The following is a 59713-nucleotide window of genomic DNA, read 5'->3' as shown; positions in this document are numbered from 1 at the left end:
TCTCAGCTCTCTCTGTTGCTCCGATTAAGCAAGAACTGAAATGTTTTGCCCACAGCCAGTAACAGAAGCTGAGCTGGGCTCAGAAGAAACAGTCATAAGGGAACGGAAGAACATTTCAAAGAAAATAAAAGGTTCAAATAAGGTGAAAGTGTCAGACGGACTGGGCCACTGGCACATACCCACAGTCACCCTCCAGCCCAGCTGCTGTAAATCAGAATCTTCTTGGCAGCCCGAGAAGTGTTTTCCATGTGAGCACAGTGTACTGGCAGGTTAAGGTTTTGGCAGTTCCTCTCTTGAAAGCCGAGGGCTGGGAAGTCAGATCATGAAGTGCTTAATTTAATCAAAAAAAGAATAAGTTGATTCAGACACTATCTTGCTGTTTCACATATATTTTTATGGGCCATTCTCTGATGCAAGTCCCTCTTGTTTCTACTTCTTTTCGCAGCTTCCTCTTTCAACGTGGTGCTTCTCTGCATGACCCTCGCAATGGAGCTCTTGACCATTTGTTTTCTGCTCTTTACGTTGGAGAACCTCCCATTGCCATTTGAAAGTGAGTTTTAGGTGAATTTAGTCCTCAAACCTCCACCCGTAGAGTGCAGTGAGTTGCTCCCTGGTTGGGGAACAAAGTTCTGCACAAACTCAGTATGGGAAAAGGCAAGCAGAAGAGTGTGTCATCTTTCCCCAGAAGATTGGTGTGTGTGCAAGCTACAGACCCTGAGCCTTTCAGCTCCATGACTGGAGGAGGAAACCTTTCCTCATACCATCCCCAGGCCCTTGAGCTTTCTAACAAACATTTAGGTGTGGCTGATACTGCTGAATCAAGACAACCTTCTGATGTTCTGTACACTACTACTTTCTAGTAGTTGTTCAGTGAGCCGAGATTTGGGATGAACTGAACATGCCAGTGGTGTAAATGGTTGTAGTTCTGTCGAAGTCTTAGCTTTGCAGAAAGTGAGAATTTTATTTTTAGTTACATAGAGTGTTTTAGCAAGATGCTATGTGGAAGCTTTTTCCACCAGGAAAAAAAGAAAAAGCCACATGGCAAAAGATGGACAGGTAGGAAAGCCTAGAAATGCCTTGGATTCTTAGACCCACAAATATGCTGGACTGCAAATGTTGCATGACAGGAAAGACTGAAGCGAGTTTGCGATCCTCGCAATCCTCTGAGTTTGCTGGGAAGTCATGGGACATAGCAGAAAACAAAACTTTGTCGTCGTCCTTCCTGCCTTTGACTCTCTGGGTTTTTTTCCAGTTGCGATGTTAAGCATCTTCAGCATCATCTGCTTCTATGGAGCAACAGCATCACTTGCAAACTGCATGTTTGGGAAGGATGTCATGATGATGGGACCCCCTCTGTTCACAGTAAGAGATTTTTTGCATGATGGTGTAGCTTCCCTGGTCAGGAGGGGTATCCTGGAGTCTTTGGTCTTACTTATGGGAGTTCAAATTTCCATTGAGTGTCCTTCCTTTGAATCCCTTAGTGCCATTTGAAATCCCAGTCACAGCATTTCTGTAAGGAGCTGAAAACAAACTCTCTTCATTATGAATAACACATTGGGAAACTTGGAGAAAGGGCAGGGAAATTTACAGAACTCCTACCTTGCTCCAAAATGCCTATCTCCATGGTCCTGTGGAATTAGCCATCTCCAATCCAAGAATTGTTGACAGACTGAAATTTTAACGGCCATAACCTCAAGGGCAGGGAAATAGGGAGTTAAAAGTTTCCCAAAGTGGACAGCGAGAGCTCCCCGCTGTATCTGTTAACTTTGAACTTTTTCTACTGTCTTGTATGTCTGACCAAGGCAGTTCCACCTGACTGGGGTGATTGATCTGACAGCTCTAATTCCTGCTGCAGAGAAACATTTCCATTAAATCAGCATTTCTAACCACAAAGGCTCATGAGAAAGCACTTGAAATTTGATCTTACTCAAGTTCCTCTGGATTTAAGATTCCCTAGCAGTTTCCTTAGGTGATTTTGGAGGGCAGTTATTTCTCCAGGAAGTGGTCACTGTACTGGGTGGGATTCATCTCCTGTAACTTTAGGCATCAGCAGTTCAAATATCCGCACCTGAGCTGGTCTCTTTGACTTTCTTCATTACTGGGACAAACCCACCTCACCTACTTTAGGTGAATCATCCCAAGAAGTGCTGCCTCTGCCCTTTGACTACCAAGGGAGCGTGGCACAGTGAGACACCTGTATTTGGGTGGGCTGAATCCTGCCCTGTGTTTCATTTCTTCACTTATTCCCACTGTAATGGATTCATTGCCTCCTGTTCATTGCCAGGCTGAGAGCTCTAAGAAGGACACCCAAGAGCCTCCACCCTGCGTCTGCCCCAAGTCCCACTGTACGAGTGGCCTGAGGACCATTGCTGACTTGCTGAACACGGGGGCGGTGTGTGGGGTCCCCACAGACACTGTGTACGCGTTGGCAGCCTCCTGCAAACACCCTCAAGCCATCGAGAAGGTCTACAGGATCAAGGTGTGAATGCAAGGCTGTCGTCTCGTTACTTGGATCCCCCTTATGTCCCATAGAAGCAGAAATGGGAGCCCCTTGTTTCAAGTTGTCCTAAGACTCAGGATTTGACCATGGGTAGAGTTTATAAGCAGCCACACCAAAACGTCATATTTGGACCATTTTCTGAGCTGGGCAACTTGGGGTTGCTCCATCCTGCTTCACTGGGGGGGCAAAGCACAACCCCAAACTGGAACAGCCCCAACGCTTGTCACAAAGTGGGTCCAAACCTGTATTTGTCCTCTCTGCCTCACAAAGTGCTGAATCAGAATCCCAGCTCTAAATTTCCCCAGACTTTTGGAGACATTCAGTGCTGGAGCCAGACCCAAAGTTTGCACCTTCAATACAACTTTTGCAGCCTGGCCCCATCCCTTCTCCATGAGGCAATTTCCTGGCTAGCCTGGAGAAATAAGCATAACAGACTATCTCAGCTGGCACTTAGTGTGAACATCAGCAACAAAGGCAGCCTTTTCTGTCCTGCTTTTGTGCCAATGCTAACCTTCCCTGCCGATGAGATAATATAAACAGAATGTAAATACATGCCCAGTTCCTTAGTCATTTGGCCCCACAGAAACTGATGTCAGTTGAGGACTGAAATGACACTGCTTTGTGAGCTCTTTTTATTTTCCCTCCCTATCGCTGTTCGTTTTGCAGCAAGCTTATTTCAAAGCACCAAAGAACTGAAGTGGTCATGTAGGTATTGGTTTCCGGGGGGTCAGGCTCTCCTTCCATTATCTTCTTGTAAACTGGTGGGTTTCACCTTGATTTATACCAGAATAACTCAGAAGAAAGTCAGGCCCCTGGTGTATAAGATGTTAAAAGCACCTATAATGAGCAGAACATCACTGTCCCTCCATTGGTTGTGTCTAAAGCAGGGGATTTGGATGTATCCCACCAAGATCCCAAGGGCAGACCCCTGTTCTCTCTCTTCTTCTTCACTTTGCACATGCAGGTCTGAGCTGTGGCATCAGTCACATCCTGCAGTCCCCTCCTGCGCTCAGCATTTTGTGTAGACATAACATCTTGCTTGCTTGGAGCTTCTGGTCCCCAGGAAGCACACAAACCAGGATTCCAGTGGGCTTCAATCTCCTCAACACAAACTTCCTCCCTTCATCTATTTTTTTCCCTTCATCTCTTCCTGTTTTTTGCAGGACAGGCCTCAGGAGAAACCCATCTGCATCTTTATTTCAAACCTGGACCAGCTGCGAGCGGCTTCTCCCCCCATCAGTCCCCTGCTTTGGGAATTCATGGAAAATGTTTACCCTGGCGGCATCGGCTGCATTATCCAGAAAGGAGAGTGGCTGAAGAGGTTAGGTGAGATGAACAGGACAGCCCTTCTCTCCCTCTTTCATGTTTTCAACACAGCAGGTCCACAATCCACACACACTTTGGGATGTCAATGGGGAGAGATTTTGTTCATTCTGCCCTGAGAAATCATCTCTGCAGCTCCTACATGCCTTGGTAAATGTTTAGCAGAGGGTGTTAATGAGATGGAATGACTCATTAACCGTATAAGCCAGCATGATGATTTATTTAACTCAGTCAGACTCGAAGGAAGGGAGGCTCATCAGCCTGGGAGAGTCACCTCTTTCAAGCCCATAGTTGTTAGTTAGGAATGAGCAACCCCTGGGTGGAGCATCAAAGACACAAGAGGTCCCCAGGGGACAGGGTTCCTATGGGCATCCCCTCTCCTTGCCTCTTCCTTCCTACCATATGGACACAAACCGCTGTGACCACAGTATGATTCACATTCAAACCTGGCTCCTGGGAATCAATGAAAACAGTAAAGACTGAAGAAACCGTAGGAGTTACTCATTCTTGGCAGGCAGAGGTATGTGACAGGGGGTGGGAGGGTAGGCAACGATCACAGGAAGATAGACTCTGTGGTATTGGTAGATCCCATGTCCATGAAGGCAGCTATGCTGATCTTCAGCCATTAATCTTTTCCTTCTGCACTTAGTCCCAAAATCTTACAGCTGCTCACACGAATTTCTGATCAAGAAGCTTCTCTGAAACTATACAAAGAGATCTGCAATTTTCTTTGGGGTGCGGAACAGGGTCACTTGCAAAGAAAGCAGGAGGTGTCCCTCTGATACCAGGCCAGGTATTGTGCCAGTCTTGCCTTGGCCAATGTCCTCTGTCTGTCTTCCAAGGGGTTGGAGCAGGCTACAGCCGAGTGGGAACCCAAGACAGTATCATGATCAGAGTGCCCGACCTGACTGTCCTGGTGCACCTCATCGACATGACGGGGCCCTTGGCAATCACCTCTGCCAACCCCAGCGGAGAGGTTGACAGCACACACCACGACATGGTCATCTCGTGAGTACCCCATTCCCTGGCATTTCTATCCCAGTCCAAACCAGGACAGTGTCAGGCAGGAGGCCAGAAATTTTAAGTGGTGCGTAGATCATGATTTGATGCCCTGGGTTGAGGGGAACTTCAGCACAATGTCATATGAAATTCGGTGTAGTTTTGTTTGGTTTTTCTTCCCCCTACAGGCGCCTTGGCCATAAGCTGGAGGGTGTTCTCTGTGATGGAGAATCTGATGAGGTGGTGGCATCAACTGTGGTCAACTGCACGAAGATTGATGAAAGTGAGTGTGAGAACCACCCTCTCTATGTCAGCAATTGCCTTTTCCTAGGATGTTTCCATCCCTTTCAATAGTATCAATCTGGCAGCACAGTGTGCTCCAAGAGTAACTGTTCTTGAGTGCCTGGACATTTGCAAACATGTTGATGAAGAGAAACAAACAAAAGATGTCCTTGGAGGACCTCTGTGTTGACAGAGAACAAGGCAGTGAGGAGAAACATGGTTGTGCAAGCAAAATCTGCCTTATAAGAGCAAAAATGCCTCAAGTGGGAGGGTGGATGCTTCTGAAAGGAAGGGTGTGTTCTCCTTGTAGACCACCAGGATGAAGGTGTTAGAGGAGCTCATCCGCAATGATGTAACAGCACAAGCCGAGGCTGGATCTGGGTTGCCATTTCAGTAGGATTCTCTAGTGGAAAACCAAACTCTTGAGAAGTGTGGGTTCAGGGTTGGTGGGTGTTTTTGCTTTCTGACAAAGTTTCTGCTCCTCTTGCTGCACAACTTTATTATTTGTCCTGAGCATTTGAATGGCTTTACTGGTCCAGGGTGTTCTTTTATATCCCCATTCCTTTCTTTCACCCTTTGGGGATTATCCTGACTTTCTCATTGTTTCTCTGGGAAGGTGGCATCACCATCGTGAGAGAAGGCTGCATACCAGCAGGCAAGGTGATGCAGATATTTGAGAGCGTGAAGAACAAAGCCGTCTGAAACTGACGGAAACTCTCCCTGAGCAAAGGAACAGCATCTGGTCTCACTAAAGGACATGAGGCATCCCCTGCCTCACTGGGGCACGTGGCCATATGAAAGCCATACCTTCTCTAATCAAGCACTTGCCTCCTTGGGAAACAGCAGCACTTCCCCACCCAGTGTCTCTCCTGGGAGCTTTCTGCGGCCATTTATTGTTTATCTCCAGTAAGTGCCTGAAACCGCCGGGAGACCTGCCCACGGAGCACCAACAGGGTCAGGAGCTGATGCTTTATTGCAGGAATTCCCAGAGCGCCTGTGTTTCCTACATGCCTTGAACTGTGAATGTCCTGCCCGCTTGTATATCCCCTTCCACAACACTCAGATCTGTGTACTTTAAACTGCTAAAATCCACTAAATAAATCCTCTTTTTGGAACATAAGGAAAAGGCTCTGGGTTTCATTTGGTTTCCACGAGCTATTCATCCTCCAAAAATTGCAAGGCTCCATGGCTAAGCACCAGAGGAAGGAATAAATATTGGAAGGCGCAATCCTGACACAGGGTTTACAGCGAGTAACTCATCCCCTGTCCTTCTCTGGCATCTCCACAGCCATTCCCTGCAGGCTGAGGCTGAGGTGGGTCTGTGGCCAAGCCAGGAGCTGCGGAGGGTCAGGTGGTCCCTGGTTCCTGGGCACGTGGACCTGCGTTACAGGGTATAGAGGGGAGGGAGTTTTCTGCCAAGAGCAGAGAACAGAACTTTCCTCTCCCCCAAAAGCAAATAAGACCCGGGGAGGGGAGTCAGAGATGAGGGAATTTCACTCTTAATAAAGACAAACCTCAACCAAGGAAACAATGAGTTAGGGCCCAAAGACAAGAGACTGGCTTCAAAACACTGCGATGTGCATTGCAGATTTGGAGGGTTTCTGTAATGTTTTTTCCTGAACTGGAGACAACATCCAACTGGCAGATCCCTGCCAGTTCCCTACAGTTGTTCCTTCTCCTCCCTCCTGCTCTGGGCAGGGAGACTGCTCCCTCGGCACGGCCGCGGCACCACCTCCCACCACCTCAGGGATGAGCCTCTTCCCTTCTCTTCTTCCTCATCATTGTTTTGGAGCACTTTTCTCTCTTCCTCATGGACTTCTTGAAGCCACGTCCCCCCTCCACATCCCTGGGCAGGAGCTCGCCCCCTCCCTGCTCATCCCACGCTGCTCTGGGACCTGAGCAGCCAAACCAGGGAGCTTTTTGGGGCTGGATTCCTCCCACACTTCATTACTAACGTGTAAACAGTCACTCCGGTTTTAACCATGCCCAGCTTGCTTTGGCACTGGGGTTGTTGTCCATCTGCTCTTCCACGAGGTGCTGTTTAGTTTGTGCCCAGAAGTCACCATAAATAGCAGCATTTACCCTGGCTCCGGGTGACACATGTTGTTTCATTCAAGCAGCTCCCCAAATTCCCGATTAAAAACCCCTTGGCAGCCATTCCTCGGGTCCCAACACAGGCTCCCCTTCACCCCTGCAGCCTTCTGACCCTGCAGACCCCTCCGCTCCCGGGCTGTCACTGCTCCGCTCAGGCACAGCTGGGTATTCCCAGCCTCCTGTGGTTTCCCAGCCCTTGCCAGCATCTGTAAGTGGAATTAAGTCATGCTCTCCTCCCTGCACATACCTTACAGTGACTAAACAAGCCTCCGCACACACTGGGGCCCTTCTCTCCCCACACAGGCGTGTATTTTTCCTCCCGGAGCCCTCGGCGAGGGTGGCACCTATATGAGCAGGCTGTGTGTCAGGAGCCCCTGGTCCTCCCCGGAGGTTAGAATCAGTTCCCTCCTCTCGCTGTGAGGGGACGGCACGTCCCCGTAACCTCGGCAAAATGCCGTCCCTCCTCCCTCGCCACCCAGCACCGTGGGGGCGAGAGCAGAGCAAATATCTCCCCCTCTTTGCCAGCTCCGGAGGTTGCCCAGGGGCACTCCCGAGATGGAAAGCGAGCTCGGAGGGCTCTGGATCGCTGCTCTCAGGCTCAGCCTCAGGCAAGGAGCAGGATTTCTGTGCCGCCCCTTTGCCCCGGGGCAGAGTTCTCCCTGATTTTTGGACCAGGCATCTCCTGGTCCAAAATCCTGGCATCTCCTGCTTCTCGTTGTGGGCTGAACCACATCCCTCTGTCCTCTCCAGGATGCTGGGCACCTCCCGGCACGGAGCAGCCTGGTCGGCTGCATCCGGCATAAGGGGAAATTCAGCAGCTTCCCATGGCCAGGGTGAGGTGAACCAGGGGAGGAGGAAACCACAGGAGACTGGGAAAAGGGAAGATTGCTGTGGGGATTTCTGGGGGAGTTTTAAAATACCATCCTCCTCTTCAGCCCAGACCCAGAAAGGCACAGAACGAAGTCATCAATAAATCAGTGCAATAACTTCCTGCTGCTTCACGAGGACAGAGCTACCCGTGGTTCTTCTGCTCCCAGTATATCTGCATCCCAGCTGCAGATGCTGCCACAGAATATTCAGTGTAAATGTACAGATAAATGAATTGGGTAACTATATTAGACAAAAAAGGTGAGGAGGCCGCCGCTAACACCGGGTTATTAGTGTAGTGCAAAGAGCCGTTAACCTTCTGCAAGCCCCAGTACAATAAAGCACTTATTCAACAAATGCATTTAAGTGCCAGCTGAGGTCCACCACCATCCAGCAGAGGCTTAACTTTAAGCATGTGGTGATGTCCCACAACATGGGGCTTCTCTCATGTTTTAATACTTGAAAAACTACTTGATCTTTCCAAGGAAATGAGGGTTTTAAATACTGGCCATAAACTGCTGGAACAGCAACAACAAAAAAGGCAGAAGGTCCCTTCTGGACTTGTCACCTCTGTGATGTGGGTCTGCCCTGGGTCATCATCGTGTCAATGGCATGGGACATTTCAGCTCAAGGGAAGGATGTGGAGCTCTCCATCTGCTGTGGCCAGTGCACACATCAAACGGCCCAGGATTTGGTAAATCAAGCCAAATTTTGGCCCGGCTGGAGAAGTTCCCTGTGGGGGCTGTGGGCTCCTGGGATGTTGCACAGTGAGCATTTTGGTGGCATCTTGCCCTGTGCTGCTGCTCTCTGGCAGGTAAAGCAAGACTGGCATGTCTCAGCCCTTGAGGAAAGCACTTGAGAGCATTGTGGAGATGCTCTCAGGGGTTAAAATCAGGGGTTAAAACACAAACCATTTAGCAACTTCAGAGCTGTGAAAAAAATCTATAATTTAAATAATCTATAAATGGAGCAAGAAAAAAAGTTACAGGAACCTCTTGGCTTCAGGTGATGGCTTTGAGGGAGAACCATGAATGGTATTTCCTTTGAGAAGATACTTATGCAAATAATTACCTACGAGCAGAGCACAATGAAATCAATAAATTATCTGAATTTACGGGCAGGGGGAAAGCCAGACGTATAAAGATGGGAACTCTTTTATGTGTTAATTGATTTTTTATGGTTTACTGAATGAGAAAGCAAACAAATGATGTTACAGACAAACATTCACCATAATCTGGGCTTCTTACCTTGACACTCGCTGTCCCATAACTATTCTGCTGTCTCAAGAGAAACTGTGGGAGGGAGGTGTTTGCACTCCACCTGTTCTCCAGCATCAGGCAGGACATGATAAGAAGAAAATGGATGCTTTTGTTTAACACAATAAACCGCACAAACACTTTCAGTTTCCCCCAGTCTGTGCTGGGAAGAAGCACACAGCCCTCTCTGCTGCAAACAAGGAAATAAACTAGATTTCTCATTGTTGTCTTGGTGCTGCTAAACAGAGTGGAATATTTCCTTCACAAAACATATTTGGGTAAATCTTCATTAAATTATTATCATGACAAAGTCTTTTTGTTAAAATGCTGTGAATTAGCGTAGTTTACAAAAACATAAATTTTTTGCTGGTTTAGCTGAGATTTCTCTCCTCTTGACAACCAAACCTGTTGTTCCATAATCTCCAGCAATGTTCGCCAGAAATGCCCAATTGTGTGTGCAAGACCACAGAAATAGAGGAACTGCAAAATTTAAACCAATTGACAACATGTTTGGCTTGGGAGCTCCTGCCCAGCAGATAACCTCAACAAATGCCCAGTAAAAGTCCAGATTTTCCATGGTGGTCACTCATAGCTGCGTCCAAGAGGGTTTCATTTAATTCCCAACAGCAACAGCTCTAAATCCTGGGTACGTGTGATGAGATCCTGCCCAATGCATTAGCACTGACTGCTGGATCTCCAGAGATCCTTCGTGATTTTGGTCTGTACATCAGAATCCTGTGAGGACAGGCTGAGAGAGTTGGGGGGGTTCAGCCTGGAGAAGAGAAGGCTCCGGGGAGACCTTAGAGCCCCTTCCAGTCCCTAAAGAGGCTCCAGGAAAGCTGGGGAGGGACTCTCCATCAGGGAGGGGAGACATAGGAGGAGGGGGAAGGGTTCGACACTAAAAGAGGGGAGATGGAGATGAGATCTCAGGAGGAAATTCTTTGCTGTGAGGGTGGTGAGAGCCTGGCCCAGGTTGCCCAGAGAAGCTGTGGCTGCCCCATCCCTGGAGGGGTTCAAGGCCAGGTTGGAGGGGGCTTGGAGAAACCTGGTCTGGTGGGAGGTGTCCCTGCCCAGGGCAGGGGGTGGCACTGGATGGTCTTTAAGGTCCCTTCCAACCCAAACCATTCCATGATTCTATGATCAGGTTGTCTATTCTGCCATTTTAGCCAAATATAAGACAGAATTCATCCCTCTGGGCTCTGAATAATTATCACGACACGTTACCCTGGAAAACGGTTTAGTCACCAGCCCCCACATGAGTGAGCAGCAACATGTCAAGCCTCCATGAACAGAACAAGTCTCTGTGTTCCATAAACTCAGCACAAGGAAGTTGTGAGCTGGAACAACGTCGCCTGGTCGCATACCCACAATTCTTCCCAGGGACCCAAAGCAAACTCCCCAGGTCTGGACCATCCCTGCCAGCATTTCTGCAAGGTTAGAGGGAAACAAACACACCTCCCTTAGATCAACAACGGGAGCTTTCAATTCCTTTATTCAAGCTCTCTAAACACAGGATCCTTTCATTAGGGCTATTGCTAATATTTAATGCCTCTTGCTGTGTTTTCCACGACAAGACGCTATATATTGCTGGGGCTCCTTTCCAAGTGGGAACCAGCAATGAACCACCCAGCCTTTGGTTTCTAACAGATATAGGGGAAAAGGACGCAAACCATGATGTATTTGCCCCTAAATCTCTCCTGTGGATGGGTTTCTTCGTTTTGTCCCCTCTTTTCATCCCAGTGTTTGCTGAGGTATGAGCTGAGCTCTAGAGGATGGGGCAGAGACAAGCAGCCCACTTGTGCGTGCAATCAGACGGGAGAGGGAAAGAGGTGCAGAGGCAGGGATGGGAGAGGAGGTTTTAGGCAAGGGGACAGAAAGTCATTATTTTATTAAAAGAAACATTGGTGCAAGATGTTTTTGCAAAACTGAACGTCTGCACAAGGAAGTTAATTGCGCTAAATGTTATTAGCGGTGAAGGGCATCCCATCATCTGTGCCAGGAGAGATGCTGGAGCCCATTGAAGGGAACATCAGGGCACGACCATCCAGCTCTCCACGGACAGGCCCACTCTGTGACCAAGAGACCAGCATGTGGAGGGTGAAAGCACACGTGTGTGCACCACCACGTCTCCAACACCTCTGCAGTCCCTCCTTTCCCAGGAAAGCAAGATATGAGCAGTTCAGGTTCCTGGAACCAACCCACATCCAGAGTTGTGCTGTTTGGTTTTGATTGTGCTTGGCCCATACCCATCTCCTTCCTTGTTTTTTCACAGATTATTTGATGTGATATGTTGTGTAATTTTATGAGCCAGGACAAGGCATCTTCCTGGAGGCATAACTCCATGAATTTGCATGTTATCAATGCACAATTTAAAAATAATTTTGTGCAGAGTAGCAGGAAAGAATAACCAGTCTCTACTGTTTGCTCTCACACACCCGCACCCTCCTGTGTGACTCTCACCATTCCACCCCAGATCTGGTGGGACTCACTTCCTCAACAGATGGAATGAATTGTACTGCTCTGAGCAAAACACTTCCAGAAGGTCAAAAAGTCACCAAAACCTGTAGCATCACAACTTCAGACAAGGCAACCTCCAACAGCTTCTGTGTAAAGCCGGTCTTCAGTTATGAACCCCCCCAATCCACTGTTTCTTATCAGAAGTTTAGCTATGAAAAGACATGGACAAGGCCTTTAGCTTCCTTTGACTCACACTTTGTTGTGTCTTTGGGCAGCCAGAGCTTGGAAGAGAGATGGAGAACATACTCAATGTTAATTATATCTGTGGAAACCCCATCACTCAAGGTGAGGCCTCACCAGTGCCCAGTACAGGGGGACGATCACCTCCCAAGTAGGTACTCACCACGCTACTCCTGATACAGGCCAGGATGCCGTTGGCCTTCTTGGCTACCTGGGCACACTGCTGGCTCATGTTAAGCCGGCTGTCCACCAACATCCCCAGGTCCTTTTCTGCTGGGCAGCTTTCCAGCCACTCTTCCCCCAGCCTGTAGCGCTGCCTGGGGTTGTTGTGACCGAAATGCAGGACCCGGCACTTGGCCTTATTAAACCTCATCCCATTGGCCTTGGCCCATTGATCCAACCTGTCCAGATCCCTCAGTAGAGCCCTCTGACCCTCAAGCAGATCAACATTCCCACCTAGTTTTGTTTGTGGGTTGGTGTGGTGTGTGGTGTTTTGTGGTTTTTGTTGGTTTTTTTGGGGTTTGGGTTTTTTTTTTTTTGTGGTTGGACTCGATGATCTCAAAGGTCCCTTCCAATCATGAAGATTCTGTGATTCTGTGATGTCAGCTCTTTCTGTGGCCAAGGAGAAGCAAGCCTGAACCCTGTGTCCCAGTGGTCATGGTCATTGCCATCTGCTGGATTTGGTTTCTTCTTCCCACCTGGGACTGTAGCAAGCTGTTACATCTGCTCCTTCCTTATTCCTCTTCCACCTCTACCGCCACTTCCACGAGAGACTCTTGTATCACCAATTAGTTGGCAAGTGAAGGCAGCTGCTTGGCGGCCACGGGCAAGGAGGGTCTGGTGCAATCGTAGGGGGTGATAAGGAGGAGGAGTGGTGCCATGGTGTCCCTTGGGTTGTGTAAGATCTGATGACCTGGTGTGGAAGGAGACGGTCCTTAGCAGGGCTGCAGGGGAAGGGGCGCCAGAGGCGGTGAGTTGTGTTATGGGAGCGTTGAGGAGGTGAGGTGAGCTCGCCCAGGGGTGGTCAGAGCTGCTGGTACTTACTCATCTTCCAGCTTCTTTAGAATAGTCACAGAAAGGAAATGTGGGCACCTCCTGCTAATGCAGGGTGTTGTCACTGACCGCACAAGGTCACGGTGGAACCCATAACAGTGAGAAAACAGTTACACGCATCCATCATTAATTCAGGAGATAAGAGAGGAATTGTTTGGTGTGAACCAGCAGTCAGGTCAAAGGAGGAAGGTTGTGGTAGCACCTCCAGTAACTGGTGTTATTTCAGGGAAGGAACTCAGAGCTGGCTCTACTGAAACTTGGCAACAAACATCTTGTTAGGAAAGGCCCGCATGACTTCCTGCTGGGTGGATAATGTGAAAAATAGGGTCTCAGAGAATGTCTCTAAATTTGAGATGTGATCTTCCTACCCCTGCTCCTCTGAGAGCTGCATAGAGCCAAGCCAGGCTGCCTTGCGAGATGGTCGAAGCATTTTCTGCTTCTGCATTAGCACCAGGAAACATGAGGTTCCTCAAAGGTACCTGGACATGGCTGGTCCTGAGGGGACTGCAGTGTCTGTCCCACAGCTGCTGAGATAGATATATCTGTGTTGGGATGACAGTCTGAACCCTGACATCCGTCTCATGGCCAGAGGAGAAGAATTTGTTGAAATTCCTGCTTTTCTGGTATCTAGGAAGAGATACCAAACAAGAGAGAACGAGTAAGATCTTCTCTTTGCTTTTTCCAGGAAGAAATGAAAAGGTGATTCTTACAAGAAGGACCACTTCCGAGACCTTGAAGGCTTTTCGGTTGAGGTATTTATTACAGCTGCTGAGCCATGGCCAGGGGCAGTGTGAAGCTGGATGTACAGGACAGACCTCCCCATCCAGCCCCCAGCGTGACCCCTTCACCAACGGCTCTGTAGCGCTTTCTGCTCATCTTCCTCCATGCAGTCCATGAAGATGAGAAGTTGGGGACCCCTGGCAGTGCTGCTGTGGGATCCCTCGAGTACTGAGCCAGGAACCAGTGCAGAGGGTTGGGTCTTGTGCCTGTTTGTCTTTGTGCACCTTCATGCCCTGCCGATCCATGCTGGATCTCAATGGGGAACTGCTGGGTTGGGCATCAATGCCAACAGAGCTAGAGGTGGAGGATCGCCTCCATCAGAGGTCACAGAGCAACACCATGGAGCCACTGAGCTGAGCACAAGCCCTCACACACGTGGTTGGTTATTAACTGGGCTCCTCTGGCAGCAAGATGCCAGGAACCGTGGAAATGGAGCAGGAGAACACAATGATCTGATAAACCCGTTTGTCCCTACCCAGAGCTGCAGCTACTGCAGAGCCTTTCCTTCCTCAGCTCCAGCCATGGCAGTGCCGTGCTCAAAGAGGAGATGAAAGCCTTGGAGCCACCAGACACTTTCCCAGTTGGGGCAGAAAGGGAGAATAGGATGAAGTCACAATTGGAAGTTCACCCCCTTAATTCTCATTCTGACTCAAGAAGCTCAATTTCCAAACCGCTGCTTTTTCCCCCAAGATTTTTTTTTTTTTTTTTTAACAATCGATTTTATTCACTAGGTGGACAAATTCTCTACTGCTCTTCCACACCAGACAACTTCAGCTGCACCATGAATTACAATGAGGGAGACATGTTAAAGACAACCATAGCAGAGTTATTTTCTGCTTTGGTTGAGTCCCAGCTGCCATCCCCGAGTTATCTCTGTCCTGAATTATCCTGGGCCTCGGCTCAGGGCTGCTCCGTAAATTCAATATTACAGTTGGTGCTGGGGACTCCCAGATGGCTCCAGACCATCAGAGGGTGTCCAGCTCTTGGCTGGGCATCACAACTCAGCTCTCAGGTATGACAATCCGAGCTGTGCTTTATGGAGCAGCTGAAGAGCTGGCTCAGGATTCTGAAATATGCCGTTTCTTTGTTGTTCTCGGTATTTCCCCCCCAAAAAGTGACAAACCAGATTATCTGGTCATTTTGCCGTAATAACCCCGGGCCCTTGATGTTAGAGGGAGGAGTACCAGGAGGAATGCAGCGAGGTGAGTATGACACAAAACCACAGCAGGTTGTGTTTTCAGACGCTGTGCCCTCAACAGCGCCAAGATCAAAGGGTTTTGCTTGGGCTGATTATAGAATAGTAGAATTGTCCATAGAATTGACCTTTAAGATCATCCAGTCCAACCATCAGCCTAACTCTGATAAAACCATCACTAAACCATGTCTCTAAGCACTATGTCAACCCGGCTTTTAAATCCCTCCAGGGATGGTGCCTCAACCACTTCCCTGGGCAGCCCATTCCAAGGTTTAATAACCATTTCAGTGGAAAATTTGTTCCTAATATCCAATCTGAACATCCCCTGGCGCAACTTGAGGCCATTTCCTCTTGTCCCATCACCTGTGACTTGGGAGAAGAGACCGACCCCCCCTGGCTACACCCTCCTTTCAGGGAGTTGGAGAGAGCGAGAAGGTCTCCCCTCAGCCTCCTTTTCTCCAGGCTAAACACCCCCAGCACCCTCAGCCGCTCCTCAAAAGACTTATTCTCCAGTCCAGACCCCTCACCAGCTTTGTTGCCCTTCCTTGGACTCACTCCAGCACCTCAATGTCTTTTTTTGTGGTAAAGGGCCCAAAACTGGACACAGAACTCGAGGTGGGGCCTCACCAGTGCTTTGCTCCACCTCACACCCCATCCCAACTTTGACTTTCATATTTCGGGAGCAAGAGCCAAAGAGGAGAGGTCTCTGTTCCTACAGAGCTCCTCGTTCCTGGTTTTTCTTTAGGTTGGAGGTGGTCAAGTGATGTTCGTGACTCTGCCCACGTCCGAGGGCTTCTGCTCAGCTGGTGACGCTCAAGAGGTGGTTGCGATGCCGCCCTTCCCCTCTGAACCACTCAGCCCACGCTGGTATCAGGTCCACCCACTACACCAACACGCATCCTCAGAGATGCCGTTGAGTCAGTTCCTGTTCCTATGGCACAGCTCTATTCTCAGAAGGGTGAGCTGGTTTTTCCCCAGCATCAGAAAATACACTTCTTTATTTTCCATTCTTTTTCTTATTTTTTCTTTCCATTGACACAGATGTCTGGACTCCACAAAGGGCAAAATCAAGGTGGGACAGCCCTTCTTCCTGGGTTGTTTCCAACCCCAGTGGGATTTAAGTGTTGGTTATTTCACAAAGAGGCCCATTCAGGAGATTATTTTGTCTCCTAGGGTGACCTTTCAGGCCTAAAGGCCTCAGAGTCATTGACAATGCAACCAGAATTGGCCTTTCTCACAGAAGTCTCCGATTTTCCTCAGTCACTTCAAAATCCTCCTGTGATGGAGGTCTGGGGGCCCCAAGTCCCCTTCTGTCCCTCTCTCTGGGACACTGCAAGGGAGCAATTCCTTCCCATTTAGCAGGACAGGAGAGGACCAGCAGGGCTCAGTGAGAGGCTCCTGTAAGCAGGGCCTGGGCAACCATTTTTGACCAACACCTACATTTTTAGAGTGATGAAAGCAATTGATAAATTCTTGTCAATGCCTCAAAATGGATTTGATCTGTGATTTTTCAGAAAACACACCGGAAAAAGTTCAAGTGTTTGTCTCAACAGTTTCATACTGAAGTGTTTTGGATTTGCCACTTAAAACAGTGGCTCTTCCTCTTTCTCCCCTTCTCTTTAAGAGTGTTTTTCTTCACCTTGAATACTGGGAAAACTCTGGAATTCTTAGATTATTTTTTTTCCCTTGATTAAACTGAAGCATCCCATTTAAATCTCCTCCTCCCTAAACTCTTTCCAGTCTGCCTGTACAGAGGGGAGCTGCAGGTGGGGTAAAATAACATCTGGACTCAAAGGAAATATCTCCCCAACCTTGCACCTCGCTCAGCAAAGTGAGAACAGGTTCCCTCCCACGTTCTCCCAGTGCCCTGATGCTGCAACCAAAACTTTGAGTAAGAAACAAGCACCCCAGAGAGAGAGAGAAAGAGGAAAAATGGACCCAGGTGAGGATTCCTGTGAAGAATCCAGTTTTTTAAACCACTTTTAACGCGTGGTACAGTAAAACTCATCGTTATTTGCCACGCAGGGTGGCAGCATCCCTGGTATGTTTAAGTCAGGGCTGTTTTCCCACAGCAGAAGGCTTTGCGCTGCTTCAGCGCCTCTCCAGATTAATGTTTCTTACCACGCTACCTCCAGTTTCAGTGCTTATGGATTTTTTTTTTACTGAGTTAAGGAAAGGGATGGAATTCAGCCCCGGTGTTTACAAGCTCATTAGCAGCCCTCAGCAAGGGAACTAGCACCCAGGGGGGGATGTGAGGAGTTATCTTCTCTTTCCCTCCTCTTCCCTACCCTGGAAAGTGATGGGATTTGATTTCCTTGTAAGATCCTCCCTCGCACCCTGAAATCCACAACCCTTTGACCCGCAAGGCTTTTCCCAGGTACTTACCAAGGTGATAGCACTGCCCCGTGTGACATATAACCATTTATTGAAAATATTTTATTGCTTCCTAAAAACCAGTTTTAATAAACTCCAAGGAGATACAGTAAATAGATCAGCAAAATTATTTAACAAACTGGATTACCTGGCATTTTCTTTCTCTGCAGGAAGAGAGCCAGTTCTGTAAGAACAAGCTGAGACGACCTGGTTTTGCTGGAGCTGGCAGAGGTTGAGCTCCTCTGCCTGCACAGTGTTTATGCTTAAGTTCCAGCAGAACTTCAGGTGAAACCAATGACTCAATGCATTGGGTTCAGCTGGAGTCTGATCAGCACCTTGCACCTGAGTCAGGTAAGAATAAGATCAACAGTATTTCAGAGGCTAAACGAGCCAGTAACCACATAAGTCTTTGCGAAGGAAAGCTCCTTATGTTGGTTTGAAACGTCTTTTCACCTCCTCCCGGTCAGCAGCTACCACTCTGCATACATCATGAGATACCATGAGATGTGTATGTTATGCTATAAGGTAAGAGATCAGCACCCTCAAATGTGAAATTCCTACTCTGCATAAGATAAAATGGGATGGCAGGGTCTTCCCTAATGTTCCAGCACTTCTAAGGAGATATTATTGGAGTCTCCAAAATGGTAGTTCCACCCTCACACGGACAGTGAAATACAGAAAATGGCATCTGGGATAATGGTGTTTCTTTTTAGCTTTGGGTTCTGTGATGTCTGTTTTGAACAGACACGTCAGAAAACAGCCCTGGCTCGCAAGGCCAAGCTTTGCCTCACCTGTTTTAGAAAGTTCACTGTAGTCACCAGCACAGTACCCGGATGCATCTTCCCTTCTCCCTCTCCCACTTCAAGTTTCATGCAGCATTTTTCCCTCCCAACACATAATTCTAAAACGCTTCGCGTTACCCTGTGCCCCAAACCGAAGGAATTAATTCCCCATGGGAGGAAAAAAGCTCTGCTACTCTGGGGCCAGTCTGTCACCGATATAACGCTTTCTTTGGTCATGTATGGTCTTCAGTGAGAGCTGGCAGATTCCGTAAGTGAAAATTTTCCTCCTGGGTGGTGGTGGTGGTTGGTGAGCCAGCTCTGCACGGGGGTATTTTAGCAGTATCCATAGAAAGATGAGTAAGTCACCCCTGCAGCCAGGAAACCTCTCCCATTCCCCAGTTTGACCCACATGTCATTTTTCCAGCAAACAATTTCCCAGCGAGCCCATCACTGCTTGACCTGCACGGGAGTCAGAGGCGAGTGTGATTCCTGCAGCCACCCTCGGGGGACGGGGACGGCACCGTCCCTCCCGGGGCCACTGTGCCCACCCCGTTGGGCACAGCCTGGCTGTGATTCAGATGTTCCTCCTGGCCTTTGGTGGTGCAGGTGCCACTCTTAGGGACTGGCATGTGTTTCTTCTGCACCTGCTCCAGGATCTGAAGCACCTGGAATGAGTAAACACAGCTGTGAGCAGGTTGGTAATTAGGGGGAAGCACTAATTGCTTCTCCAGCTATTGAAATAATTCCCTGTTCTCTCTCAAGCTCCGTATCTGGGCTCAGCCTGGGCATTACAGACAGCTTCTGTCTGCTCAGAGGTGTCTGGGTTAGGTCTCCTGCCCCATAGAGGTCTATGATGGTGGATCTCAGAGCTCTTTCTGCGAATGAATGGGTTTCTCCTTGCACATTCCCCATCGATGAGCTCTGCAGGCAGCATCAGGACACAGGCAACACGGACTCCGCTTTGCTGCTCTTTCTCACCACCCTGCGATAACTCCTCGTGCTATCACAGTTTTCTTCACCTCCTTATAGCACTAGGAAGCCCCCAGTCTGAAACTCACTTAATAAAATCAAGATTAATTTTACCTGAGACTTGGGGATGATACCAACTCTGAAGAATCCTATGTTTCCGCTGTCGATTTTGGTGCAGTCCACCACGGTGGAGGCAATGTTCTCTGGAGAAGGCCCATCACAAAGGACTGCATCCACCTGAAGAGCAACAGATGTTCACACCAAGTTCCCCCCCAGGAACTTGGGAAAAAGAGAGGGCAGTTTCCCCGTCACAACAGCAAGTAATTATCATCAAGGGCAACTCTGCTTCCTCCAACCCCACTGTATTGACGCTAAGGGCTGAATTTGGGAATGAATGAACTTAATAAAAGCAAAGAAAGAGCGAGTTCAATGGGGCGTAGGTCAGCAGTACAGTAAAGACAGGTTTACGTCAGTTGAGGAGCTTTGAAGAAGTGCCATCCACAAAGCAAATGTATAGGAAACCAGATTTTTGAGGAGTTAGAAGTGGAAGATTTGTACCATCTTTTGTTTAAAACTGCCCTCAGGTAAGTGTAGTACTCTCGGGATGTAGCAGTGACGTGAACAACAGCCATTTGAATGGCCACGACCATTGTACTGCCAGAACTTATGAAAAGTTCTAAAAGCCAGGGATGTTTTAAAGCTTTGGCAGCAGTGTCAGACCAGCTTCAGCTTTAGATGGGAATCCCCTGTGCTCTGAGAGTTCATCGCCAGCTGGAGCCCTGGCGCCTTCAGGCATCAGTGGGTTTATTGCCTGTAAGCAAAGAAGCATTTTTTCGTTGCTCGTATCGTTCTGTGCTGGAAGATGAACTAACGCACGTTGCCAAGCCATAACTATACTGTCTAAAACAGAAGCATTTTGGTTTTCCACCAAGTTCTGTATTTTACACTGTTCTTTCACTCTGACACCAACGTGAGGATTGTCCATGAGATTTTTTTAATGAGTTCCTCTCCCAGGTTCTTGATATCACCTATTGATTTGCCTACTGGAACGAAGTGGTTGCGTTCCTCCATCCCCACATCTTTTGGGACCGGATGGAATGAAGAGACAGAGAGCTCCATTACCTTATTTCCCAGCTTGGCATAGACTTGGTTGTGGTGTGTTGTGTCTGCCTCTCCCGTTGGGTTGGCTGAGGTGACCACAATGGGGCCAACCTGGTGACAGAAAAATGGGAATGAAAGCTCTGATCCGCTTTTGCCGTATCAAACAGACGACTTGAACTCCGAAGTTCACTCGTGAGTCTCTCTGACTCTGAAGAGAGCTCAGTGTGACTCACCCAGGTAGAGACACCTACTTTGTAGGCAACTATAGTCCCACCAAAATCTGTGCACGGGTGACTAACACCCCGCTGAACTGGGGTTTCCTGATGTTGGTCAGGAAAGAACATTTTGTTTTCCCGCACCAGCAATTGCCAAAGACCTACAATGTCTGTCCCAGAAATGAACAGAACGTGCAGGGTGTTGCAGTTCCTCTGGCCTTCTGAAGTTATTCTGGCTTCAGATAAGCCTGTGCTTGCAACACAAGTGTTCTGTGTAGGAAATCGGACAAAGTGTCTGTTAATTACATCTTTTCTGGCTTTCTGACCCAGTGGTTATTCCTTTCACTCTCTTTTCTGCAAGAAACCCAGCTACCAGCTGCCTGCATACCCCATGCCTTCCCAATGATATTTTTCTTGTGGAAGTTACTCATTTTAGCACTTTTCACTCCCCAAACCTGTCTGAACATGCTTGGATCCTCACTTCACAGAGAAAAGAAACATAAGAGGAGAGGTGACATGCCAAGAAGTGTGCTCCAGCCTCTCACTGTCCTCCTCTCCTCTCTCCAGCAACCAGAGGACCTGGGTGCTTGTGATGGACACCAAGCCAAGTCCCTGGACAGCGAGATGGTGAAGTCTGGTTGCCAGCACTGCTGGGATGAGTGTGCTCTGGCCACTCACCAAGTCGATGAGGTGTGTGGTGACAGAGCAGTCGGGGATGCGGATGGCAACGCTCTGAGGGGTACCGACGTATTTAGCAGAGTCCTTCATTCCCAGGAAGTCCACCCATTCACCTGGAGAAGGAAGAGTCACATTACTTATGAACGTACATCAGTCCCAACACAATGGATCTTACCAGAGATATCGTCATGGAGTCAGCATGGGGATGCCTGATATAAAATTGGAGGTTCAAAGCCAAAGCTCTCCAGAGACCTTGGAAGTAACAGTGTTTCCTCACCTCTGGGAACCACCAAGCTGATAGGTGATGGCCAGGCAGCCTCCATGAAGTCCCAGAGGAGGGGACTGATCAAATGCTTTGCAGGTTCCAGTTGCTTCAGGCTAGAAATCCAGAGTGACATGGGGCGATCCTGAGCCTGGCGCTTGGACCTGGGAAGGAGGCAAGGAAAAATGAGCCTGGAAGTAAGACGGGGATTTAATTTCATGCTGAAAAGGAAATTGTGTTGGTGAGGCCTGGAGGTGCATAGGTTCTGCCCCAGGTCACTGGTAGTAAAAGTAGGACTGTTCAACAGATGACCTGACAGGAGGGAACATTAATGGCTATTCCAATCAGGAATGTCTCCTCCAAATAAAGGTTTTAGCTTCTTGCACAGTGATGGGTAGAAGTCCCAACTACCCAAGTTCTGGGGAAATCCCACCAATGAGGGGTCCCGGCTGCTTACAAAAGTACATCTAGAGGCATCTGCTAAACACCAGAGGGGTTTTGATTGTGAAAAAATATATATACAAATATGTGTAATAATCCCCTGCCCCATTTGTCACTTCTTTGGGTTTCCTTGTGATATCCAAGCTACCTGGCTCCAACACCTGCCAGGAGACCTCAATATCCTAGAAAATAATCCCAGCTCAACTGTCGCCTTTCCTCATTCAGGTTTTCTCCCCCAGGTTCCTCACCTTGTTCTTCCCATGAAGGCTAAGCTACGTGTCTCACTGCTCTCCACGGCTGCTGTAGCCACTACTCAGCAGCAACTCTAAGTCCTAGAGGCTTCTTTAGACTCACCAAGGAAGCCCTCACTGGGGCAGCAAGGCAAATACTTACTGGTGAGCCTTCTCCACAGCGTCAGGCCGATTACAGGCTGCCACAAGCACATACACAGTATCTGTGGGGATGCCGCAAGTCCCTCCGTTCTTCAGGATATCTGTTGGCATGTGAACAGGGCAGAACCCCTTGAGTGACTAGAAGTGAGGGGCTGTAATTCAGGGAAGAGCTGTCACAGACAAAACAGCCAATTCGGTGCTCTCATCTCTCCTTTGCCCAACTAAAACAAAGCATTTCCTCTGACAGTGCATTTTCTAGCATTCATCCAAGAGGAGATCTGGCACTTAGGGGAGTTCTGGGCCTCATTCATCAGGGCCAGAAGCCATTCAGCCCTGTGGAGAGAGCAAGCACTGCGCATTTGCCCTGCTTTCTCTGTGCAAAGCTTTCGGTGGCAGCCCCAGCCTGGGGGATTCGCGTGTCTCAGGTTGGACGGGCAGACAGGGGTATGACACAGGAGAAGCAGCAACAAATTCACTGCTGAACCCAGCCCCTCTCAAGGAACTGGTCCTATTGCCCCCAGAGTGTATTTAGCTTCTAATGACTCTTGTAACTTGGCCCACTTTGTCAAAATGCCATCAGATTATCACGGTTTCCACATCTGGATTGGAAAAATGTCCTTTTAAGAGTAACGTTCCGCTACAGAACCTCCCAGATTTTACCCTCCACCCCCAACGTTATTCCCTTACCTGCAATTCTCTTGACTGAGGAAGCTTTCCTGGCAGGCAGGTGAAGGCACTTGGTCATTCCTCCCCCCACACCACTAAGCTGCACAATGGGCCTACCCATTGGTAAGCAGGAACCCTCAAAGACGCTGTTGAAAAGGGCAGAGAGGAAGCAGTAAAAGCTGACCAGGCCGAAGATGAGAGTGGCAGCAATGTCATAGCCAGCTGGAAGGGCATGGATGGCATCCAGCAGGAAGCTGACAGCGATGAGCAGGAAAGTGAGTGAGTAGAAGAACCAGGCAGTGTTTAAGAAAAGCGTGCAGAAGACAATGAAGCAATTGAAAAGCATGAATGCAATGATGCCTACGGCTGCGTGGAAGCTTCTGGTAGTGCCATAGAGGCCACCATATCTTGTCAAGCCCCAGATGATCCACATGACAGCATACAGAATGAAGGCACTGCTCTCCAGGGTCTTACCCCGGGCAAAGGCCACTGAGCCACCTAAGAGCTTAAGGATCCCACCAGCTACCACCACCCATGGAATTACCACAGTGGCGAGTGGAGCCTGTGGGTCCCCTGTCATTGTCATAGCAAAAGAAGCGAGGACACTGCATGCATAGCCAAGCACTTCTGCGTCTGCATATTTGGAATACCCTAGGTAGGGAGCGTGAAGGTCTGCCCCTTCACGAAGCTTCAGAAAACTGCTGCGGGCAAGGAGGGCCTTCACAGCATCCTTCCCTGTTGGGATCTTGGCATTGGCTCTCCCATTGTACAGGTGAATTAGAGTCATCAAGGCAGACGCCACGAAGATGGCCACATCCACGCCTTGGGGTCCACCTTCAAAAAACCCCTTGGGACGGCAAGCTAACGCAATGCAGTAGGCTACATAGAACAGCAGATACAGGCCATCCACTGGGCTCTTAAAAGTGAGAAAAAGAGCCAAGACAGCAAAAAGGATCGAGAAAACCACGAGGAATGGCGTAGGGAAAGATGGCTCCTCTGGTTGCCAGATTGGGTACAGAAGGCAATAGCCTCCAGCAAATTTCAGGATGGAAGTGAAACCAAAGAACGTGGCCATTAGTACATCCATGGCACGGTATGACAGAATGCAGATACCGATCTGGTAGATCCCAGCCGCCCACAGCCAGGGCACTTGTCCGATAAATAGTTTGCCAGTGACGCCCAGGAGCCTGCAGCCGAAGACACTGGCAGAAAGCATGTTCAGGATCAGACTGGTGACTGCAAAATCATTCACGCTGCCACTGGTGGGTTGGATCGGTTCATGGGTCTTTTTCGTGGCCAGATCTGTGCCAGGGAGGGCAATTTTCTCTTTGGTTAGGAAATAGAGAATCCTTCCCAGACCAAAATAACCGCCAACCAAACAGACAACCATATAATTGCAAGCCACAGCAGAGGAACCGAAAGCTGTGCTGTAATGCATGGCAACTTCATGAGCACTGGCAAGTGAGACAGCAGAAGCAACCAGAGCTAGGATGACCTCTCTGCACAGGAAGCCCACCACTGCAATAATGAGTAGTGCCAAGGTAAACGTGACCAGGCCAGGCACCAAGGCATTGCGGAAATCACCGGTGTCGTTCAAAACTCCTTGCCCTCCCAGGATGAAGACCACTCCATAGCCACACCACAACACTGAGATGGTCAGGCAGAGGGACAAGAACAGGGAGGCATTTCTTAGGCTTCTCCGAATTCCTGTGAAAGAAATGACAATGGAGACACAACTGTGGTTTCGAGAGAGCAGGTTATGGAACACGGTAGGTAGGACAGGCAGCTGGTTTGTTGGAACCATGACTACATGGAGCTCACGTGGAGCTGCACAGGTCCTGCATGATGTTCGACGGAGCTATGATGAGTTTGGGTAGGTCTGCACCATGCCCCATCACACCGTGCAGACATGACCATAAGGACTCCACAGCACAACTTCATCAGAGTGCCTGAGGTGAGCTCAAAGCACTTGAGTTCCTCCAACTGAGTACTGTACCATGCAGTTTGCCCTGATAAAGTCAAGGCTCAACAAACCCTTGTCTTCTCTTCCTCAAGACACCTACAAGACTCAATAACAAGCCCATCATACATTAATGCAAATCATGTCCTGACACCTCTTTCTTTTGGGTTGCCTGGGGGTTTGGGTTGTTCCTGCTGTAAGCTGTCAGGCCCAATGTCTGAACCACAAGTGTCATACAACCTGCTGGATCCCATAAATAATTGAGCCTTCTCAGAAGACAGAGCATAGGAATTGCAAAACTCATTCCTTCTCAAGAACTATCCTGATCCTCCAAATGACAAAGACCTTGATTTAAAATAATTCAAGTTGAATGGAACCCACCTTCCCCCCAAACAATATCACAAAGTACCTTATTTTGACTGCTATACTTTCTCACCTCACAATGTGAGGACACTGATCAGCAGGGATAGACCCAAAAGCTTCCTTCCAAGCTGGAGCTTTGTAATGGACCAATGCTTCATTTCTTCCTCAAAATCATACAGCTTTGTGAGCCAGACTCAAGTTGGGAAGGGAAGCAAGAGCTCTGCTGAACGAGTCCCCAAGCTGCCAAGGACTGCAATCACACAAGTATTCATCTCCTGGAACAAGGGAGCACAGAAGCTCCTGCCTTTGGTAGGGGGCTGTTGATTCCCACCAGCTGTGAACCACCACCTGCCCAGTGGTCCATTCCACATGGTCCCATCAATACAGCTGCTTCTACTAATGCTTTGTGCCACCACTGACTGAGAGAAGAGGTGAACCTACATTTTACGGGTTAAAATATGTAGTGCCTCTCCCAAGCTGTCTGCTTGGTAGAGGAAAAACTACCAGCATCAAATCTTGGATTTTCAAGTCCTCATCACTCTGAGCTAAAAAGGAGAAATAACTCAGCATTCATTCTAAAAAGTGTGGACTTTGTTATAGCCAGTGGTTTTTTTTCTCTTGGCACTTACACATCAACATGTCATTTCAATCCTCGGGTGTCCAAAGCACCCTCAGAAAGCCTGGGAACCGTTTAGAGAGAAATCATCTATTCAGTCTGTTGAAACTCTCAGAGATTCTGGTAAAGCATTTGTTCAAAACTAACACTGATTTCTTTGGTTGCCTGTATAGGAAAAATGTGCTGAAGGAATCAGTGCTCTGGCAAAGCTGCCACGCTTCGTATGAACCTGTTGGGAGAGGAGACCAAATACACACAAAGCTGTAGAAGGGGGAGGCCTTGAAGCCCCCCGCCCTCCGAGTCTTACCTGTGTATGCCAAAAGAGATGATAAAATCAAGAGAAGTACTCCCAGAGCTGTGCTGGGGATCAGGGGGGACGCTCTGGGTACACTGTAGAAATGCACTGCCAGCAGGAGAGACCCTGTGTGCGACAAGGGAGGTGGAAAAAAAGAAAGAGCTTGTAAACTTTGCCCCCCCAAAAAAATGCCAGGAGAGAAGTAGAGTGGCAAGAGCAGGGAATAGAGCAAAAAATAACAGTAGAAGATCTGCAAATAATGAAATCTAAGGAGCTTGGGAGGGGGTGCTGTAACTTGGTTTGCATCCAAGGTCTCACCTCTTTCTGGGAGCCTGGTTTTAAGAAACTTGAACTTAATCCTGTTTGAGAGTGCTCCCCCGTTGTCAGATAAAGGTAAAAATCAGCGCTCCGATCCCAGCTACACAACAGGCAGACAGACGCACACACACCCCACAGATGATCACACACGCCTTGTGCCTATGGAAAACTAGGCTGAAAACGAAAAGGGGGAGCCCTCAGAAAGATGAAATGCAAAGAAGGAGCGAATGAAAGGGGAGGGAACACCCAAAACAGAGCTGCCGGGAAAACAGCGAGAAAAGGAAAAGAGCGGAAAGCACAGCCAAAGAAAGATCATTTATGAAAATGACTATCAAAAAGTTTGGATTTGCTTCCCACCCAGGATGGATCCAGTACAAAAGTTCAGGCTAGCGCTTTAAAGCCAAGACAAATATTTTGTTGGCTGCTGAGCCAAGCACCGGGATCTCTGGATCTAAAAGCTTTGCCCAGGCAGAGGAGATTCCGAATAAACACGACTCCAGAGCCCCCATTTGAAAAAAGGGGTTGTCCATGACAGCTAGTCCCAACCCCATCCTCCCATGCCAAGAAGACTCGATCCCTACCTGCGGAAATGCCCAAGAGCCCTATGGAGGAATGCAGTGACTCAACTTTCCTGTCGGCCATCGCGGAGCGCGCTGAAGACCCAGCTGCGGGCTGAAATGCTGCCTCTCTTTCCTCCCTTAGCTCTTTATAACCAAAGCAACTCCGCTGGCCCGCGTTCCTCCCTGCTCTCCACCCCTTTTCCCTACAAACATCTTCTGTGAGCGCTCCTTTCCGCCTGCGGGAGGAAATGCAAACCAGCGCCTCGCTGCAATAAATTTCAGCCCGTGAGTCAGTCGCTGGTAGCTCCCTCCAGGGGCCTGTTAATTTTACTGTTGATTAACCCTTGTTAAAAAAGACACCTGAAAAATAACGCTGAGGGTTTATTGCTATTACTGCCTTTTTGCTTCTGCCAGTGAGGAAATTGCACGGGTTAAAATTAAGGGTTTTTTTTTAAAGAATCCATCTTGCTTTGGAGCAAACAAGTACTTTGCAAGCCCAGGAGCTCCCTGGGGACCAGTTATTTCTCCTTGCACTGGCCACGGTCCTGCTGTTTGTCCTTGTCACAGCTATGAATGCCTGGCACCACTGTCCTGTGCTGGGCAAACCCTGGGCAGGTTCAGTGCCATCCCCTGAAAGGTGACTTCTGTCCATGTGTCACTCCACATCCATCCCAGCCTCTCACAGGGAACTTCTCCAGGGTTTCGTGAGCGAGGTGTCAATGCAGACATGAATTCTGAAGACCAGCAGCGCGAGGATAACTCCAGAGGAGCTTTGCTGGCTTTCCAGGAGAACTACACACGCAGTGAGTGAGTATCCATCATTGCCATGGTCATTGCTGTATCCCAAAGGTGACGTGAAGGACCTGTTCGCAGCTTCCTACTGCTTCCCATGGAGAATGTGTGATGGGGGCACAAAGGCCTTTACCAACAGAGGAGAGGCTGCAGAAAGAGGGGGATGCTGTCCTCGGGATCGTGTTGGGTGACACGACAAGTGGGAATTAGGCAGAGAACTGTTCTGTGAGAGCTCACAGAGCTTTGACGGACAACAGGGGCTACCCTGGCTGACACTTCTGTACATTCCTCCATCGTGTTGTTGTGTGCGATGGACCAGTGCAGGGCCTGCTCCCGTGAAGGACTCAGCTCCTGTTAAAGCAAACTCCACTCTCAGCCTCTTGACAAAATAAAAGATGCAGAACAGGGTAAAGAGCTTCACACTGATATTCTGGGCTGGTCAAGGGTGACTCTGAAGAGGCCCTACGGCAGCAAACTGTGACATTCCTCTTGGTGGATCCTGCTCTATGTCCCCCCATAAGTCACATTCCACAGCCAGGGCTGGAGGACAGAAAAGCCGTTGGAAATAGGACATAGAGCGGCACAGACTGAAGCTCAAAGACAAGCCTCCAGCATCACCCAGGAGGCATTAGATCTGTAGCAGCACCCAGAACAACCCCAGACTGTCTGGGTCCACAGATAACATGGACCTCCTGCTCTCTGGGCCAGTTGGAGCATGATGAAATGCTTCCATCACGCAGCTGGAGCCCTCTAACGGCTCCCCAAGTTTCCTGATTTCTTCAGTGCTTTGGAGGACAGTTATCTTTAACTGTGTCCACCCCTCAAGAAGAACTTTGAGGCAACAGGGTTCCTTCATGTTCATCTTCACTGGAATATTAATGCAGATTAAAAGCAAGGTGTTAATATTAAATCCCAATGTCTCTACCATAATAAATGTGTGCGGACGTTCCCCCAGAGAATGGAATAACTCTGCTGAAAAGTATTATTTATCAAGAATATGTTTATTGCAGATAGATCTTTAGGTTCAACATGTCTGTTGAGACTGACCTTATTGCCTGGGGAAGCAAGCACTGGAAGATGCCTGGTTTGTCCAGTTACACCTAACTAATTATACCAGTAAGGGGAACCAGCTCAGCCAGTTTGCAACAGGCAGGGCTAAAGGCTGTGGTTTGCAGCGAGCAGTGAGTTTGTTTAAATCATCAGCCTCTGGCTATCTTTGTTCCATCACTAAGAGGACTGCTCTCTAACCAGCTGAAGGAGGAAGAATCTCTCTGGTAAAGCTGCAGCGTGATTCAGCTGCTTTGCCACACAGGAGGAAATAATACATGTCTAAACCACAGTTAGAATACCCCAGATACCAAAACAAACAGGAGTGAAAAGGCTTTGAGTGTTTTCCACATGTCACAGTTTAATTCCTCTTCTGGGTAATAAAATTAACTGAAAGGAAAAGCCTGTGCTGGAATATTAATTCAGAGATTTTCAAGCCCAGCCTGGATGCCGTCCTGAGTAACATGCTCTGACATGCTCTGGGCAATCCTGCTTCGGCAGGGGAGTTGGACTAGATGATCTTTATGGCCCCTTCCAACTCTAAAAATTCAGTGAAATTCAGTGAAATTCAGTGAAATTAGTTGGACCTCAAGTCCTTTCTCATGTGTTTTTTGTTCCTGCTGCACAGGTAGCAGCAAGGAGTGTGCGGTGCCCGATATCACTAGTTTTAAGAGATAAATGCAGTAAATAAAGTCACATCCATTAGCAATGAGTACCTTCCTCACGCCTGCCATGACTAACAAACTTGCCAAAAACACTATTTCATTATACACAGGATGTACTTCATGTCTCTTCCAAATATGATAGAGACGCGAGGAATATTTCTTATAAATACCCCTTGAAAAACATCCTCCAGCACGAGGGGTTTGTTCTCTGAAGAACGGCAAGACAGCCTCAACAGGCCACAGCTATTCCAACGGTGCAAAGCTGAAATAGAGAGGCACAGAATCTTCTCGGCTGGGAGCATGTTAAGGACAAGGAAGAACTCACTGTGTGAGCGAGGGAGTTTCCCCACCGCAGGCTGCGGATCTCGCTGCCCCTTGCTCCCCCGGAGGTCAGGGCTCTGCCTGTTCCCGGCACCACTTTCCTGGCAAAGATGGTGCTGTCGACGAAGAATCAAGTTATTGTTTTCTAACGTCAGGACCCAAAGGCCAGGGAACAACTACAACTGAGTGCAAACATCTGCTCTGGGGAGCTGGGGTAGAAGGATAAGAACATTTACGGTCAGAAAAGGAAATCTTGGTGTTGAAAGGCTGAGGCTGCCTGTGTAGGATTAAAAGAAAAAGGGGCACTGGAGGAACGCACTGGCTTGAATACTTGCTCTGGGCAGGCTCCCTTTGATACAAACCTATGCGCAAAGATTTCAGTACTTTAGTCTGAAATAGAACGGAAAATCGACAACTGAGGAGGAAAAACACAGCTGCTCTGTTGAACAGGTCGCGTCAGCTGGGGATGCTTTGGAGACAACGTGCTGAGAAGATGATCTGCAAGGGAGCAGTCAGTTGAGGAAACAAATAATATTTACATGCCCTGCCTGTGGCACTGGAAATAAAACCTTCTTGCCAGTAAGAAATTCAGCCCAGCCCTCCTGGCCCCACCTGCTCCTGGGGGAGGGATCGGGCTATAAAAGGCTCCAGGCAGCGAACAGAGATGCACAGCAATTTGGGGCTCTCCAGGGAATCCTCCCGCTCCGGTGTGCGACCATGGGAAAGAGAGTGGCCGTGGTGCTGGCTGGCTGCGGGGTGTACGACGGGAGCGAGATCCACGAGGCTTCTGCCGTGCTGGTGCATCTCAGCAGGGAGGGGGCACAGGTAAGAGGCACCTCGGTGGGCTCCTGCCCCGTTTCTGCCTCCTTTTGCCCTGCTCTGCTCTTCAATATCTCCCTCTTCCAGGAAATTCTTGTCTCTGAGGAGCTTTGCAGCTCCCTGGTCTCCGCTTCTCCCTTGCAGCTGTGCTCTACAGGAGGATTGGCTCCGTGCTCCCTGTTTGAGCATGTCCAAACCCTGAAACAAACTTTCCGAAATGCCTCCTCTGTTCTTTCTGGCTCACGCTTCCTCTTTTCTGCCTCGGTGTGTCTGTTTAAAGGACTACTGTTGGTTTCGGCTGTTTGAAATTCATCTTTTTAAACCCCCAAAGATTAGAACTGAAAATAGACACGTTCTTGTGAGTTGAACTTGAACAGGGGTAAAAGAAGCAGCCGTTCTAACATCCCATTACTCACAATAGCCACTTTGCCAGACTGGAAGAGGAGGGAGAGGAGCCCTATGCAACATTGCCCTTGGCTCTGAACAACCCACAAACCTGGGTCAGAGCCGTTCTCCTGGGAACGGGGATTGCTCTATTAAATAGAGAGGCACCGTGGGGATGTCCATCATCTGCAGAGCCAGCCCGTCCAACTCCAACGCCTTCGCAGTGCGCGTTCCCTGCTTGGCTTAAAGCTGGGGCTTGTCCAAACCTTTTCTCCACTGCCTATGATTTTGCCTCCTCTCTCCTGGAGCTGCTGCAGTCGCTTCCCTCCTGCCGTACGCCGAGCTGGCAGGGTGGCAGCACCGTCCCCCACCCATCCCTTGATCGGCAGGGACCTCTAGTGGACGACACTCGGGCGTTATTTCAACACCCTCCTTTGATTTTTCGGTCATGCTTGCCTAAGGAAAGAAAGAATAAGATAGACTAGACCAGACTATTTCAGTTGGAGGGGACCTACAATGACCATCTACAGGACCTACAAGGCCAAGCTGGATGGGGCTTTGAGTAACCTGCTCTAGTGGGAGGTGCCCAGGGCAGGGGGTTGGAACTCAGTGATCTTTAAGGTCCCTTCCAACCTGAACCATTCTGTCGTTCTATGATCCAGTCCAATCACTGGACAAATTCAGGGCTGACCAAGTTAAGTCATGTTGTTAAGGGCATTGTCCAAATGCCTCTTAAACACTGCCAAACTTACGGCATCGACCACCTCTCCAGGAAGCCTGTTCCAGTATTTGACCACCCTCTCAGTAAAGAAATGCTTCCTAACGTCCAGTCTGAACCTCCCCTGGCACAGCTTTGAACCATTCCCACCCGTCCTATCACTGGACCCAGGGAGAAGAGCTCAGCACCTCCCTCCCCACATCCCCTCCTCAGGAAGCTGCAGAGCCATGAGGTCACCCCTCAGCTTCCTTTTCTCCAAACTAGACAAACCCTGAGTCCTTGGCCGCTCCTCACAGGACACGTCTCCCAGCCCTTTCACCAGCTTTGTTGCCCTTCTCTGAACACCTTTGAGTACCTTAACACCTTTCTTAAACTTCAAAGCTTGTACAGTCCCAAAATCTATCGCCCATCTGTTTGCCACCCTCCACTTTCAATCACTGCACGTCAGCTTGAAACACTTCTGAAGGAAGGGGAGTTGTTTTCCAGAAAAAGAAATACTCTGGCTTTGGGAAAAGAGTGGCTGGGGAGAAGAAACTCAAAGTCCTGTCCTTGAGGGAGGGACATGGTGTGACAGCAGCAGCCACAGGGGATGACCAGCTTTGTGGGGGCAGCTGGGGCAGGGCTGGGGCTGCTTCAGTGGAGGTGGTTCCTTGGGAGGTGGGTGGAAGACTGTAAGAAATGGCTTCACCAACAGCTCTTGCGACACCTGGTCTTCCTAGGAAGGAGAGGAGTCACTGCTCCCTCTCCAGCTCTTCACACCCCAAAACAAGCGGTGTGGGCTAAACTCTTTGGTTTCAGCTGACAACACCCTCATTCCTTTAAAGTCAGGGTAAATGTTCTTGTGCAGAAGCTTTTTTCTTTCTCCTCCCTATGACAATAACCTTCCTGATGCCAATATCACGTACAGGTGAGCCTGAAGGTCACTGCGTTCACCAGCAAAGTAACTCAAGCATTTTCATTCACAATTTATGATCTTTAACATGCTTAGGATAAATGACTGGAGGATAACAGACCTTTCCCCTCCCTCCCCAGGCAGAGGTTTATGCTCCTGATGTTGACCAGATGCATGTGGTGGACCACGTGAAAGGACAGCCCACTCAGGAGAAACGCAACGTGCTCGTTGAAAGCGCCAGAATAGCCAGAGGCAACATCAAGGATCTAGCCAAGCTGGATGTCAAGGGGCTGGATGCCCTGATCATACCGGGTAGGACAGCAGGCGGGGTTTGCGTGCCCAACGTCTTGGGAACAGCTTAGACATGCCATAAGCCTCGAATGACATGGGAGTTATGGGCTGGAGGGGAACTGGGCACTGGGGGGGAAGACAGGCTGGAAGAAGGGACTGGACATCTTCCATCTGTCCTGGCACTGGCATGTTACCTTGGAAACCCATGAGGAAAGGGCAGGTAACTGCCAGCTGAATTATCCCCTGTGCCATCTACTGAGCTTTGTACTGGGTGTGAAACTCTCCCCTCCCTCACCAACGTGCCACCTCTCTGGGGGTGACTCAGAAGCAGAAAGGCTTGGTCCAGCTGGTGATTTAGTGTCACCACGTGGTTTCAGCGGGGATGGATTAGGCCTGGAGCAAGGATTAAGAGACAAGTGAAAACTTGTCAGCCTGTTCCACCATAATTCAGAAAAGAGCTCGTGGGTGAAACACGGTACCCAACATTGACACCTTCCCACTTTGGTTCTGTATGGAAGCAAGAAAGGTGCTCTGATGTCTCATCTCCTGGCACTCACAAAGGTTCAGCTTGTCTATTTTTAATTCCTTTATCAACACTGGACAAACGCTGTCACCCACCAAATCCATTTTAGCATTCTACTAAGTAATACCTGAAAAAACCCTGCCCTGGAGTACTAATCTTCCAGTCTAATCTGCTCCTCTTTTCTCAGGTGGCTTTGGAGTGGCTAAAAACCTGAGTACTTGGGCCACCCAAGGCAAGAACTGCATCGTCTGCAAAGAGGTGGAGGACGTCCTGAAGGCATTCCACGCTGCCAAAAAGCCCATTGGCCTGTGCTGCATTTCTCCGGTGCTGGCAGCCAAAATCTTCCCAGGCTGCGAGCTGACTGTGGGTCATGACACAGAGTGTGAGAAGTGAGTAACCTTGGGGTGCTGGTAGGAAATCTCACCATGAGCATCACAGAATCAGGCACCTCCTTGGTCCCAGGGTAGGAAAGACACCAGACCATGCACTCATAAAGTTCAGCAGATCCTCTGGAGGAACAGGATGGTTGCACAAGACTTGGTGGGGTTAAGCGAGGGAGGGAGTTCAACTGTCCTTACTCATATGGGGAAGCTGTGACCAAATTCTCCCAGTGGCAGGGAAGGAACTATGGTAGATCTTGCTTTGAAGGACTAGGGAGTAATGCCACTTGAAGGAAGCTGGTGGAAAAAGACCTCCAAACCTAAACACAAAGTCTGGAATGGGCAGACTCAAGTAGTGGAACATCCACAGTGGAACATCAAGGTCTTATGTTGGCTTATTCAGTTTATTTTGTCTTACTCAGATTTTTAACTCACTGTAGTCTGGAGGTTTTCCTGGTTTTATAATGCTGGAGAAACTCCTTTGATAGGAAAAGATTTGGATCCTATTGAGCAGGCTTTCTGTAGGGACCATCCATATCTCTGTAATCAACAGAATTCTCACTCTATGCCTTCGTCAAATCGCTCTGTGCAATGATGGCTCCCACACGCAGGGTTTATTCTCTTCTCTTCTTGTAGGTGGCCTTACGCAAAGACTGCTGACACCATGAAGGAGCTGGGTTGCAAGCATGTGAACAAACACGTCACTGAAATCCACGTGGACGTGAAGAACAAGCTGGTGACCACCAGCGCCTTCATGTGCAACGCTCCCATTCACGAGATCTACGATGGCATCGGAAAAATGGTCAAAGAAGTGGTTAGACTGGCCTGAAGGCCACAGAATCCACCTCCTCTGGAGTGATACCGAGCCCTGGATAACCTTCTTCCCCTTTTACACCCACACGTCAACAGGCAAACTGCCCCTCGGACAGAGGTCCTCCCCCCCACCAGACCACTGGTGGCTGCTGAGGAGGGAGAACTCCGGAGCAATGGAAGCGCCGTGGTGTCCTACCAAGGAGACACCACTTGCTGCTGGAGTGTGGACACACACTGAACCCAGCAGAGCTTCCACAGGGCTCAAATACAGTTGTTGTCTTTGGTTCCGAGTGGCCGAAGAGCTGCCTGGGTCACCTCAGCCACAACCGGGCTGACCTGACACATCATGTCAACAGGAATCGGTCCCTTTCTGACATTCCTTACGCATCCACCTTTGCCAGTCACTCCAGAGCTCCCCCCCTCACCAAACAGATGAATTACCGGCAAAAGGAAGGAACACGGTTCTGCTATCGAATAAAATCTGACACTTTTTACATGAGCTGAATTCTGCTGTCATTTTTCTGCTTTTTACTCTGGATTAGGACACGCTTTTAGCGCTACTGGGTGGCCAACGAGCAGGGAAAACAGTACAGGAATAAGTCACAAATCCCACTTGTTTTGCTAGGGTTTGGTAGAACCCTGACTTGGGCATGAATAGGACATGGGTGACAGCAGAATCAAACCAACGTCAGCATCCAGGTCTAACGGGAAGAGGTTAAATTCTTCCCTTTTATTAACAGAAAACCCACTAGGATGGCACGGAGTATTTTGGAAGCAGCTTTCCATGCTGCTCCCAGGCAGATAGAGCCCAGGATGAGGGTCAGGCAGCCCAGAGAAAGCCGTGCAATTCCCAGTCTCCAGGAAAATTCCTAGAAAGCACCTGGAAGCAGCAATTCTGCATTGCAACAGGCAGAGATCCCCGTGTGGCCGGGACCTGAAGGGCGAGCTGGGAAATGGCTGGGGGATAGCAAAGTCTGGCAAGCAGAAGGCACTGAAAACGAGCCAGAATTGGGCAGAGCTGTCCAGATAAGTCCGGACACGGGTTTTTAAGGGCTGAGGGAATCATTTCTCCGTGTAATCTGACCGTTCTGTGGGAGCTGTGAACAGCACAGCGACTTACGCCCGGCGGAAGCAAGGAGGATTCAGCCTTGACCCGACAACAGTGCCGCAGTATTCCGTAGCTCACTCTCACGGTTAACCAGCATCATTTAACATAAACCATGCTTTATTTCTCTCCTGTCGTCGAGGAGCTCAATTCCAGCCCCTGGATGCTGACAGGTTTGTCTCCATTAAGTTCAGGAGCTTTTTAGATGGAAGTTGGTATGTTCTTCTTAAAATAGGTTCTCATTATACAGGTGACATCATATAATCATTACAGCCTGAGCTGTTCAGTTCTCTCCGTGTAAAACGTTTTCTAAGCCAGCAGTGATTTTCTGAGGCTCTTCTCAGCAAACCCTTCAGGCTTTTTTACATCCTTTTCAAAACACACATATTTTTGCACTCTCACCAACATGGAAAGATCTCTCAAGACTACACTGGTGGCCAGGCTGGGAAGAAATTTCCCCACGTCCTGCAGCGGTGCTACAAAGAGGGGTTCAAGCACATCTGGCAGTGGCAGAACAGCCCAGAGGAGCAGCAACTCTACCCAGGTTTCTCATGAAAATGTAGTTTATCCAGTCACTTTTCTGTGTTACCTTTTTTCCACTGATTCTCCTACCAAAAATTTTCATCCCATTGGCCACCTTCTATAACGTTCTGGGAAGGTGTAAAAGCCACCAAGACACAAAGGACCAGCCAGTTTGGGGACAGCAGCTGCCAGGAAGTGGGGGGACATGTTTTTTAGCACAAAAAGCCCACTGTTCCCTTTGTCCTTCGACAATCCCCTGGAGTGAACTGCCAGTATCCCAACCACAGAGTATCATTCAGTCTGAATTAGTAATTAATTAGGATGGAAACACAAATCCAGGGGAGACCAGGCCTCAGAACTGCCATTTTCTCCCATACTGTTACTTCTGAAGGGGAATCCACAGCTTAAGCTGTTCGTTACCTTTTGGAAAGCAACTGTTCCCAAGCCCTGGGACTCTTGTCCTTTGCACAATGCACGAGTTCAGACAAGGTACAGAAGTTTCTGCCTTAAGCGCTAACTTCAGAGAGTTATACAGGATTTCTGAGATTAAGAATGTTTTGACTGATTTATCAGACAGGCTGAAAAGCTACGGGATGTAAACACAACAGGGGAAATTCCAGGGACTGGCTGAAGAATTGGAATTAATCTCTGACTTTAGATCACAGACACAAAGCCAGTAACAACACTTTTTGCTGGGATGCAGAAATCTGCTTGTCCTCGTGGAGGCAGGAAAATCAACCCCAAAGACGAAACATTAACAATATTTGGTGTGTTTTGACACCCAAGAAAGGCAACAAACAAGAAATAAGGAAGCTGGAAAGACGTGACATTGTAAATAGCTGTTTATATGGGAATGGGAGCAAAAAAGAAAATGCTGCAGTTATTAGTCGGTCAGTGTCAGAATCCGGAGGAACTCCTGTTCGTTCACTTCCCCGTCTCCATCCACATCTGCTTCATCAATCATCTCCTGGGGGACAGCAGAGATTTGGAGACCGGGTTAGGTGGGATCTGAGAGGATGGACACTCACAAAGGTCTCAGGCAATGTCCAAGCGAGGCAAGAGATCTCGTGTCCATCACAAAGCACCACAGCACAATCCCCCCACCAGTCTTCCCCGCAGCGAGACGTTCCCCTCCCTCCCCGAGCAGAGCACGAGAGGAGTATGTCTGTGCTTCACAAACCTGCAGCTCCCCGTCCATGATCTCCTCCCCAACCTCACCAGCCATCACCTTGAGATTCTTGAAGGAGATCTTGCCGGTGTCATCACAGTCAAACACCTTGAAAACTTTCAGGAGCTCCTCTTCCAAACATGGCTCTGCCTTAGGAAGGAAATGAAAAATGCCCCCATGTAAACATGACCTCATACCCCCCTACAATCCCCACTCAGGGACTTCAGCCAGCAAACACTTGGGATCAAATCCAAGGCGTCATTTTGGGGAAAACATGGCCATAGAAGAGGGTTATCTACTGCTGCTCCTTCACCTTGGCCTTCCCCCCCACCGCTGTATAACTGCGTATTAAAGGAAAAGCTACAAAATAAGTTGTCTGAGCAGCACGGGGACCTGGCCTGGAACATCCTAGCCAAGCTTTGTTGGGAAGAGGGGCACTAGCACAGCTGCTGGAGGAGGAAGCAGCTGTCAAGAATGATCCAACTGCTTTATTTTATTTCAAAAGTGACCCAGGCCAATGCTGGCTCTTCCTGCCCTTACTCTCCTCGCACACGGGCACCGCACACACCCTGGCAACTACGATCCCACTGAGGCCCCACCAGCGAAGCCCCGGTCACCTCCTGGGCATCCCACAAAGCCTTGGAATGAGATCGGAAGGATGGGAGAGGCAGAACCAGGCGAGCCTGTGCTCTTTGACAACAGTCTATGTCTGCGTGCAGGCAGGCAGTAGGGGATACAGAAGTTTTTGAGGCACAGGAATGTCAGATGGGCGACGAGGACTACGGAACACGAAGCAAAGAGCAGTTGTTTGGACACTGCACGAGCTCGCGTGGCTGCTGCCTGCAGGAGGCGAGGACAGTGTCAGTGGGTATCGAGGAATTATTTCTCTATAGATGGTGAATTGTTCACCTGATGGACATTTGCTCACCGCTGCCTTGAACTGAAGATAAACGGCCCCTGTGACTATAAAGATGGAACTGAAATTTCACGTGGAAAGGTTTAAGGAAGGGAAGTGGGGGCTCCCAGGTGCCGGGAAGGAGATTTCTGCTGAGATGCCATGTTTCTATCTGAACTAGCCGTCCTGCTCCCTCTGTAGTTCATGGAAAGAGGCAAGAGGGGCAAGGACAATTCACCTGAAGGTAGATCTCTAGAATAGCTCAGATAAACCCCTGAAACACTCCTGTTTCTCCCCTGCAGGGAACCAGAGTGACCCAATCCACTGTGGCTATCTGCATTACAGGCTGCCTCGCCTGTAAATTTAGGCGAGAGGAATTTCACTCTTTGTGACCAGCTGGGCTCACATACCATTTTCTGAGTCATCACCTGCAGAAACGACCTAAAGTTCAGCTTCCCTGACCTTTCTTCACTGAATTCAGAGATGATTCTCTTCATCTCCTCTTTCCTCAACTCGCAGCCCAGAGCCTTTACAGTTATCTGCCAAAAAGAGAAAACAGATCAATGTCTTGTTGCACAAATAGGATGGAAACAAAGAGGGAAAGATGTTTGAAAGAAACAGGTATATGAAAGTGGTGAAAAAACCCCCCAACTTTTCATCAGCAGCTACTCATCCACTATTATGTCTCTAGAGAACAGGTTCTGTCTAACATCAGTAGGACGAGGCCATGAAAAATTAGCCACGAAGAGCTGTCAGGAAGAACAGAGAATCATAGAATCACAGAATGGTTAGAGTTGGAAGGGACCTTAAAGATCATCGAGTTCCAACCCCCCTGCCATGGGCAGGGACACCTCCACTAGAGCAGGTTGCTCAAAGCCCCATCCAGCCTGGCCTTAAACACTTCCAGGGATGGGGCAGCCACAACTTCCCTGGGCAACCTGTTCCAGTGCCTCACCACCCTCACAGGAAAGAATTTCCTCCTAATATCTAATCTAAATCTCCCCTCTTCCAATTTAAAACCATTACCCCCTGTCCTGTCACTACACTTCCTGACAAAGAGTCCCTCTCCGGCTCTCCTGTAGGCTCCCTTCAGATATTGGAAGGCTGCTATGAGGTCTCACCGGAGCCTTCTCTTCTCCAGGCTGAACAACCCCAGCTCTCTCAGCCTGTCTTCATAGGAGAGGTGCTCCATCCCTCTGATCATCTTCGTGGCCCTCCGCTGGACCCATTCTAACAGGTCCATGTCCTTCCTGTGTTGAGGACTCCAAAGCTGGACACAGTGCTCCAGGTGGGGTCTCACGAGCGCAGAGTAGAGGGGTAGAATCACCTCCCGTGATCTGCTGACCACACTTCTCTTGATGCAGCCCAGGATGGGGTTGGCTTTCTGGGCTGGCAGTGCCCACTGCCGGCTCATGTTGAGCTTCTCATCCACCAACACCCCCAAGTCCTTCTCCTCAGGGCTGCTCTCCAGCCATTCTCCGCCCAACCCGTATTTGTGCCTGGGATTGCCACGTCCCAGGTGCAGGACCCTGCACTTGGCCTGGTTGAACTTCACGCGGTTTGCATGAGCCCACCTCTCCAGCCTGTCCGGGTCCCTCTGGATGGCACCCCTTCCCTCCAGCGTGTCGACCGTGCCACCGAGCTTGGTGTCGTCGGCAAACTTGCTGAGGGTGCACTCTGTCCCACTGCCCATGTCTCCGACAAAGATGTTGAACAGCACTGGTCCCAGTACCGACCCCTGAGGAACACCACTCGTCACTGGCTTCCCCCCCCCTCCCCAGGATAGCTGGGCAGTAAACTGGCACAATCCTGGCCCCACCGATGGCTCCGTAAGGAGTCCAAATTCGGGCAGCAAAGTCTGTTCGGGCAGAAAGTGGCCCAAAAGCCACTCCTCGGGGCTGCTGCGAGGCCACCCCCTGCCCGGCCTGTTCCCTACAGGGGTTCGGCAGCTCCTTGCCTTCAGGTCGCTGACATCCATCAGGCCCGACCTATCGCGGTCGAACAACTCGAAGGCCTCCCGCAGCTCTCGCCTCTGCTCCTCGGTGACCGGGAAGGCCAGGGCCGGTTCCTCCCTCGGGGCGCCTCCCTCGCTGCTGGAAGCCTGCGGGGAGACCGGCCGCCCTCAGCGGGGGACGGGGACCGGCACCGGCCGCAGCACCGCCCCCCCCCCCCCCTCCGCCCCCTCAGCGAGGCCCCACCCCGCCCGAGGCGTTCCTGAGGGACATTCCCGGGGATCAGCCGGGGCCCCGCTCCCCGTCGCTCCGCAGGGAGGCCCCCGCGGGCCGTGGCCGCCCCCCGGGGCCGTGACCCCCCCCCCGGGGCCCGGAGAAGGGCGGGCCCGGCCCCGCTCACCATCCCACCGGCTTCCGGCAATCGCGCCTCTCATTGGCCAGCGCTCCTGCTCCTCAGGGAAAGCACGGGGGCTGATTGGCCGAGGTTCAGCTGGGGGGCGGGACAACCCTCAACGCGGAAATCTCGTATGTCTATTTCTTCCCGCAGCTCCCAGGGCTTAAAATAAAGACACTTTATATTCGATACAATCTTATATTTGCAGCCACCGAATATTCCCGCAGACATTTCAGCAGCAGCACACGGCAACTTCCCTCTTTTGCAAAGAGACAAACGTGCGAACTGAAGAGCAGTCAGTCTATTTAATTTTATTTATTTTTCCGTTTAAAGAACATACTGAAAAAGGGAGAGGGGGTAAATCACCGCAAGACAAGAGTATAAAAAGCTGATCCCCGCCAATAAGTCATATAAAGAGTGGACTACAGCTGGGCCCAACCCAAAACCTTCCAGCTGCTGGGCCGCGGAGGTGTACGTGCGGCCCCTGGTTGTCACCCCGAGAAGGGTGTGAGCATCACACCCAAACAGGGGCTTTGTGGTGAAAACAGCGAGTGTAAACAGCTCACCAGCCCAAACCGCCGGGCTGCTGCGTGTAAACAGGTTGGCAGCCGGTCCACGGACACAAGTTCAAGATCATCATCCCCTTAAAAAATAAAATAAGATAAAAATAAAGATAATAAAAATAAGATTTGACCTGTGTTTTCTGCCGTTTCCAGAGAAATAAAAGACTGTAAAAACAAAAAAAAAACCAAAACAAAACAAAAAAAAAAAAGCGAGGCAGCTCCCAAACGTACGCACACGCGTGCAAAAATCAATAAAGCCCTCTTTCAGTAAAGGCTGGTCTTCTTCATGATCCGCAGGAACTCCTGCTCGTTCACTTCCCCGTCCCCATCCCTGTCTGCTTCGTCGATCATCTCCTGGAAGAGATTTGTGCTCGCAAATTAGACACCGACTCGAATTATGAGATTAATTCAGAATTAGAACCGCTTTTTAGCAAATTGCATCAGGGGAGAGCGTTAGCTCAACGTCAGACCTACTATGCTACAAAATATTTACTAAACTAGACACTAATATGTTTATATATATATTTATACAAAAATCTGTGTAGAAAATGTATTATAATAGGAACTGTCCTGGAAGAAACAAAGTTGTTGCCTTTAAACAACCGTAAGTCCCTAAAACTGCAATTCCACCTGGGCTGTTTTGACAGCCGTGTACCATTATCCCATCCCTGAGCCCGGAATCCCTTTCCCAAACACACATGGACAAACCTCTTCCATTTCTGCCGGCAGAGATTTAGACTGTGACCGTTTACACAGGTTTTAAACAAACGCAAATATGAAACCCAAGTAGAATCATAGAATTGTCCAGGTTGGAAGGGACCTTTAAGATCATCCAGTCCAACCATCAGCCTAACTCCGATAAAACCATCACTAAACCATGTCACCAAGCACTATGTCAGCCCGGCTTTTGAACACCTCCAGGGATGGTGCCTCAACCCCTTCCCTGGGCAGCCCATTCCAAGGCTTAAGAACCCTTTCCATGTAAAAACGTTTCCTAATCTCCAATCTGAACCTCCCCTGGCGCAACTTGAGGCCGTTTCCTCTTGTCCCATGGCCTGTTCCTTGGGAGAAGAGACCGACCCCCCGCTGGCTACACCCTCCTTTCAGGGAGTTGGAGAGAGCGAGAAGGTCTCCCCTCAGCCTCCTTTTCTCCAGGCTGAACCACCCCAGCTCCCTCAGCCGCTCCTCACAAGACTTGTTCTCCAGACCCCTCACCAGCTCCGTTGCCCTTCTCTGGACACGCTCCAGCCCCCCTCAAAATGTCTTTTTTGTGGTGAGGGGCCCAAAACTGGACACAGCCCTCGAGGTGGGGAAGTAACACATGAAGGTGACATGGGGCGATGGGGACCCTTCCATGCCCAGGACACACGGAGGCAGATGGGGAGCCTCACCCCGTGACGCGGTTTCCAGTGCCGGGTACAGACCTGAAGCTCTTCATCTGTGAGATTTTCTCCCAGTTCCTTGGCGACACGTTTGAGGTTTTTGAAAGAGATTTTGCCGGTTTCATCGTCGTCAAAGAGTTTGAAAGCTTTGAGAATCTCCTCTTTGGAATCTTTCTCAGCCTTAAAGAAGTAAGTGTAAGTTTAAGGAAAGAAAAGTAGTGGTTATGTTGTAACTAACACTCAAAGTTATAAAAGACAAGCATCAGAAAGACTGAGAAACTCTCTTAAGAGGAAATTTAAAGCCCAGCCAGCAGGACATGTGTGTACAAAAGCTGATGGGAGAAGAGACACAGTGATGCTTCCTGAACCTCAAGGCTTCAGGGATTTTTTTTCCTTCATAGCTAGCAGATGCCTTTGGGATTTCAGTATCAGGATCTTCCGCTGTTAAGTATCTGGGTTTACTCAACATTTTTTAAAAATTTTTTAAATCTGAGATTTCATCTGTAAATGTCTTAAAACTCCAGAAAAGAAAATACAGTGCGTTGCTACAGTGATCCATGTCACACGTCAATACTCCGACAGCTTCCCGCAGGCCAGAGCTGGGTTTACTCTATGATAAAAATCTTGATTTCGTATTTTCCCTTTTCTCACACACACAAAACCCTTGATTGCAAAATAGTAATTTAAACCTTAACTTGAAAAGTGAGATAGAATTACAAGACAGGGACTGCCCTAACTTTTACATATTTTGTTGTTAAGACTAAAATACTGCTTTCATTCTCCACCAAAACTGAAAGGAGACAAAAGGTACTGAGCCATTTTCAAAATTGCTTTCCCTTTGACTTTTAAAATTTACTCACCATTTTCTGTGTCATCACTACCAAGAAGTCATTGAAGCTGATTTTTCCTGTTCCTTCCTTATCGATATCTGATATCATTTTCTTGATCTCTTCTTTTTTAGGTTCAAACCCTAGTGCTCTCATGGCCACCTGTAAGGACAAAAAAAGAAATAATTATAAATGATGTAAAACTATAAACAAAACCACGGGGGGAGGGAAAGTTGAACTTTATGCCACATCATGTTAAAACACGCACTCTGTGTCTCAAGGAAAACTGAAAGGGGCAGACTCGGAGCAAGGCTTCGCTGCACACGTCGAGGGCACATCGAGCTGCAGAAAACAGGAACGCAATCATTGACATTCAGTTAATTAGCTAATTCAGAAAGTTCCTAAACACATTCTTACCATCGCATCCACCACTCCCCGCTGAGAACTGCCAAGAATTCAGAGGGTAAGGCTAGTATTCCCTTTGCAGTGAGAAACAAGACACTGAATAATAATAATTTTAAAAAAAGAGCTTATTTCTTGCCCTGTTGTAAGCAAGATGGTTAAATGGAACACCCAGAAATGCTTCAACAAAATAAATTCATGACAAGTGACTCCATGAAAGAAGTTTCCATCGTACGTGCAATTCTACCGAATGCCAACAGCCTGATCTGGTGGCACAAAAAAGGAAGATCTTAAGGTGTTAGACCACGGGGAACTTAAATCAGTTAATTTTCCATTCTAGTGACAAAAATCTTTTTCAAATGAATGTTGGGAAAACACAATTCTGAAAGCAAAAGAAGTCCTAAATTATTGATGACTCTTCTTCCCAAAGGGATGAGGAGGGACCAAAAATATTTTGCAATAAATAAAAACATGAATGACATTGCCCAAACTGTGGAATACAACAATCTAATGTGCGAAGCACGCAACCCTCAACAACACATAGAAAGGGGAAAAAAAGCACACCTTTTTAATATGCACAAACCCTTTTTGACGTTTTACTAACAAAGAGGGAGACAGTACAGAAAATGCAGAACTATCAATATATTTTGGCTAACCCGGTCCTAAAGACAACCAATAACATCAGTAAAGAGCTATAATTAAAGAGAAAAACCTGTTGACAACAAGGTTTTCTGCTGGCAGAAGTAATAAATCTCTCCTGTTTAAGAGCATTTAGGCATTTATGCCCCTATTACTTTATAACCCCAGTAGAACTGTGCTTCTAGCACCAAGAAAATACTTACCTTTAGCTCCTTAACGTCTATGTTCCCGGTGCCGTCTGCGTCAAACAGGTCGAAAGCCTCCCGGATCTCCTGCTTCTGCTCCTCGGTGAGCTCCGGCTTGGGACTGGCTTTCTTCCTCTGGGAGGCGGCTCCGAGAGAGGGCTTCTTCAAGCTGGAGGCCTTGGCACAGCAACACAAGAGCAAAGGAGGATCAGACCGCCGCCGCCGCGACGCTCGGGCCCGGGAAGGGACGGGCGACGCTCGTAGGACAGCAGCCGCCTCAGCCCCCAGCGAGGCCGCTCCGGGCTGACAGGGGCCTCCTCCGCAGCCCCGCCGCCGGGAGGCCGGATGGGAGCGGAGCAGGGCCCGAGGCCCGCTCCTGCCGCCGGTGAGGGAAGGGAAGCGCCGGGCCGGGCCGGGCCGCACTCACCATCCCGGCGGCTGGCGCCTCAGGCCGGCTCCAATCCTGGCAGGCCGAGACTCAATGCCGCCCTTCCCCATTGGCTGATGCCCCTACGCCGTTGCTATGGCAACCCTCACTCCGATTTGCTGGCCAGCCGGGCGCGGGAGGCGCTGAGGCCATAGCGATTGGCCAACGCGTGGCTGGGGCGGGGCCAAGAGGCTTCTGACCGAGAGGGACGACCCTCTCCCCCTTCCCTCAAGGCGATTGGCCGAAGGCAGGTAGCCGCGGGCCAATCAGCGAGAGAGAGCCGGCTAGCGCGATGCTCAGCCCAGGGCGGTGGGAGGTGAGTCCGAGGGAGTGGGCGGGGTTTGCTGGAAGCGGCCGCGCCGATTGGTGGACGAGTGGAAAAGGTGCGTGCCCGGGCGTGAGGGCGGGCAGCGAGGGGCTGAGGGCGCCGGCCGTGCGGTGAGCGGAGAGGGCTTGGGGTGAGGGAGGCTGAGGGGCCTGAGGAGGCCAGGGGACTGTGGGGGGGCGGGCTGGAGGCAGCAGGGTCCGGGGGACCGTGAGGGGGCCGTGGGGGTGAAGCAGGTTGCGGGGGGTGTGGTGTAGGGGAGGCTGTGGGGAAGGTTGTGGGGAGGGAGGCTGGGGTCTGAGGTGGTGGGGGTAGGGGAGGCCGCAGGGAGGAAGGGCAGGGTGGAGAGGGGTGTGAGGAAAGCTGGGGTGGGTGTGGAGGGCGTCTGGAGGGGTGGGAGGAGGGTGAGGGGGTGCTGAAAGAGCTGGAGGGAAACTGGAGACTGAGCAGTTCATAAATTATAAATTGTATTTTGGAGAGTGGCAAGGCCTCTGTAAAGGGAGATGAGGGGGCGACTGGAGGATGGGTCACCCTATGCCCTTACTTTCAAACCAGCTTGGTGTTCCTGGCTGGACAGACACCAATTCTGCCTGTTTTTTGGCTTTTTCCTTGCTGTTTCAAAGGGCTTTTCAGAAAAATAAAAAAAAACAAGAGTGCCAAACTGGGTAGCTTGCAGGAAGCCAGTCCAAGAGATGTATCTGCTTGCGTGAGGCATGGTACTGTGATAATTTTATAGCGGCATCGGTGTGGCTGTTCCTGGATCTCATCCAGTTGTGTTGGCACTAGTGTTCGTGACGTGAGATGGGTCAAAGAACTGCTCTGGCTGAAAACCAACTCAGGCAGAAAATGATTAATTTTCAGCTAATCAGGGCCTTGATCCATCTTAGTGCCTGAACAGCAGGAGACACTGGGAAGCACTGACCAGGAATACGGAGAATCACATCAGCCTCTAAAGCAGTAGTTTGTCGTAGCGATGGTTTAAAGTGACCATAAAGCCATCAGAAGTCTCAGTGTGCAGCTTGTCTTTATGTTGGAAACAGATCTGAGTAGGCGTGCTGTCTTCTTCTGCCTTAAATTCTACCCCACACAGTAGGATCCCAGCTGAGTGGGGAATTTTTTTTGCTACTGCTGGGAGGAATAGCGTATTTTAATGAAATTGGTGGCATCAACAGTCTGAGATGTGGAAACTTGGAAAGTCTCACCAGTGGTTTCCCACTCGTTGCTGATGGGCACCAGTGAGTGCTGGTGTTACTCCCCGTGCTGTGTCTGCTGCCATGGAACAGGCGGACATGGTGCTCCTGAAGTGCCTGAACTTCAGTTTTGTTTTGTCGTTCCAAACACCCTTGAGCAACTTTATTTTTGAAGAGGACATTGCCATAGCCTGCAACTGTGTTCATGTTATTTGGAGTATAAATATTCAGACTTAGAGGAAGTGTGTGAAGCTAATACTAGCTAAAATAAGATGGTGCCTTTGTTATCAAGGATATTTTATTATAATAAAGTTATGCCTTTGAGGAAGCTATTTGATGTCACTTACTCTGGTACTGCTTATTTTGTTCAGGGTGGCAGAGAGAATTAGCTCGCTCTTTTCATGCTTCTGCTTTAGCATAATGGCTTCAAACCTTGACTCCTATAACTAGAAACGTGTTTGAAAAAAAAGTTTGGTTTGTGTTGATGGCAGGCTTAAGTAAAGTATTGTATTGCGAATAAAATAATATTCTCCTTTTTAAAGGAATCGGGTTGGTAGTGAATCATCTGAGAAATGGCCACACGCCTCAGATCGGTAAGTTGAGGACTTAAATGGTGCTTTATGAAGCAGAAGTGTATTTTCATAGATATTTCTTCTGAACATTACTAGGGAAGACACGAGACTGTTCCTGCATTAATACTAACACTAGAGATATTGGTGGGGAAAACGTGATTTTTCCAAGGAGTCATTTGCTGCCGTTTGTTCCAAAGAGATCCCGGAATGTTCCACACCCCCCCAAGAACACCAGTGCCTTTGTCAGCGCTGCCAGATCCATTGGCCTGGAGATTTAGTCACTCCAGGATCATTTCTACATACATTATGACATTATTTCATGTTGTGGTGCAGGTGAAGGCCCAGTTGAGGTCCCTGAGATCTACTCGACCATTGTAACCTCTTTCTGGGATTACTGCATGGAATACAGGGGGTTGGGATATGGAAAGAGTAGCATTTTGAGCAGCTCAGAGAGATGTTTGAACCTTACTCTTAGGAGTACAATTTATTAAGCTTGTTCTGTTGCTTTGCCTGTGGTTCTTGTTTATAGACAAGTTTCTACCTTCTGAACTATTTTCTCGTTAATTCGTGCAAAGCTTATGGAAGAGCAGTGAATCTCAGATATTTAGAGAGCATGAACAAGCTCTTGTATCTTCACAGCACAACCCCTAGATATGTAGTAATTCAATTCCTAAAATAAATATAATCATGTGTAGCTGGCTTTCTACCTGCGGTTTTTAAAACAGCTAATTAATCCAGGTGCAGCACTGTTAGCTGCAGTTATCCTGGTTCTGGCCATTGAGCTGGGTCATTCAGTACTTTCCCAAGAGGAGTGTGTACCAGATTGTATTTCATGTTATAAATGTGCACTAAAGATTGTTTAAATAGTCTACTTCTCATCACCAGTTAGAATAGTGTCCGTCCCTTGGGCAAGTGGAAAACTGTCATCCGGAAAACCCTGGACTGTCTCATCCGTACGGGTAGGAAATGGCTCTGATGTTTAGAGCCAGACAGAGGGCGTCGCTCTGCCGCTGTAAAACTTCGGTTCAGTGCATCTGCGCACAGTGTGTGGTTCGGGTGCTCTCATTTTACGAAGAACACGCTGGAATGAGAAAGGTTACAGGGGAAGACAAGTAAAAATAGTGATGGAATGGGGCGACTGCCCTTTGAGGAGGAGCTGAAAAGGCCGGACCCCTCGATAAGGAGAGGGCACCACAGAGGGGAGGGTTGTCATGGGGTTTAGAGGATCAGGAAGGTGACGAGTAAAGCAAATGCAAACCTGTTGTAGTGGGGGAGTACAGGGGGGGTGAACAACAGAGAGTCCTTAAACTCTCATATTCCTTCTATATCGTCTGTCCTCTTGCGACTATCCGAACCAAATAGACCGATTTTTAAAAATTACTTAAATCAGACTGTGCTTTGCATGCATCGTTTAAATAACTGCTTCTGCTTTAATGTAACTGAGCAACTGCAGTGAACTCTTCTAATTTCTGTTGTGGATAACTGACGCCTTCCAGTAGAGGCTTTGTTTAAGGATGTAGCACTTAGCAACTTGTGAACAATTGCGTGGTTTCACAGCTCGATGGTATAACTGCAGAGGTGGGGTTTGTGTGGCAACAATAAGGAGCAAATCTATTCCTGACCAGGACAGAGCATTCTTTGTACAAAAGCTTCCTCAGACCTGTGCTTGTGTGTTCTGTCTTGGCAGCAAGGTCTTCAGTCTCAGCCCAGTTAGGCGAGTGACCAGACAAATCTGTTAATTAGTGACTCTAGCCATTGATTTTTAAAAGCTTAAAAAAAGAAAGGAAGAACTAATGACTAACTTAAAAGGATAAGCCTTGCCTGTACCTGATTGCTTTCCTGGCTGGGAGAAGCCTAAGTTTCACATGCTCTGAAAATAGTTTTGTCCTTGCCAATGGTGACAGTTTTAGCATTGTGAATTATCTGTGCCATGTGGCTGAAGCCAATCCTGTTTGCTTTACCATCGTGGCAGAGTTTCTTGGAGCCAGTCCTCTTTTTCTTCCCTCTTGCATGAGCCACTCAGTTATGAGGCAGTGCCCTGCCCAGTACAAACCAGCATGTGAGCCGTGTGGACCATTAGCATTTCTGAACTTTTAAGTTACTGTGATAGCACAGACATATTGAAGAGTCTTTTGATATCTGAATTTTGACTCTTCTAATTAAACTAGCTACTGACTAGTGCAAAATTCCAGCACGCTAAGATCTTGGGAAGTTCAGATCGGTTTGCTTGCCCGGTATGTCTGCTGGCTGAAGGGCTTTTCTCCCCGCCTCTGCAGGCTGGTAAGAAATGTACAGTGATCGGTGGGTCGGGATTCTTAGGCCAGCACATGGTGGAGCAGCTCCTGGAGAAGGGTTACACCGTCAACGTGTTTGACATCCAGAAGAGATTTGACGACAGAGTGCAGTTCTTCCTGGGAGACCTTTGCGACAAGGAGGTACAGACTAACGACACTCCATGGCGTGGGTAGATAGAAAGGATATCTGTTTAAATAAACGTTCATTGCCTGAAGCACTAAAACACCTGATGGCGTTGCACAGGTGGTAAAAGGGTACCTAGATATACCCCCAACCTTTCCCTGTGAAGTTGGTAGCCTGAGCAGTTTTCTGTGGAACCCTCATCTAGAACATTTAAAGAAATATACTTGATGTCTGCCTGAAGCTGGAAAGAACAGAGCTTGTTTCTGTGTTGTGATTTGCATTACTGTTAGCTCAGATCTACACTGTAATTACAGCCACTGTTGGTAATTGCAGGTGGGTGCTCTCCTGGCTAACCTCAGCTGCAGAAGGCATTATTCTGAACAGTTAAGGCACACTAAAACCTCTTGCCTTAAGTCATGCGTGTGAGCCTTGGCAAAAACCTTTGTATGCAACGAGAAGAGACGTCTCCCCACCAGCACAAAGTGTCACGTCTCGGAGCTTTGTGCCAGTCACCTCAAACGCAGACACTGCCATGGGGTAGTGCTGGCTGTTAAACCTGCTGCTCCCTGAGTTTTCTACCTCCTGTCTCCAGGTCACTTTGAGCCTCAAACCTGCACTTGAGACTATTGCAAGTAGTTAAGTCTAGGTGGCCTCCGGGTCTCAGAAAGTTCCCAGGTTCTCCTCTGGAGAGAAAAGATGATATAGTGCTTTTTTGGCTAGCAAGAAGGAGAGGACACTATGAAGATGCTGGACACTAGTCCTATTCCAGCTGCTCAGCTTTATGGAAGGAACATAACTTGGAATTTAGAGGTTCTATTTCCATGAGAAAAAAACCTGTGTTTTATTTCCTTCCTTTTTATTTGTTCTGAGTAGGCACTATTGCCGTTGCTTCATTGCTGTCTCGTGTGATGTATCTTCTAGGCTTTGCTGCCAGCTTTACAAGGTGTGTCAGTGGCATTTCACTGCGCGTCGCCAGCACCTTCAAGTGACAACAGGGAACTGTTTTATAAGGTGAATTTTATAGGAACCAAAGCAGTTATTGAAGCCTGCAAAGAAGCTGGAGTGCAGGTAAGGGTAGAAAAGCACATGGCGACGATAAGACGCTGATGTGACATTATAACATTTGCAGCATGGACCAGTTTATTCTAGTTTGATAGAGGAGCAAGGGTCTCACATACTGAATTCCTACTTTTTCTATGAAAATGAGTAGAGACTACTAAGAGAGAGACTCTGTTGGTCTCCCACTTGGTGTCTGGTGTAAGCTCAGCCCATGTTTGCCACAGAAAACCTGCACACTGCAGTCTTCCTGACTGACTGCAGGAAAAGCATCCATTAAAATTTGCCCTACTAGACGTCTGGGAATCACCCACAGGAGAACCACGACTGACAAGTGGATTCTTTCATGCTGTAATAAGAGGACAGCTCTAAAGATAGCTTATCCAGCAGTGGAAGTATTCATGGCATCTATTACCTACGTGAATTCTTTGACATATAACGAAAGGAACACACTTATGCCATAATCTCACTATAATTTGGTTTTAAAAGTCATTTGCCCACAAAAGAAAGAGCCAGAGGAAACCAGGCTGCTGTTCAGGCAAGTTTTTTGGTTTGTTGTTTTTTTCTTTTTTTTCCCTCATGTTATTCTGGTATCATGGGAGTTTTAATTTAAATCCTTAGCAAATTTTCAAGCACAATGCATGTGAAGATCCCTTGCTTATCTTGGGCAGAGATGTTGCCTCCAAAGCATGCATTTTGTGCCGTGTCCAAGTACAAATACACAAGTGATAATGTCTAGAATTAAATTGTGTATATCACGTAGGACTCCCAGCCCCACAGTTGGTGGTTTGGTTTTTTCCCCCGCCTCGTGTAAAAAGCTGCTGTAGGAAATGGGCCACACGGTGTTTACCTTCGGGCTCAGTCTGGATTCTCTCTGAGCGAGGAGTTAAGTCTTGTTGGGACTTGTTGGATCTCGTCATCTTTCTATTACAATGTTGATCTTGTTTAAAGCCACATGTTTCTCATTATTCAAATACATCACTGACTTCCTGTTTTATATCCACTACGGTACGTTTTTATCCAACAAAAACATCCAAGATAAAAATTATTTTTTGGTTTAATCTACTGTTATTGTCAAGATGAGTAATATATCTTAAAAACGCTCATTGTGTGTTATGTGCTCAGATGTACCAAGCCAAGTGGGCACTCTGGTTTTCCTGGAGATGTTTTCTCCTTAACTGGCTGCTTTGGGTGTTTATTGAAATGTTTTAATCTCCTTTAGGTAGCACTAAACAAGTGACAATGTCAATTAAAATGAGTGGGAGTTTTCTTGCCTGCAGTTTCAGATCACCTCCTGTGAGCCCATGTTCTTCCAGACTTAGCTTATTATCTGTAGAATCAGTTGATTAAATGCTATTATTGTCTTTACTCAGCCTTTGTAAATAATGACCCTTTTGTCTTAGGCTTTAAACGACTGTTTTCTTTCATGTCTATTGCAGAAACTGGTGTTAACCAGCAGTGCCAGTGTCGTTTTTGAGGGCAATGACATAAAAAATGGATCAGAAGACCTCCCTTATGCAAAAAAACCTATCGACTATTACACAGAGACGAAGATCCTACAGGAGAAGGTATTTGTCATCATATGGTAAACGTTGTTGTTTTCGGTGCTTACAACTGCCCTTCTAAAAGTAGGGCATGCCCTCGGGGGCACAACGGGCTCTTCAAGACTGAACAGATCTCTCTTGTTCTCTAGAATCTCTCTTGTATTAAAAAGAAGTATCTCGTTCTTACAGTCGCAGAGAAAATCTGCACGGAATGGCACACACATAGCAACGCCTGCCGGAGTTCTCCAAGTATAACTGAGGTCAAAAATTCCCTTCTTTTAGACAAACCTGCCAGATTTTAGCCCTCCTCTTCTCAGCGTGGAGGCTTGTGGGCTGTGGATTCATTTGTTCTGTTACAGAGAAGGACGGTGGCTGCCGTTTGTGTCTTTCACAAGTGACCCACATCCTTTTCCATGGCCATGCCGACGGGTTGGTCCAGGGGAGGCTTTCCTAGTGGCTGGCATACTGTCCAAATACATCAGTCATCAGTTCTGTCCTCCTTGGCTGGTGTAACTCCTAAGTAGTGTATTCACTTCATAAAAAGAGAATGAATTAAAGCTGTGACATAAATTACCAGGGAAGCTGAATGAAATAGTGTGTTACGCTACAGAGGTTGTTTCTAGAGAAAGAATAAGAGAATTGCCAGAGCTGTCGCTTTCACTGCAAGAGCTGCGTGATCATGCCATTTCAGAACTCATCCAGCTGCTGGATTTTCTATTAAAAACCCAAGAACAACGCATACAAATAAACAAAGATAACCTGATTTGATTATCTTTTTTCCCCGACAGGAAGTGCTCAGCGCGAATGACCCAGGCAACAATTTCTTCACTACTGCTATTCGTCCCCATGGAATATTTGGTCCTAGAGACCCTCAGCTGGTTCCCATCCTCATCCAGGCAGCAAAGAGCGGCAAAATGAAGTTCATAATTGGGTGAGCAAGGGTTGGTCATTTCATAGCTTTCCTTAAAATTGATGCTGAATCTACAAAGCCCCTGTGGAGGAGAATAATATTAAATCAGTAGTGGTGGTGCGGCATGGAAAAAAGTATGTTTCTTTAATTTTTTCACTTGTGATTCAGGATTTTTAAAAATCCCTCTGTTAGGGACTCATGCACTCCCATGGTAAGTGTTCATAATGCAAAAATAATGTCTGTGGGGAGAGCTGCCATAGCTTGAGCTGTCTTTTCCTTATCTAAAGAACAGTCCTTTTAAACATGAGAGAGCTCAGATTACTTACTGTTAATTTAATTAATACACGCTTCTGGTATTTGAGGTTCTTGCAATTAAAAAGCCTCTGTGGCAGTGTTTCAGTATTTCTGATGATAAGATCAAACATAGTTGCCTTGTTATTGAGCCTTGCAGAGCTTCTAGTGGACCACTGAAATTTTAGGGCAAGAAATAGTTCAAGCTACTACTAAGGATATTTTTAATCGATTGTATTATGATCTTGAAAAGAAATCTGCTTTTTAATTTGTAATAGATTTTTATTACATGGAAGGAGCTGGTTTGAGTGTCTGTGTGCACGTGTGAGTATCTCCTTGGGGTAGAAGGCAGAAAGGGAATAGGGTTGTGGGTTTTTTGGTGTTGGGGTTGTGGTTTTTTGGGTTCTTACTCTTCCTTATGGTTCCATTCTGAATTGATCTCTCAAAGTGATCTGGGAGCAGTAAATCTACACAAACTCAAGGTTTCCACTTCGTGCAAGTCTGCCTTCGCTTCCAGCTCAGACCTGCGCTCCTAATTGGAATTTCCCTACCGCTACCCAGACCCATACATCCCTTCCAAGGAAGCAGATAAAGCCGTTCATCCACGAACAGAGGAAATGAAAATGATTCTTTCTCAGAATGCTGGATTGCAGCAATACTGGTTTTGTGGCCAAATGAGCGTGGGGATGGTTTTGTAACAAACCAGTTGTTTCATTTCGCTGGACTCTTGAAAGTGATACGGAGATTCACTGTCATTTTCTGTATCTGTGCAGAGATAGATTTAACACAGAGGGTTAAATCTCTTTCAGCTGGGGCTGAAGTTGGCATGTTGAGGGAGTAAGTTAGAATTTCATGAGCCAAGAAATTCATAATTGAAAGCTTGTCCTTAAATGACTGACTCTGTACTAGTTACCACTCTCTTTCCATTTGTTCTGCTTCTGTGGATCACTCTACTGATTCTCAGACCTGTAGGATCTGCCACACCTAGAAACTTGGTAACTTGGGAGGTTTAAAAATGGTACTGTTACGTTACAGGAATGTAAACTTTGACGGCCTCCACAAGAGCTGAGACAACAACAGCCTTTCCTCTGTCTCCAAAATAATACATTTCATCTCTCTGGCAGGGCATAGCCTGAAGTTACAGCACAAGAGAGCGGGAGAATCATAGAATGGTTAGAGTTGGAAGGGACCTTAAAGATCATCTCATTCCAACCCCCCTGCCCTGGGCAGGGACACCTCCCACCAGACCAGGTTGCTCCAAGCCCCTTCCAACCTGGCCTTGAACCCCTCCAGGGATGGGGCAGCCACAGCTTCTCTGGGCAACCTGGGCCAGGCTCTCACCACCCTCACAGCAAAGAAGTTCTTCCCCACATCTCATCTCAATCTCCCCTCTTTCAGGTTAAAACCATTTCCCCTCGTCCTATCACTACATTCCCTGATAAAGAGTCCCTCCCCATCTCTCTGGGAGCCCCCTTCAGGTACTGGAAGGCCGTTATAAGATCTCCCTGGAGCCTTCTCTTCTCCAGGCTGAAAGAGGAGGAAACTTGGAATAAATATATCTTGTGTTCAAGTCCTTCCTTTTGCCACAAGTGGATTTTTTTTTTTTTTTTTTTAGCCTTAAGGCTAAACTTCTTCCTTTTGTCTGTGCAGGGATGGAAAGAACTTGGTGGACTTCACCTACGTGGAAAACGTGGTGCACGGCCACATCTTGGCTGCAGAACAGCTTCAGGAGGGCTCTCCCCTGTGTGGGAAGGTAAGGAAGGACCTTGGGAGGGGATGTTCCCCAGCCCAACTCCATCGGCAAGCCTCGCCTGGCTTCCTGTCTCTGCTCTGCAGTTCATGCCATGTTTATCGTGGCGATGAGTGGAACTCAAACACACAAATGAGTTGGTTTTTTTCTGGCCGTGGGCACAATGAATGGTGGCCTGTCTGGTGACCGCTGTGTGCAGCCGCGTGGGCTGAGATGTATGAATAGACTTTGACTTCACACTATAAAACTCCTTGTGCGAGGAAATGCAGCCGGAATTGTGGGCAGCCAAGATGCGTACATATGAAACGTAGCTATTTAGCTTTTGCGATAGAGTTCAGGACAGGAGAAACTTATGGATTTTCACGGCTCTGCTGTGCTCTGGGCGCACCCTGTACAGCGAGGACGCTTTCATGTGTTTGTGTTGCGTCACTCGGTTTGTTTGACCATTTCTCAGTAACCTGAACCTCTGGAGTGTCGGAAGTAGCTGGTCTTCTTAGCAAAGAAGGGGTTCATTGCTTTTCAGACAGAGGTGCAAAGCAGTTTCTCAAGAAAATGTGTTCTCAGTCAAGCCAGGGATGTCAGTCCCTGCATGAACATGAGACAAATTTGTGAAAACTGCAATGATTTTATCTGGCTTTTTGTCTTCCTCTCTTTCCAGGCATTTCATATCACAAATGATGAACCAATTCCTTTCTGGGCTTTCATGTCCCGTATTTTGACTGGCTTGAACTACGATCCTCCCAAGTACCACATTCCCTATTGGCTGGCCTATTACCTGGCCCTGTTCCTCTCCCTCCTGCTGTGGCTGCTGAGTCCCCTGGTCACCGTCAAGCCCACTTTTACCCCCATGCGGGTAGCGTTAGCGGGAACGTTTCACTACTACAGCTGTGAACGAGCCAAAAGAGACATGGGCTACAAGCCAGTGGTGAGCTTGGATGAAGCCATAGCCAGGACTCTGCAGAGCTACCCCCACCTCCGCCGGGCCAAGGCCTGAGAAGTCCTAGATGGACTTTTTTCTACGTGATTTTTCGTAATTTCTTTGATCTCTTAACGTGAACGCTGAAGCAAATTTCACTCATTCTCTGGAACAGGGAGTTTTCCCGAAGTCCCTCCTCCTCCTCACCATTATCAAGACGGTTTTATCTGGGTTGAAAATAAACTCCTGCAGGAGCTGTGCGCACAGTTCTTTTCTTTGATACGACTTCTTGTTTTGAAACAGCTGCTGAACCCTATGGACTCTGAATAAACACCCTGCTGTGCCCTCCTCAGCCCCAGCCCGGCACATCAGCATTCCTTCGTCTTCTCTCTCCACCCTGCTCCTCTGTTTTGTTGCTCGGGTGATAACAGCCGCCTCTTCTCCTGGCTGCAGACTGGTTAATGAAGTACTTCTCGTGGCTGGTTCCTCGCTGTGGTTTGGCTTTTTTTCTATACAGGAGCAGTGAAGGAGAGGCTCGTGCCAAAAAGGAGTTCTGCCACCACCTCTTAAATCATCGAAGCTGATTTTGTTATTGCCTCCGTGATTGGTGGGTGATTTGGCTTCTTACTGTGGCATTGGGGGAAACATGAGAAAAGGCTTGTCAGGCCTCTCTTTGTAAAGAAGCACCTGACTTTGTTTCTGCAGGAGCCTATTTCTATTCAAAAATAACCCAAATAAATCGAGAAGAGATGACTTCCTAACTTTGTGCCCCATCTTTGAGAGGGCAGAGCCTGTTCGGAACATCTCAGCATAAACAGGATTTTAATCATTCCCTTTTGGGTGGGGGGAGATCTTTGCTGTGGTTGTTGTCAGTCAGCACACACTATCTTATTGTAGCTCCGTCCCTTCCCCTAAGAACTACAGTGGTTGGAAGATCCTACTGGGGAAAGCTCTCATCTGGTCTGACATGTTAATTGCTGGAAATGGTGATTTTTGTTGCTTTGACTACTTGGTAGAAAATAATTATCATAATGCTATGTTCACCGAGCTGTTGAGTTTGACATGTATAGGAAGTGTACTTTACCCTATAATCTTCCTAAGCACCTCAGCTCTGTTTTGTTTTTAGATGAAGAGTTGAGGTTGGAGTTGGAACTTCCCTCCCTGCCAGTTCCTGCCTCCACGGCCGTTTTGGTGTTTCAGATTTCGGAAGTACGGGCAGTGCCTCACTCGATGAGCCTTAACCTCCTCTGGGAGCTCGATACGCTGCTTAGAAATTAGTTTTATTTTAACTTATGACCATTTTCTGGAGAGTTTTATGTTGTTGGTTTTTTTTTTCTGGAAATTTTTACTTGCTGCTTTAATGGCTAGCTGGTTTTACCAACTTTTTCCTTAATTGATCTTGAAGTAAATAGTAGCCAATTCCTTGGGCCAGTTCACACAGTTCTGGTTTGCACTGGTCAGCCACCCTGGGCTTTTTTTTGTAATTCAGCCTGTAGGGTTAAATATTCAAAGCTTGAATTCTGGTCTGCGATTCTTCAGCTGTATGTTGTTCAAAAATAAAGTCCTGTGGTTCCTAGGTTTTCTGGAATCTGCTTGTGTCATCCCACATCCCGTTTCAGTGGGAGACAGATGCTGCTTCCCGAGACCGAAGCGGTGTTAGCGGTCGATGCACCGGCACAAATTCAGTGTTCATGGAAAGACCCTTTCTTCCCTCACTGCTTCTGTAAGTGTGTGTTATCAGTGCCCCATCTATATCAAAAAAAACAACCAAAACATAATTGTGACATATAAAAAGAACTCATATGGTGAAACCAGGCCTGGCTGAGAGGCTTTATTCCCAAGGTTTTGTAAGAGGCCAGGCATCTCACCTGCTTTAAGGGGTGAGGAAGGACGGGAGCATGTTTGTTCCTTGCTCCTTTCTGTAACGCTGCACTTTTAGTTTTTATAACGTAATCGACTGAGACTAAACTCATAGCTCGTTACTAGAAGAATGGCCTTTCGTGAAAATGGACAATTCGGAGGTGGCTGCTAAAGCCAAGCTGGTAAGAACAGGAAGCCCCGAGGGACAGACAATATGTTCTCGTTAAGATGGTGCAGATTTTGGGTCTCACGGTGCAGGACATCAGAGAACTTCAGCTCCTCATCTGCCAAGCAGGGACAGCACTGCCCTGCTGAGAGGGCAGGATTGTGCTGAAGCAAAAGGAGCAAGCGCTATGATTACTTGAAGTCAAAAAAAAAAAAAAAAAAAAAAAAACCAAAACAAAAAAAAAACCCCAACAGGTAAAAGCCCGTTTTGGCCTCTAGGTGGCATTTCCCAGCTAGATCTGCCTTGCAGCTTCAATCAGCCCCAAAAATGCTGCCTCTCAGTCTGTGGACACGGTTCCAGTCGAGAGTTACGCATCTCCCCATGCCTTTGGAGGACTGTCAAGGTAAGAGGTGCCGGTGACAACCAGAAGGTGCTACAGAAGCAAGAGGCACTGGGAGTTCAAGTCCGCTGGATACCAAGCAGCAGCCAATACGGTTTCCCTCACGTGGCTGGTTGAAACGAGCTGGGTAAAACAGAGGTTTGCTGGAGTGGGGGCGAGCAGTTTCCCAGAGCCGGGCACGGAGAGAAGCGTTGCATCATGCTGGATTAGTTTGACTTGGTCCTCCCTGTATAATTAGGTCAGTTGCCAGCGTTTCTCCTGGCAGGGTGAGTGGCTTCTGTTTTCCAAAACACAAGTAAACAGGGGTTGTTGCTGGGCCTCTACCCCCAGCCACAACAGAGGAGGAGCCCTGCTTTGCCCACAGCCTCTTCTATCCCTGATCAAGCCTCTCCACTCGTTTTCTCATCCTAATAAGCACCTGCATAAGTCCCATCCTGCGTTTTCTGGGCAAGCCAGTGAGATCCTTCTGTACTTTCCTGCCTGTGACTTATTTGTCACGTCACCTCTTCACAACCTCTGTGTGTGTGTGTGTGTGTCACCAAGCAGGAGGCTACACAGCAAAACTGCCATTAACAAAATTTCCTGCCAAATATCTAGGGTCAGATGCAATTGCAATCTTTTCCTTCTCAGCAACGCTCACCAGGAGCTGCTAAAGACTTCAAAGGCTTTCCTGGAGCACTCTTGTCAAACTTCTTATCTCTCTCACTTTGCTTTCCTGGCTTTTTCTTGCTGCAGCTCCTAATTTTGCTGACCTGAGACTGGTTTTGGTTTGACAAGCGGTGGGAGAGATGAAGGAGATATCTCCTGTTGCTTACCCTGGAGAAAAGAGAGGGAGGGGAAGAAAGAGAGGAATAAAAGTGCTTTTCTAAGTATAGTTAAGGTAACCAAGAGCCCCATTTCCCCTCTTATAGAGAGTTTGCAATGGTGCCTGATGCACAGGAGTGTGACAGCCTCAGAAACACCTTCCAGCCTTGCCCTCAGAGTGTGGGGAAAGCTCTCGTCCTGGCCCCCCTCGGTGCCAAAAAGGAAAAAGGGTGGCTTGGCTGTAATTACTTGAAGCAGGGAAGAGGAGCGTTTGAAGGAAAAGCAGGTGAGAAATTATCTTGCATGTCCAGTGAGCAAAAAGGCACAGAGGGAAGCCAAAGTCAAGCCTGGGGTGGGTATGAAGGAGG

The 59713-nt window shown here is 48.3% G+C and overlaps 5 protein-coding genes across 5 annotated transcripts; 2 read left to right on the top strand and 3 right to left on the bottom strand.

Annotated features, from left to right (window-relative positions):
* Positions 1–18671: 18671 nt before the first annotated feature.
* Positions 18672–27119, bottom strand: LOC141464529 (uncharacterized). Its single transcript, XM_074147493.1, has 9 exons — positions 27059–27119; positions 26172–26285; positions 22947–24632; positions 22261–22360; positions 21442–21590; positions 21165–21277; positions 20293–20382; positions 19285–19407; positions 18672–18866 (listed from the first exon to the last, which is right to left on the bottom strand). Exons 1-9 carry the CDS (start codon positions 27117–27119, stop codon positions 18672–18674), a joined length of 2631 nt encoding a protein of 876 aa, XP_074003594.1.
* Positions 27120–30258: 3139 nt separating this feature from the next.
* On the top strand, positions 30259–35180 carry LOC141464795 (glutamine amidotransferase-like class 1 domain-containing protein 3, mitochondrial). The gene is made up of 4 exons (XM_074147906.1): positions 30259–30687; positions 32816–32987; positions 33677–33878; positions 34506–35180. Exons 1-4 carry the CDS (start codon positions 30580–30582, stop codon positions 34696–34698), a joined length of 675 nt encoding a protein of 224 aa, XP_074004007.1. The 5' UTR covers positions 30259–30579; the 3' UTR covers positions 34699–35180.
* A 1954-nt stretch (positions 35181–37134) lies between these two features.
* Positions 37135–40546, bottom strand: LOC141464840 (centrin-2-like). The gene is made up of 4 exons (XM_074147968.1): positions 40330–40546; positions 38783–38911; positions 37490–37627; positions 37135–37276 (listed from the first exon to the last, which is right to left on the bottom strand). The coding sequence occupies exons 1-4, from the start codon at positions 40348–40350 to the stop codon at positions 37193–37195; spliced, it is 372 nt and encodes a 123-aa protein (XP_074004069.1). The 5' UTR covers positions 40351–40546; the 3' UTR covers positions 37135–37192.
* A 465-nt stretch (positions 40547–41011) lies between these two features.
* Positions 41012–45190, bottom strand: CETN2 (centrin 2). Its single transcript, XM_074147967.1, has 5 exons — positions 45144–45190; positions 44735–44893; positions 43524–43652; positions 42706–42843; positions 41012–41635 (listed from the first exon to the last, which is right to left on the bottom strand). The coding sequence occupies exons 1-5, from the start codon at positions 45144–45146 to the stop codon at positions 41546–41548; spliced, it is 519 nt and encodes a 172-aa protein (XP_074004068.1). The 5' UTR covers positions 45147–45190; the 3' UTR covers positions 41012–41545.
* A 346-nt stretch (positions 45191–45536) lies between these two features.
* NSDHL (NAD(P) dependent 3-beta-hydroxysteroid dehydrogenase NSDHL) lies at positions 45537–57694 on the top strand. The gene is made up of 8 exons (XM_074147966.1): positions 45537–45581; positions 47201–47251; positions 49507–49665; positions 50570–50716; positions 52144–52272; positions 53037–53179; positions 55100–55202; positions 55858–57694. The coding sequence occupies exons 2-8, from the start codon at positions 47231–47233 to the stop codon at positions 56191–56193; spliced, it is 1038 nt and encodes a 345-aa protein (XP_074004067.1). The 5' UTR covers positions 45537–45581; positions 47201–47230; the 3' UTR covers positions 56194–57694.
* Positions 57695–59713: the final 2019 nt, after the last annotated feature.

Source organism: Numenius arquata, chromosome 5, assembly GCF_964106895.1.
Source record: "Numenius arquata chromosome 5, bNumArq3.hap1.1, whole genome shotgun sequence".
Taxonomy (NCBI): Eukaryota; Metazoa; Chordata; class Aves; order Charadriiformes; family Scolopacidae; genus Numenius; species Numenius arquata.
This window is presented reverse-complemented; position numbering and strand designations above follow the sequence as displayed.

Coding starts and splice junctions, on each gene's coding strand:
- LOC141464529 (XM_074147493.1), bottom strand. CDS start 27,119: ATGGCCGACAGGAAAGTTGAGTCACTGCATTCCTCCATAGGGCTCTTG. Junction 22,361..22,946: donor CTCAGTCAAGAGAATTGCAG/GTAAGGGAATAA, acceptor ACATGCCAACAG/ATATCCTGAAGAACGGAGGG. Junction 21,591..22,260: donor GCTGTGGAGAAGGCTCACCA/GTAAGTATTTGC, acceptor CCTCCTTCCCAG/GTCCAAGCGCCAGGCTCAGG.
- LOC141464795 (XM_074147906.1), top strand. CDS start 30,580: ATGGGAAAGAGAGTGGCCGTGGTGCTGGCTGGCTGCGGGGTGTACGAC. Junction 30,688..32,815: donor TCAGCAGGGAGGGGGCACAG/GTAAGAGGCACC, acceptor CTCCCTCCCCAG/GCAGAGGTTTATGCTCCTGA. Junction 32,988..33,676: donor GGATGCCCTGATCATACCGG/GTAGGACAGCAG, acceptor CTCTTTTCTCAG/GTGGCTTTGGAGTGGCTAAA.
- LOC141464840 (XM_074147968.1), bottom strand. CDS start 40,350: ATGGATGTCAGCGACCTGAAG. Junction 38,912..40,329: donor TGGATGTCAGCGACCTGAAG/GCAAGGAGCTGC, acceptor TCTTTTTGGCAG/ATAACTGTAAAGGCTCTGGG. Junction 37,628..38,782: donor AGGTGATGACTCAGAAAATG/GTATGTGAGCCC, acceptor TTCCTTCCTAAG/GCAGAGCCATGTTTGGAAGA.
- CETN2 (XM_074147967.1), bottom strand. Junction 43,653..44,734: donor TAGACGTTAAGGAGCTAAAG/GTAAGTATTTTC, acceptor TTGTCCTTACAG/GTGGCCATGAGAGCACTAGG. Junction 42,844..43,523: donor TAGTGATGACACAGAAAATG/GTGAGTAAATTT, acceptor TACTTCTTTAAG/GCTGAGAAAGATTCCAAAGA.
- NSDHL (XM_074147966.1), top strand. CDS start 47,231: ATGGCCACACGCCTCAGATCG. Junction 47,252..49,506: donor TGGCCACACGCCTCAGATCG/GTAAGTTGAGGA, acceptor CCGCCTCTGCAG/GCTGGTAAGAAATGTACAGT. Junction 49,666..50,569: donor GAGACCTTTGCGACAAGGAG/GTACAGACTAAC, acceptor TGTATCTTCTAG/GCTTTGCTGCCAGCTTTACA.